The sequence below is a fragment of the Idiotropiscis lumnitzeri genome, unplaced genomic scaffold, assembly GCF_059441095.1.
Source record: "Idiotropiscis lumnitzeri isolate Australia: NSW breed Sydney's pygmy pipehorse unplaced genomic scaffold, RoL_Ilum_1.0 HiC_scaffold_70, whole genome shotgun sequence".
Classification (NCBI taxonomy): domain Eukaryota; kingdom Metazoa; phylum Chordata; class Actinopteri; order Syngnathiformes; family Syngnathidae; genus Idiotropiscis; species Idiotropiscis lumnitzeri.
In genome coordinates, this window is record NW_028283608.1 from 120,247 (window position 1) to 192,335 (window position 72,089).

Consider the following 72,089-nt stretch of genomic DNA (forward strand, 5'->3'; position numbering starts at 1 on the left):
TCAGAACAGCCTCAAGACATTGATCTTAGTCAATGCCGAATTTTGCGACTTTTCAGCAAAGGGCGTGGCCACGACGGTGCCGCATTGTCTGATTTTTCTCTTTGGCAACACAAGTTCCTGTAACATCACTCAGATCATGCTATCATCTCAAATTTTTTCACATTTGAGGAGAGCCCAACCCTGAAGACATCGACAAACTAATTCTTAATCGTAGTGGTAGCGCCACCAACTGTTAAAATCAAATACAGGTTATTTTTGTTGATGTTTTTCTCCGAGCAGGTTAATAAGGTCTAACTCATATTTGCTCGGATGAATGTTTAGCCCTTCCGGATGTCGCAATACGAAATGTATCATTTTTTGTGAAATGCTGTGGGTGTGGCTTTGCATAGTTCGCTAATAAACTTAGGCTTATTTTGAGGTTCTAAATATTCATGAAAACTCATGAAACTTTGCATACACATCAGGCCTGGCAAAACCATCAATATTTTATTAGTTTCTCATGCAGCTTTTAAAAAATGGCTCTCTATCGCCCTCTAGAAATTTTCAAAAAAGCAGTTGGTTGAGTGTGATACCTAGGTTTTTGAAAATTTTGTGGAGTATTTATAAGGCCAAGACCTACAAAATATTCTCTTGGAGCCATGAGCTAAATTGCACAGGAAGTTGGCCATTTTGAATGTACTTAAAACATCGATGACGCTTTGACAACAAAAGCTGCTCTAAATTTAACAACGCAAAAATTTCTCTTGAAGGTTCCTCACGTTATTTCTCGTAAATATTTAACATTTCCAACAAAACTCGCCAAACTTGGCAGTCTCATCGGGCATGGCGAAAAATTTGATATTTTTGCGTCGTCATAAACGACGCAAACAAAATGGCTCTCTAGCTCCAACTAGAGTGGGAAACATCAAAGGAAAAACTGGCCCGTTTGACGTAGGCCTCCGAAAATTGCCAGGCACGTGTAGTACCCCGAGATGTACAAATACTTTCTTTGATGACAATAGTCTATAATGAACAGAAAGTGAGTTATGAATTTTTGAAAGTCCAACTTTCGCCCATTTTTGCACGTTTACAGGGGTCATTCTTTTGCACCCTGATGCTACAGGGTTCATCCGATTGCCTTACAATTCCGGCTGTACCATTTTAAGACCTGGGACAAACACTGGGACAAAAATCTTTAGTTTCCGAAATACTATATGACGGGGGCGGGGCTTCAAAGTTTTCGTTGAATATTTCCTTCGCCGCAATGGACAAAATGCTTGATAACTCCCCTGCACAAGCTGCTAAAAATACAAAACATCACAGGTACATAAAGAGTCGGTAGCCGAAGACATCTACATGTTTGTATTCAGTTATACACCTTGCGCCACCTAGTGGTGACAAAAATTTTTTTTTTTACAATTTAACGTACTGCACGGAGCCCTTTAAACAAATTCGGCTCAAAATTGGTCAGAACAGACTCAAGAAATTGATCTTACCCCATACCAAATTTTGTGACTTTTTGTCAAAGAGCGTGGCTTTAATGGTGTTGCAAAGTCTGATTATTCACCGTGGAAACAAAAGCTCCGGCAACATGACTCAGATGATCCCATCTTCTTGAAATTTTTCACATTTGAGGATATTCCAGCCGTTGAGACCTCTAGCAACTTATTTTTGATCGTAGTGGTAGTGCCACTGTCAGGTTTAAATGTCCTGACGCCTTTTGGGCGAGCTTATTGAAATGGCCAAGGCCAGAGAGGAACCAAGCTACGCTCATGTGTCACTCTTGTTACTCCTTTCAACCAATGAATTAGGCAGCCAGGATTTGCCATCTACCAATTTGCGGAACCTGTCCTCAGCAATGTTTGCACCTTTGTTATCCCAATGTGTGCGTTCAAATAGTGGTGCATTTTTCCTGGTGTGAGATCAAATTGTCAAGTTGATTTGCTGTTCAAACTTTGACTTTCTCACACCCGCCTACGCTCTTCCTGCTTATTCTAACAATTTCTCTCTAACAAGTTATCTGTTTTGTGACCTTGGTTCTCAAACGCTTCTACTTCTTATCAGTCTGGAATGTGCACCTGGTTTTGTGTCTTACAAGCCTGAATCAGTGCAAAACATTCTGCTGCTTGTCCTGAACATACAGATTTTAATATCCCTTGAAACTAAATTTCAATTTGCAATCCTAATAAAAATGTCTCTCCAGTCGGGAGAAAAGTGTCCAAAAGGTCAGGTCGCGGCTTGGTGGCAATTTGGATGCGGCCTCCACAGTCGTGAGGCATGTTCTACTGGTGCGGGAAAAAATGACGCAGAGCGCACCCCACCTTATCAGTGTAATGTGTCCCTGTGACAATTAGGTCGCCGTGCAATGTGAATGTGGTGGACAAGGATGTCATTTTTGGATTCCTTAAAGCAGCGGTCAGGACTGCTTGATCACACTCTGACGTGGCTCTCGCCACGGGATCCAATTGTTGTGACTAATATACAAATGGATTCACTTTGCCCTGGTTCCTTCAGTAACCCAGGCTAATGAAGTCATTTTTTGCAGTCACTGTTTGCTCAAATGGCTCATAGTAATTTGGTAGTGCGTTAAGATGCTTTGTCAATACAATCTTCTTTTTGGTCTCATCTTCCCTTGAACATTATGTTTACTACACACTAGACATGACCTACAATTTTTTTATTTTAATTTTTTTTTTAATTTGTAGAACTTGTGGTACAGCAAATGTCCTGTACTCTGGCTATCAATCATCATACTATGGATATCAATCATATCAATCATCATACTATGGATATCAATCATCATCCCCCCCCTGTTGAGACATGGGAGTTCCCATGACTCAATTTATCAATTAAATATCAAGTTGGTAATGCTAATACATTGTAATCAATGATTTCATGCGTGACAAGTTCAAAAGCTTTGTCAGCCGCAAGTGTTCAAACTATTTTTTGTCATTGGCTTGTCATAAATGATGTCCAGCAATGGTAATTTCAGAAATCAGAAATCCCTTTGTCATTGTACTCAAGTGTGCAACGAGATTAGAGAGTTCCCCTCTCCAGTGCAATACAACAATAATTCAGATAAATATATAAATTTGATAAATAAGAGAATAGTTAGTGCGGGAGGGAGAGCCGTTAGCCGCTGCGTCTATGCGTGCCGCCATCTTGTATTCTTGAGTATTCTGAGTAATTTGCAATCCATGCCCGACAATAATTGCACACTTCTTTCAAAGACATCATTTACTTCTCTTTTATTTCTTTTAAGGCTTTGGCACAGTTTTTTCTTTTTGCTTATCACTGACAATGCGCCCTTTTTTAATCGAAATGAGGCCTCAGTAAGTCACTTACTTTTGATACATTGTATCTGATAGTCCCTTGCAGACTAACCATGTGTTGCACGTCATCGCCCAAACAGACTCTATTGTGAGCTACTTCTAATAATTTATTGACGTCCTATTTTGTTCTTCCAAATGTAGCAACCGATACTAATGTGCCCTTTTAAAGTTTTGACGTTTGTTTGAATTCGCCCTTGCTTATTGACTCTGATATTAAGGTCCAATTGTGTCAGTGTATCACGGCCTAATAAGTAAAACGCACGTTGATGTAGAACTGCTTCTCCACTTGCTTTTTTTGTTTGTTTTTTACGTCACGTGATCCTCCGTTGCTTTCACGACTGGTCCTGACAAATCACAAATTTCTTATCAAACTTGATTCTGTCTGTGTAAATTGTAATCGGTTTTCCTGGATGGTTGACGGCAGTTTCGAGCAAAGTGGCCATGTTTCCTACAGTTGTAGCAGACGTCGTCTTTTGTTGGCAGGTGTCCTCTTCCTCTTCCACGTCCTTGGTAGAAGATCGGTGCTGACGGGGTGGTCGTGAGGCCCGCAGCCCATTTACGCATATTATCTTGGATTGGTGTGATTGTTTGGCAGGCCGCTTTGCATTCATCTCTTGTGGCAGGCTTCCCAGGGCGCTGTTGTCCACTTGTTGAGGCAATCCCGGCTCCTTTTCTCGCTGGCCCTCCTCCTCAGCTCTCTCACCCTGACTTCCTTTTTCACTGTCACTGTCTCTTTGATCCTCGGCTGGTGCATTTCCTCCTTTTTTTCTCGCTCCTGTTTCTTCGTCTTTCTTTATCTCCATATTAAGTACTTTCTGCTTCTTCTCTTAAACGTCTTTCACTCTCTTTCTAAATCAGCACACATCTTTCTTGGAGATGATAACCACCGGACTGCACCACTCCGACTTGGAAGGCTCAATGACTCCAAGCTTCAGCATTTCCTGGAGCTCCTTGGTTAGTCTCTCCACCAAGTGTTGCGGAACTCGGTAGGGGCGCTGACGAATTGGTAATCCTTCTTTGAGACGAATGACGTGTTCTACCACCGTCGTCTTCCCTGGGCTGGCGGAAAAAAGAGAAGGCACCGTCTTGAAAATTAAGCACATCTCTGTGACTTGCTTGGGTTTCCGACGTGCCAGTGCAGGCGCATCTGTCGTCGTCGAGGACTCCAGCTCTGCCTCGTCATCATCATCATCATCATCATCATTGTCGTCGTCCTCGTCCTTGTCGTCGTCGTCGTCCTCCTCCACCTTCCGCGCGAGTATGACCTCCTTTGGAGCCTGGTTTGAACGCTTCTTCCACTCTTTGAGGAGGTTCACATGATAAGTTTGTTTATTTTTTTTCTTCTCCGGATGGAAAATCTCATAGGTCACTGGACCCATCTTCCGGGTGACCTCATATGGCCCCTGCCACTTTACTAAAAGCTTGTTGTTGCATGTGGGGAGAAGCCGCAATACTTTTTGGCCGGGTTTAAACTCCCGGTGGCGAGCTTGCTGGTCATACCAGGTCTTCTGGCTTTTCTGGGCCTCCCGCAGGTTGACCTCTGCCTCCTACTGGTACCTGGCCAGTCTCTCCCTCATTTCCAGCACAAATTTCACCACCCCCCGATCACTTCACGTGGTGGAAGGTGCCTCCTAGGCCTTTCGGAGCAAGTCCAATGGCCCCTGAACCTCCCAAGCATGCAAGAGTTCAAAGGGAGAGAAACCTGTTGACGCCTGAGGAACTTCGCGATAGGCAAACAGCAAAAAGGGCAGCCACCGGTCCCAGTCTTTTCCAGTATCATCCACAAATTTCTGGAGCATCTTCTTTAAGGTCTGATTGAACCTTTCCACTAGTCCATCAGTCTATGGGTGGTATGGAGTGGTTTTGATGGCGGAGATGCCCAGTTGTTTGTTGAACAGTTGCATTAACCTTGAAGTGAAATTGGTTCCCTGGTCTGTTAGAATCTCATCTGGTATGCCAACTCTGGAAAGGAGTTGCACCAAGGCACAAAGTACTGCCGGAGCAGTGATTGTGCGCAATGGAAATGCCTCTGGGAAACGTGTGGCGTTGTCACACACTACACCACTGCTTTTTGTCAAAGGACCCACAATGTCCATAGCAATCCTGCGGAATGGAATGTGCAGCTTTTTTAAAATGGCTTGCCATGGCCCTCTAGAAATATTCAAAAACATCAGCCCTGGTTGAGTGATTCACCTACTTTTTGTAAATTCGATGGAGTATGTATAAGGCCAAGACCTACAAAAAAGTCTCTTGGAGCCATGCGCTAGGTTTTACAGGAAGTCGGCCATTTTGAATTTACTTAAATGGGGGCGGTTCACCACAATGGACTAAATGCTTAAAAACGCCCCTGCTCATGCTCTAAAAAAATCCCAAACTTACCCTGTACATAAAACGTCCCGACCTGAAGACATCTATATATTATTATACTGTTATACACACAGGTCCACCTCATGGTTTCAAAACAATATTTTTTTTTTACATTTTAATATGCTGCACGGATCCCTTTTCAGGAAGCCGAATGAACATTTGTCAGAACAGCCTCAAGACGTTGATCTTAGTCTATGCTGAATTTTGTGACTTTTCAGCAAAGGGCGTAGCCATTACGGTGCTGCAGAAATTTATTAATCTCTGTGGCAACAAAAGCTACCGTAACATGAATCAGATGATCCTAACTTCTATAATATTTTCAAATTTAAGGATAGTCCAACCCTGAAGACATCTACCAACTTATTTTTCATCGTAGTGGTAGTGCCACTTACTGGTTAAAGCAAATACAAGTTATTTTTGTTGATATTTTTCTCAGAGTAGGTTAACAAGTTTGCTTATTTTGAGGTTCGAAATTTAAATGAAAAATCAGGCCTGGCAAATTCATCAATATTTTATTAGTTTGTTGTTTAATTTTTTTTAAATGGCTCGCTATCGCCCCCTTGAACATTTGAAAAAAAAAACAGCCCCGGATCTGTGTTTCTTCAAACTTTTTGAAAATTTGATGATGCATGTATAAAGCCAAGACAGAATAAGAAGTGTCTGGGAGCCACTTTCTAAATTGACAGGAAGTCAGCCATTTTGGACTTACTTCAAACATGGACGAGGCTTTGACAACAAAAACTGCTTGAACTTTAACTCCACAAAAATTCCTTGTGAGGATTCCTCACGTTTTTTCTCGTAAATATTTCACATTTCCAACGTGCCGGTACCCCAACGTTGCCAGGGCTGCGAGGGCCCTTTATCGCAGCTCGCAGCGCTAGTTATTATTTTTTTTCTATTTTCCGATCGTTCGATCGCATTTTTGACCCCCTAAACATACACGAAAACTCACCAAACTTGACAGTCTCATATGGAGATGGTGAACGACCGTGGAAGAACAGTCAGTTAGCGATGACGCAAGAGAGGCTGTGCACCGAGAACGTTTTCTGAATATCACTATTGTGCCCTGACAGGTATGTGTTGGTAATGTATCAACCAAGCTGAGGCACGAACGAACTCTGAGGAGACGCAACCCGTGACGTCACTAGTAGTAGTTTCGTGTGGTTTTCACACCTCCTGTCTCATCCCTGAAAGCCATCCCTTGAATTCATCTCCACACTGGAATACCGTATCATACCCTCCCTCTATCGATGTATAAGGGCAGTCTATAATCAGATGGTCCATATTTTGACACTCATGGTTACACCAGGGGCATGCTTGCGTAGCCACTGCCCCCCATCTTTGCAAATTTTGGGCTGTACGTCCTTGTTTGCAAAGGATCCTGTTGTAGGATGTCCACTCTCTCCTGCTGGTTCCATTGTAGCCTGGGAGCTTCTCAGTGGGGTCTCCAATTCTCTCGCCTCCAACAGGTACATTTCCTCTCCATAGGTCGCGCCACCTATCTGCTGACGTGTGCTCTGATTCCCGTTCTTGGCTGAAGGGTCTTCTGGATCTCAGGCGGTGCCCTCCTGGGTTGTGTGCTAGGGCCCGACACAGGGGAGCCTCCTCCGGGAGTGCCAATATATTTTTTTGCATGATCTGTGTTGCCTGCTCTCTTCTAACTGCTGGAGGTTCAATGTTGCACATTGTTGGAAGCCAGTTTATAGGAGTAGAACGTATGGCGCCCGATATCAGTCTCATTGCTTCATTCAGCTGGACATCAACTTTGGATGTATGTGCACACCGGCCCCATACGGGGCTGCAATATTCAGCCACGCTGTAGCACAGTGCCATGACTGACGTCCGTAGAACGTTTTGGTTGGCACCCCAACCTGTTCCCGTAAGTTTACGGATTAGTGCCACTCTTGATTTCAGCTTCTGGGCTGTATTTTCTAGGTGTTTCCTGTAGGTGAGAGTTCTGTCTAGAGTTACCCCTAGATATTTTGGTTCACAATCCACCGGCAGGTTTCCCCCCTCTATTTCCACCCTTAGCTTGTAATTAGCTTGCTGGTTGGTTAGATGGAATGTTGTTACCACTGTCTTGGTTCTGTTCATTCTTAGGTACCATCTTTTAAAGTAATTTGAGAGCAACGCTATGTCCAGCGATAATGTTCTCTTGATTGTACCAAAATCCCTGTCTTGGGTTACCAATGCCCAGTCATCCGCATAACCGAATTTCCAGGATTCGTATCTGGAGGCAGGCCCTGGCATAAAGCGACCAGTTAATAGTTCGAATGGCGCAAAACCTGTTATTTTGTGAACAGTTTGGCGGACGACCAACAGGGCTAGGGGCAAAGCTTGCAACCACGTCATTTTTGTTTGAGCCATGATCTTAGCCAATTTTTCTTTCAAATTCCTGTTAAACCTTTCAACTTTGCCTTGGCTCTGGGGGTGGTAGACACACCCAAAGCGATGCTTCAGCCCCAACAGCGCCTCCACTTTAGCCAGCGCTTTGTTGTTAAAATGTGTCCCATTATCAGATCTGATTAAAGCAGGGAAACCATGTGTCGGAATATAATGATTTACCAAAGCTTTAAGGACTGACGTGGTATCTTCCTTTGCACACGGATACGCCTCCGGCCAGCGTGAATAAGAATCCACAATGACCAGAAGGAACCGCTTCCCGTTCACCCTGTCAATCATGTCCGTGAAATCAATTACAATTTCTGCTCCAGGCCAGGCCACAGGGGAGAACGCCCCTGGCTTGGGTTTTAATGTCGGTCGTGCATTAAATGTTTGACATAGTTCACAAGCCGCCACAAACTGCCAGACCACCTCCTGTAACCTTGGATGCCACCACTGACGAAGTTTTGGAAGCATTGCCTGAGGCCCCACATGTGCCACTGTATGGGCCTCAGCCAACACTGAGGTCATGAGTTGCCCTTCAGGGAGGACCGGCTGGCCCCTGGGACCCACCCGCCTGACCGCCTTAGATGCGATCCACATTTATTTTTGTTCCGGCGACGACTTACCTTGTGCATCCATAATATCCTCCAGTGCCACTTCGGGTGCCACTGGAAGATCCGGGGGTTCCCCATCCCAGACCACAGCTGGGGTTGTTAACATCATCCCGCCCTGAGGGGTGTATCCAGCCACCTCTTTCGCGAGAGCATCCGCCCTCTCATTACCTTTCGCCACCATGGTGTTGGCCTTTGAGTGTCCCGGGACCTTTACAATCGCCAATTCGTGTGGACCCTTAATTGCTTCATACAATCGCTCCATCAAAGTTCTATGAGCAATTTCTTTGCCTTTCGCTGTTAGCCAGCCATTGTGCAACCACCCCTTTAGGTCAATCAGGGCAGCTGACGCTGCATATGCCGAATCAGTATATACAGTTAATTGCTGTCCTGGACACTGTTCCAAGGCCAACACCAGCGCCAACACCTCTGCCGCCTGGGCGGAGGGTTTTATTGTCAACTTCTGAGCTGTCACTGGGAGGAAGAAAGAACCTTTCCACTCCACCACTGCCGCGGCCGCGTGGAGTGTCCCATCCTTGGCACGCCAACAACACCCATCGGTGAACATAACCCGTCCACCTTCCAATGGTTCCGCATACAAGTCCTCACGGACCTTCTGATCTTTCTGTACTTTCAGAGCGCACTCATGTGCCCCTTCCAGGAGGTGATTAGCCATGTTCACACCATCATGCACATAAGTAACGTTTGGTGCCATCAATGTTTTCATCATCCGTGTTTGTCGCAGGGGTGTCAATGTAAATGCCACCGATGCTACAAAAGCTGACACCCCATGATCTGTCAACACCTGGACGGGATACCCCATGACCACATGAGCTGTTTTCTGTAGGACCTTTGCCAGGCCTGCTGCGTACCTAACACAGTCTGCTTGTTTCTGTTCAATTCCGTCTGATGGCACACTACAATACAATAAAACTGCCCTGTCTGTTCCATGTCTTTGGTACAATGCCGCATTCACTGTTTTCTCACTGCTCGCAACGTCTAAATAAAACACCTTAGTGTAATCTGGAGTGGCCAAAGCTGCTGCTGATGCTAATTCCTGAATTAATTGCACAAACAATGCATCATCCTCAGGGGTCCACTGCAATGTGGCCTTCAAATTTCGGACCCCTTGTTGTTTGACCAGGGCCCGCAAGCCTGCTGTTTTATCCACATAACATGGGATGTATGCTCGGCTGTAGCCACACAATCCCAAGAAAGACAACATGTCCTGCACTGTGTGTGGACGTGGGTGTTGCAGGATGGAGCTGCGGTGATTTGGGGACATAGCCAAGCCGGCTGGGGTGATGACACGCCCCAGAAAAATCACAGACTTACGACAGCACTGTAACTTTTTCCTTGACACTTTGAAGCCCAGGTCAGCAAGCTTCAACAGCACTGCTCGTGTGGCTTCCACACACTGGTCGGATGTTTCGGCCGCAATGAGGAGATCGTCCACATACTGCAGGATCACTGAGCCTTGGGGTAGCGCACATGAAAATAACAAGTCCTTCAAGACCTGATTAAAAATTCCTGGCGAATTCTTAAAGCCCTGAGGGAGTCTTTTGTACTGCAATTTCACCCCTTTGTAAGAAAATGCAAACACGTGTCGTATTGATTCAGCCAGCGGTAAACAGAAATATGCATTCGCCAAATCAATTACCGTATACCACTGTTTCTGCGGGTCCAGGGAGGACAGGATGCGATGGGGGTCAGGAACTGGCAAAACTGGAGTTATAGTGATGTCATTCACTGGCCGCAAATCGTGGGCCATCCTCCATGTCACCCCATCAGCCTTCTGGACCGGCCTCAGAGGTGTGTTCCAAGAGGACGCCGACGTTTCCAACACCCCCGCATCCCACAATCCTGCCGCTGTGTCCTCCATTCCTTTGTCTGCTTCCTTCGGCCATCGATATTGAGGACGGCGAACCGGAATGGAGCAGTCAACTTCCAATTGGATTGGCTGAACCGTCCGACAAAAACCAACATCAAATGGACCCTGTGACCACACGGTCTGTGGCATTTGATCCAACATTGCCTGTGCGGACTCATGGTCCGTCTGTTCCCGCCCATGATGGCGGTCCAAGAATATCAATTCAAGGTCTGACTTATCTACCATTTTTGCCATTATCCTGTAACTTTTGGTTGCAGCTGAGTGCCACACATCTAGAATTTCAGTCATCATCCAGTCATGTTGTTGTGTTAATCGTTTCACCATGGGCCCCAATTGGCGGGGATCATGGCCTGGCGACACAGCTAGTGACACGTGAGGCAAACCTTCCTCACTCATTCGATACCATTGCTCTTGCTCCGGCGACAACTGCACATATGCTGCCACCCCCTCGGGGCCCACAAAGATGCATGGTGCGCGCAATATCCAACCATCCCCCTCAATTTCTTCGAACGCATCTCTATATATGTCATCTGATTCTCTATCATAATATAGAGTGCAGTGCAATGGATCCAGTGGGGGGTGGTACGGTGCCAATGTCTGGATCCACGGTTTCCACAAGAGGTATGTGGAGTAGACACCTCCCCCAAGTGGAGTCTCAGGATTCAATCTAGCCCAGTAGATCCGTGCCGTTTCAGGTACTGTGGGGAGTGGTGCCATCAACCACTGACCCCTAGGTGTCACAGGCTGGAAGCATTCCAGTACCTGTCCGTCAGGAAATGTCACTGTAAGTCCCTTCTCGCCGCACAATATCTGGGCTCTCAATGCTGACAACATGTCTCTGCCCATTAAATTGATGGGTGTGTCCATTGCATGAACATATGAATGATATAGTCTCTGTCCAGTGTTTGTAATTTCCGTTTTCAGTGGCCGAGTAAAGGGCAGAGTCTGAGGACGTCCCGAGAAGCCGACTAACGTTGTAACTCGCCTCGACAACGCTGTACTTGGCAGTGGCATGTTGATTGATGAATGTGTTGCTCCAGTGTCCACCAACATCTGGACTGGAGTGTCCGCCACTGTCAACTGAAGCATTGGCTCTGCCTGGCCAGTGCTTCCCGAGCTTCCCAGGCCCCCCTATTCGTCTGGGCCGTACCACTGGTCAGCTTGGAAATACTGACCCCTTGGATTCGGCTGTGGCCACGGGCGGGGCTGCTGCGGTACCCCTTGGTGTGGTGGCCCTGCTTGCTGGTTCTGCTGCTCCACCCCTGGTGGTGGGTTGCCATGACAATCACGTGCCCAGTGGTCAAGGGACCCGCAGTTGAAGCAAGTCCCTGGAGCGAACCCATTCCGCCCCCGGCCTGGGGGGGCGCCACGACCACGCCCTCTGTATCTACCACGGAACCCTTGACCTTGGCGCCGTTCAGCCCCCACTGGAGTTTGATACATCTGTTTTTGTTTCACCTTTTCTTGTTTTGCCTCACCATGCAACTTTGCCAACTGTAGTTTAACCAAACTAGTCGCCAGAGCGTCAGATTCCTTTTGATCTTTATTTGCTTTTTCCATGTAGATGCGGCAATGGTGTATCAAATGCCTCTTAAATCTCGGTTCCGGACAAACCAAAATGTCCGGATCAATTCTCAAAATCGCCTGCACCTCATTTGGGAGGCCGTTCAGCATCGCCGTCCTGAACATCATTTCAGCTTCAGGATAGTTGCCTGGGTGTTTACCTGTGGTCTCAATCCACAGCTCCAATGCCTGAGCATAATGTTGCTCGGGAGTCACATCTTTTCCGTAATTAAAAATTGTTGGCGCCACATCCACTGGGGAGGGAAAGGCCGCCCTCAGCTCCCGAAACAACGCCTCAGAAGTCTCAGCCAAGGGGGTTTCTCTCCCCAGCTGGCGGGTGCCAGCTGCCCCCTCAATATTCTGTAATTGAATCAGGGAACACAATCCCAAAATGGCTTGTCTAAAATCTCCCAATGCTACTCCCTGTCCTGACATGGCGGCTAAGAATTTAGTAATCCAGGCTCGTGCCCCTTTATGCAGCGGAGGCAATTTTTCCACCAATGCAGCCACATCCCGAAGCACCAGAGGCTCATAGTGACGGCCAGCGTGAGTCACCACTAGGGGTGCCATTGTTTGAGGCTGCTCCTGCTGTGCCATCATCTTATCTTTACTGCGTGTATTATAGCCTCGCTCAGCCCTGGACATGCTCTCCTCTTTATCGCCCAGCCTCTCTCCTTCACTCAACGCTCTGAGCATCTGCCGCTGTTCACGTAACACTACCTCGGCTTCCTCATCACTTTCCACTTCCTCCTCGCGGGGATCTGCGTCACTGGGCATTGCCTGCCCATGTTTCCGTGTCCCCGTCATCACTCCCTCTAACATCTCTCTTTCCTCACTTTGCACCCTGTGTCCTTCCAACAACTTTCGCGACGCCTCCTTCATCAGTGGTTTCGAATTTCTCTCACTCCCGGCACTCGGGGTGCCCCCACCTCCTGCGAGCGCTGCCCCTGACGTCAGCACGGGCGACTCCACATTCCCCTGCTGCTCTCCGCGCACTCTCTTCCTTTCATTATTCACAGCCTGTTCAATCAACTGTATGGTCGCTGGCGTCATCCGTGAATCGTGATCTTCTACATCCAAAACCATCCTGCCGCCCAAAGTGACTACGGGGGCCATTATTTGCGCCATCGGATACGGCGGCGGCTCATACACATACTGTCGCGAGTCAGGCAACTGTGGATAAATGCCTCTCCGACCTTCCGTCTTTTCTTCCACTTTTCCAATCACTTCATCCTTCTTTTTCACTTCATTCACACTCTCTTCCTCTTTTATTGCCCCCAGCGCAGTGGCAATAATTGCCAATTGGTGAATGCCTCGTCTATCTTTGTCCAATTCCTTCACTTCCTTCTCAAGTTTAATACGCTGTCGCCATCCAGCTTGGCTCTGATCCTCCTTCATATCTCGAATATTTGCCAACATTCTGGTTTCCTTTTTCTGTAACTGCCTCGCTAACTTCGACATGTCCCACGTTCCGGGACCACCGCAAAACAAATCATCCTTTTTTAATTTCAGAAACAACTTCTGACTCCGTTCTTTCACCTTCTTAATTTTCTTACTTTCCATTCCACTAATCAACTGTGATTCCAGCTGAGCATAATGACCATTAATCTCCGACCAGACTTCCGCCCGCTCGTCTGAAGCGCCAGACACAAGAAAACCCTCACATTTCCTCCCATTTTCCATCTCCAAATCCACTCGTGCGTGTCCCAAGCACTTCATACGCAGAACAAATTTAGGCTTCACATTCACACCGCTTCCACACAGACACGTAAATCCCAGATTTTAAACCGTGTCCTGATACGTAAATCCCAGATTTTATATCGTATCTTAACCACGAATAGTTCCAAACTATTCTAGTAGGTAAATCCCAGATTTTATATCCCCCTAACGTCCACACTGTTACACTTTTTTTTTTTTTTTTTTTTAATTTATTTTTTCTTTTTATTATGCCGTTCCGCTCCTCCTTCCTCTTATAATTTAGCGTTGCCAATGTGCAGAATTTGAAAAGGATCTGCTTACCTTATGTCACTGTGGGCCCAAAGAGGAAAGACGGTCGGATGTGCGGCTCCTATCAGGTCGTCACCTGGTGTGGACATGCGAGACCCAGTCTCATGTGGTCTTTCTCGAAGTTCCAAACTTCTTTTACCTCTCATGCATCGCGTCGGCGTCACCATAAATTGTTGGAATTTATCTTTAAATCAATGTTAGAATTTAATTTTAAACCAATGTAAACTCAAATTAATAATCTGACTCCAATTTGTGACTTTACCCAACTCTCACTCATCCAACAATATGCGCGCTCGTTCTGCAATAGAAAGGTATCAGGAAGCCGGCATTTTCACACACGAGTGGATTTATTCCTAACACACAAATCTACAACTTGAGTTTGGGTCCCTCTCAATACAGCTCTCTTTGTCTTCGCTGTTCAGCATTAATTTATAGACACAATATGCAAATGACACAGAGACAAAGGCATCCTGGCATGATTCTATTGGCTATGTGTATGCTGCAGTTAACTTTAGCTTGCTTCTCTTGGTCTTTCTTCAAGTGGTGGCCCCTCCTGCTTGTGGCTGGAGGGTCCAGTTTCTTGTGCATCCCTTCCCCCTCGAGGTATCTGTCTGCGCCAGGCACCGACCTAAAACCTCCCAAACCTCACATTCTTTCACTTTCTTTTTCCAGCTTCACCAGCCACCCACACAGCATTCCACAGAATAACAGTGACACAAGATGCAGGACATCGAATAAAACTAGCCAGGTTTAAACTCTTCCACTCCTTTAAAATATAGCACCACTTTTTAGTTTTCTTTGGTATCCTGCCTCTATGAATGTTGTTAGAGCCAGTACCTGTTCTGTGGTGCTTCTGTGCTTTCTAAATCCTGCCTGCTGGCAAGGAATATTCAGCTCCAGGGTTGGTGTTATTCTGGTTAGGATTATCCTCTCCATTATCTTATACATACTGCATAGCAGGGATATTGGTCTGTAGTTATTTGGGTCTTCTGGTGATTTCCCCGGTTTTAAGATGGCTATGACCCTAGCTCTTTTCCAGAGATGGCAGTATCTACCCATGTTTATTGCATCAGTGATAGCAGATGCCATCCATTTAATCGCAGCTGGACCCAGGTGTTTCAACATATCTGGGTAGATCCCATCAACTCCTGCTGCCTTGCCTGACTTCGTTGCTCTGAGTGCTGCTTTCACCTCCTCTTCGCTCACTGGGTGGGAGAACCCGTCTTCTTCTGGCATGTCTCTGATTAGCTGCTGGTACTTTTTCTTTATGGTGGTTTCGAACTTGTAGTCAGGGGTGTGAGCTCCTCTTCCTCTTATATTAATTGCAACACTATCAGGGCTCACTACGTTAGACTGTTTGCTCTTTTTTCCACCCCCGTCCAGTTTTTTAATCAGTTTCCATGCATGTCTACTGGATCTTGTGAAATCCATGCTCTCTACCGTTTCCATCCATCTTCTCTGTCTCTCCTCCTGCAGTCTCTCCAGCAATTTCTCTCCAGTATCTGGATTCTGGGTTTCCTCATAGGATTTTAATATTTCCTCACATTCTGGTGTCCAGCATGGTATATATCTTTTACGGACTCCCCGGGGTATGTGCTTTTTTGCACTGCTCTGAATGAGTTTATTGAACCTAATTATATTCTCCTGTTTTGCTGGGATTCGCTTGCATGTCTTATCAACTTGCTCTGCGAAACCCTGCCAGTTTGCCTTTCTAAAGTTTAAAGGATAATGTAAATGGCAGTCAATTTAAAAACTGAACAAAGAGTAGACTGCTAGGAACCACTTTTGTGATCCCGGCATGGAAGTCCATTGTTTCAGAGGGGTCTCGTTCACACCTCCTGTGGTGCAGCTGTGATCCAATCTTCCTGCATTCCAATCCTGAGGGTTTGGTCATTAGCATGGTCTAAACTTCAGTTACACTTAAAGGATTTCATACATTTGACTATTAAAGGAATATAAGAGTTTGAGCTTAACATAGTTCATTAGATGTTGGTGCATCCAATGTATGAAAATGTGATATTGTAAAATGCTGAGAGTGTGACTGGTGAAGCGAAACTGGTTGCGGGGGTTGTGCAAGAATGGAATGTTTTAGAAGCAGAAGGTGCTGAGCGAGACAAGATGACTCCGGGAAGGAGCGGCCATCGGGGGATCGCACGCAGGAGGAGCCACGGGATTCGGCGGGAGGAGAAAGACCAATGAGAGCGAGCTAAAGTTAACTGCAATAAACATAGCCAATAGAATCATGCCAGGATGCCTTTGTCTGTGCCATTTTTGCATGTTGTATAGTATGAATCAGTACTGGGCAACTCGGGGGTAGAACACATTCGCTGGTGGCAAGAGAGGTGTAGAGTTGTATTGAGAGGGACCCGAGATCCAGGTGCCATGTAGAAAATCTGTATTGGGAATAAATCCACTTTGTGCGTGAAAATGCCGGCTTCCTGATACCTTTCTATTGCAGAACGAGCACGCATATTGTTGGATGAGTGAGAGTTGGGTAAGGTCGCAAATTGGAGTCAGATTACTTATTTGAGTTTACATTGGGTTAAAGTTAAATTCTAACATTGATATCAAGATAAATTCCAACAAGTTCCATCTTGGCAGGGGTAGAGATTGTGTGACTGGTATGTTGATTCCTGTTTTTATCAATATTGGTCGGTGCTGGGACCTTGGGAAGTTACCCAGCACTCTTCGATGTGCTGGCATTGATATGCCATCTGTGTCCCTCGTAACGAAGGTCAGGTCAGGTGTGTATTCCCTCTGCCATCGTGCTGAGTGGAAGGTGCCTGGTTCATTTGGATGGTAAAGGAGGTGGAGATTATTTATTTCTGCCCAGTTGCTGAGCTGGATTCCAGCTGGGTCGGGCTCTGTGTATCCCCACGATGTATGGTGGCTATTGAAGTCTCCTAATATTATAGATTGATGTTGGTATTGTGGGAGGACACTAATTGGCCAGCTTGTATTTGGAGGCTTGTATATGTTGACCACTGTTGTACCCAGCACCTCAATCTCTGACCTGTGTATATTGTGTTCGTCCATAGAGGATCCTCTGTCTATGGCACGGATGTCTTCATGTACATATATCATGGTTCCGTACTGTTGATGATCTATTCTCGTGATGGGTATGAAGCTGGATATACTGTATCTCGATGGGGGCGATTCTTTAGTCAGATGAGTTTCCTGCAGTGCCAACACTTGTACATCTTTCTCCCTCAGCATCTGCGCCATCAACTCACACTTAGCCATCGATATACCCTCCACATTCAATGAGATTATCCTCAGTCCTCCTCCTACTGTCACTACATTGTCATTTAGGTCATCATTAACTGAGTCTAGCGTATTTTTCGAAGTTGCAGGACTCTCTACTGCACCAACGCGGACCTGGTTATCCTGGGCGACGGCCGATCCAGTATGAATATTCCTTCTTTGAGCTTCCATTTCCATTTTTGAGGTGTGTAGTCGAGAGCAAGTTTTTAACGCTTGGTTCGACCACCAGGGTGGGATTCCTCTTAGTCAGGCCCCCAGAATGCTGGCTGCACTCCAGGGAGCCGCTCAAGCCTCCACACGACGACAACGTGGGAATCCCGGTCGTGGAGGGTGTCGTCACTTTCGGCGCGACATCTGTTCGTCTGCTTTCATCCACCAGGCGAGTAAACGCAACTATGGTTTCGTGCACCACCACATGCAACACTTGCACCATTCTCATGGAAAGACTCTCCCTGCTGGAGGGACGTGTCCGCCAGCTAGAGCAGAGTAATGTGGTAAGCGTAAATGTGGCGGACAGCACCGGTTAGCATTGGCCGTAAACGGCTTGCTAATCGCGTTGAGCCTGTTAAGACACAGAGCAGTTCCATTCCACCTCGGTCTCCTGGCTCCCGCACTTTAGTGAAAGGTGACTCCATTACTCGATACATTAAGCTTGAAAATCCAACCACAGAATGTGTATTGCTGGGGCCAGAGCACCCGACATTGAAGCTAATCTTATGGAGCTAGCACGCAAGAGACCTAGACACCAGCGCAGTGCAAACAACGCTAGCTATTCAGATATAGTGATACACGTCGGCTCCAATGACGCTAGTGTTACTGCCGTTTCAATGATACGCTGGCTAAAGAAAGTTTTAACGCGCACTCACTCACCATGGGTTGAAGTTGCGATGACGTTCGCTCGGCTTCACTGGTCTTGATGTTGATGTGTAGTTATGTATGTCACGTCAAACAGTCAAGGGTTAGTCTTAATCGTAGTCATTTCAGTCCAGATGTCATGCCGTGAAGTCAAGTAAATCAAATAAATAAATCAATGGCTACGGTCTTCCAAACTTCAAATCAAAAACATCCGTGCATATGCGGTAATCAATACAATATACTATCTTCTATCTTCCAGTTTGTACATAAATAATGCGTCTTGAGTAAGTGCGGTTGAAAAACGGTATCCGACCAGCGTTCCCCCACCTGTCCTGCATTTGTTATTTATGGATGAACGCAACCAGTGCTGACGTCATCAATTGCCCTAGTGGTGGTGTTGCCATACTGCATTACTCAAAAGAAAACTGCTCCAACAACTAGGATGAAGCAATCAGAGATCACAAAGAAAAAACATAGCAAGGACTTGTGATCTCGCCAGAAAGATGAGTCTGAGTCGAGTAATTGTCTCTGGCCCCTTGCCTGCGAGAGGCAATGATGAGAAAGATGGGGGTGTAGCCCTCATTTCCGAATTTAATCTAAAACTTAGTCCTCGTCCTAGCAATTCCTTCAAAACATTTGAAGTTCTCATTATGCGATCCACGGCCGCACTGCCGTTTTATCTTGCCGTTTTTTACCGTCCCCCTGGCTCTTACTCAGGCTTTTTAGATGAATTTTCTGAATTTGTGGCTGATTTGGTAACTCATGCGGATAATATATCATGGGCGACTTCAACATTCATATGAATCTCCCGTCGGAACCACTTACCGTGGCGTTTCGGACAATAATTGATATGTTTGGTTTCATGCAAATAATAGATGAAGCAACGCATATAAATGGTAACACGTTAGATTTGGTATTAACCCGGGGCTTAGCATCCTCAAAAATAATTGTATTACCATATACTAGTGCTATAGCTGACCATTACTTAATCAAATTTGAAGTCTTGGCGCATTGCCATCGTTCTGACCATGATCAAAGCTCTAGCAGCCGCAACATTAGCTCCTTAACCACCGCTGCGCTCTCTGAGCTACTCCCTTTAGTAACCGATTCGTTTCCTAATTATATTGGTCCGATTGATGATCTTACAAACAACTTTAATGTCGCTCTGTTAAATGCGCCTGACTCCGTCGCACCTTTAAAAACTAAAACTTGTCCAAAGAGGCTGACTCCGTGGTTTAATGAGGAAACACGCATACTGAAACGATTCTTGTAGGAAGCTTGAGCGCAAATGGCGTGCGACCAAACTGGAGGTCTTCCGTCAGGCATGGTGCGCTAGTTTATACAAGGAAGCGCTCAATCTAGCCAAAACTAATTATTACTCTAGATTAATTGTTTTACATAAAAACAACCCTAAATATTTATTTGCTACTGTAGCAATGCTAACGCAACAGCAACCAACCTCGGATAGCTCTTCCTATTCAGCTCACGATTTCATGCAATTCTTTACTCAGAAGATTGAGTGTATTTGTGATGAGATTAAAGACACTGTTCTTACAATTCCGTTGAATTCCGTCATAAATGGTGTTAATAGGGACATTAGGGCTGATAACTGTCCGATAACCTTATCTCAATTTAAAAAAGTATCTCTTGAAAGCCAAACAAAATTGGTTAGTGGGGCAAAACCGACAACTTGTGTGCTCGATCCGCTTCCTGGCAAACTAATTAAAGAACTGTTTATGACCCTAGGACCGTCTGTCTTAAATATTATTAATCTATCACTTACCACGGGTATAGTACCAGCAGCTTTAGGACCGCCATTATGCGACCGCTACTTAAGCAACCAAACCTCGACCCAGAGAGTCTCAACAACTATAGACCGGTTTCAAATCTTCCGTTTATTGCAAAAATCTTGAAAAACTTAATGAATATATGACTAGTAATAATCAATTTGAACCTTTCCAATCAGGTTTTACCGAATGGAAGCTACGGAGGAGGAGGGCATGCTCGCGTGACAGTTAAGCCGAAGAGGAGCACCTTCCCCGGGCACGGGCGGTGTCAAGCGGCCCCTAAGTTTAACCGAATGGAAGCTCCGGAGGAGGAGGGCATGCTCGCGTCACAGTTAAGCCGAAGAGGAGCACCTCTTCCCCCCGGGCACGAGCGGAGCGCGAGGCTGTCAGTTATGAATGAATAAATGAATAAATAAATAAATGAAGAATGCCACCTTTCATTTCACTGGCATGATCCGTGCCTGTCATGCCGCGTGTGTTTTTGTTTTTTCAGCTGTGTGGGCGTTCCTCCAGCGATCATCTCGCGCCATGCGGTCAGCTGCTGCGAGACGCGCCCACCAGCCCCGCACCGGATTCCCATTCACTCACTGATTACACTCACTACCACCTACACTGACTACCTGGCGTCGGATTGTTATCCTACTTGTGTCTGCGTTTGGAGAGTCCTGCTCAATCCTCCAGCTCTGCTGGAGGATCATAACATTCACAGGGCACACCGGACGGCGTACCAGAAGTTAAAAGTCGAAGTAATTAAATAAATACAAAAATAAGTAATTGAATAAATACAAAAATAATGGCTGGGGAATAAAAAAATAAGAAGTTTTAATAATAATTTTTTTTTGTTATAACATGAATTTCACTCTCTCTCTCTCTACCCGTATATATATATATATATATATATATATATATATATATATATAATTTAAGCATTTTTGAAGGTGCGCCGCTACTTCGCGGATTTTCAGTTTTCGCGGGTGGTCTCGGTCCCCATTAACCGCGATAACCGAGGGTTCACTGTATTACTCTGACTCGATCTTGGCGCCGCTTTTGACACTTGATCATAACATATTATTAAAACGCCTTGAAACTTGTGTTGGCATTTCAGGTTCAGCGCTTTCTTGGTTTAATTCGTATCTGTCGGAGAGGACGCACCGTGTAATTCATGGCAATGCGACTTCTGATCTTTGTAAGATCACACGCGGAGTTCCGCAGGGATTGGTACTAGATGCTACCGCTTGGTGATATTATACGGAAATATAACATTAGTTTTCATTGTTATGCTGATGATACGCAATTATACATGCCGTTGGATATAACGAATCCGTGTGATTGCTATAAATTAGAGGCATGCCTTGCCGAAATTAAACTATGAATGTCTTTCAATTTTTTGCGTCTTAACTCAGATAAAACCGAGATGCTGATCATTGGACCAGCGCGTCATCTGTACCTTTTTCAAAGACACCACTATGAGTATCGATAAATTGCCCAAAAGGATTCAACAAAAAATCTCGGTGTTATATTTGACACAACTATGTCGTTTCAAATGCACATTAAAAATATTACTAGAACTGCATTTTTTCATCTGCGTAACATTGCTAAAATTCGCCCAATTCTATCAACTTGTGATGCAGAAATCTTAATCCATGCGTTTGTTACGTCTCGCCTCGACTATTGTAACATTTTGCTCTCGGGTCTCCCCATGTCTAGTATTAAAAGTTAGTTCAAAATGCAGCAGCTAGACTCTTGACTAGAACGAGAAAGTTTGATCATATTACCCCGATACTTGCCAATTTGAATTGGCTTCCGGTCCACTTGAGATGTGATTTTAAAGTTCTGCTACTTGCCTATAAAATATTGCATGGCTTAGCTCCTTCCTATCTCGTTGACCTCGTGGTACCATATGTTCCGTCCCAAAACCTTCGCTCACAAAATGCTGGTCTTTTAGTGATTCCGCGAGCCAAAAAGAAGTCCACAGGTTCTAGAGCGTTCTCTATTCGGGCACCAATGCTTTGGAATGCACTACCCTCAGGTATTAGAGGCGCCACCTCAGTAGAAATGTTCAAAACACTATTAAAGACGCATTTATACTCTTGTGCATTTAGTTGAACTATTTGTTGGCCTGTTTACTGCCGCTTTTTCTCTTTTCTTCTCTATTCTGCCCCCTTTTCCCCGGCTGGGGGATTAGGTGACGGTGACCCACTAGGAAGTTTAAGGCATTGACAAACTGGGCATGCACCTGTTCCAGTGATGTCGTCTTCCTGCAGCGTGACATTTGATCAATTTATTTATATACTTTAGCATCTAATTTAATTATTTGTTGGCCTGTTTACTGCCGCTTCTCCTCTTTTCTGCCCCCTCTTCCCCTGCTTGGGAATTAGGTGATGGTGACCTGCTATGAAGATTACGGCACTGACCAACCGGGGAGGGACCTGCTCTCCCAAAGTCGTCTTCATGCAGCGCCTCTTCTGATTTCCCTATATTTCAGCACTTCGTTGAACTACTTGTTGGCCTGTTTACTATTTCTGTTCTTTTTTTTCTGTTCCCAATTCCACGGCTTGGGAATTAGGTGATGGTGATTCACTTGGAAGTGGCTGTTTTGAATTTACCCCAAACTGACTATTTCAAGATCGAAGGCTCATCCTCGGATATGCTGCCATGGAGATTACGGTCCTGGATGAGGACCCACTCCACTAAAGTCATCTTCCTGCAGCACTTCATTTAATTGACTCTCACATTATCTCATCTAACATTGTATAGCATCATTGTATGTGTCAAATGTTGCCCACTTAGCATCCAAAGCAGCCTGGTCATCCTGGAAGGGGGTTTCCCCCCCATCTGTGGTCCCTTCTCAAGTTTTCTCACTTTTCCCCCAATGGGGTTTTGAGTTTTTCCTTGCCCTCCTGGGGGTTAAGATCAGTGGATGTTGATTGTGGTTATGTAAAGCCCTTTGAGACTGTCTGTGATTAAGGGCTATACACATAAAATTGACTTGACTCGACTTGGACCAGAATAGAAGTGGATGAGGGAAAAAGGGAGGGGCGGTGTTGACTGATATTGTGCAGATGGAAGTAGGCTGACCGGGTTGTGTTATTATGCTTATGGAAAGATAGAGTGCTGTCAAGGATGACACCCAGACTCTTGACCTGAGGGGAGGGGAAAACAATGGAGGGGCCAACAGGAATGGGAAAACTGACAACTTTGGATTGTATTGATTTTGTACTGAAAAGAATAACTTCTGTTTTGTCGCTGTTAAGCCTCATGAAATCATTAGAAAACCAGTCATTGATTTCAGATAGACAGGAGGTGACGGAGGTGGGAGGGAGTGATATGCTGGGTTTGCAGGAGAACTAGAGCTGGGTGTCATCCGCGAAGCAATATAAAGCGATATTGAATTTTCGGAAAATGCTGCCAAGGGCAAGGAGGTATATGATACATAATAGGGGGGCTAGGACCGAGCCTTGGGGCAAACCTGAGGTGACTGGGAGGGACTTTGATGAGAAATATTTAAGCTGGATGAACTGAGTGCGGTCTTTGAAGTATGAATGGAACCAGTTGACGGCGGTGTGGGTGATGCCGATGGAAGAAAGTCTTTTGAGAAGGATGGTGTGTGAGATGGTGTCAAAGGCCGCAGTCAGGTTAAGAAGGATGACAATGGAGAATGAATCGGAGTCAGCTGCAATGAGGAGATCAGAGGTGACCTTGAGTAGAGTTGATTCAGTGCTGTGAAGTGCACGGAAACCGGACTGAAAGGGTTATTGCAGGTGAGATGAGAGTGGAGTTGAGTGGCGACTACATTATCTAGGACTTTTGAAATGAATGGGGCAGAGGTTCAGGAAATAGTACTGAGCGGCTTTTTCTTAATCTCATGAGAAAATGTACTCGGGCAAGCACAGTCGAAAAGAGTCGTGCGTTATCTCAGCCCAGCCTCACATTCTTCCCCCGACACGGGTCTACGTCCAAGGGAAGGTCCTCTCCAGATTAATCATTGTCTGGATGGTTGATTCCCAGCTGGTCCCCAAGACTGGTATTCCACGGCTGGCCTTCTCCGGCGGGCAGTCTCTCCGTCTCTCCTGCTGGTATTCCCCTGTAATCTTGTCAGTGTGCATGTATGTGTGCTCCAAAATCAAATTATGTCTTTCAGAATGTGTTTTTGCAATGGCGTCCCAGTGAACCCTCCAATCAATCAATCAAATTTTATTTATAAGAGCACTTTTCATACATAAAATGCAGCTCAAAGTGCTGTACAATAAAAACATCCAAATTACAACGAAAAACTAAAACCCATTCCACCCACTCAACATAAACACAAGACACATCAACATACACGCCTGAACTCGCATACACACAGAACACTCGCATTCACACAACTTAATAAACCATCTTAGTAGAAAGACAGGGTAAGGCACAGAGAAACCATATGAGAAAATGTACCCAGGGTAGGTAATCCGCGCTGAGAGGGATGACGGCTCACGCCCACAGGGAGCTGCGCCAACACACAGACCCCTAGCCCAGACTGACCGGGGTAGACCCTACACATAGTGCAGAGGGCCCCGGGCCTAAGGAGCCTCCGGGATGAAGCCCCCTGTGAGAAGGCCAGCCACACCTCCCAGCGCGGAGGCCCCCCTTGAGGAAACACTGGAGCTAAAATATATAAAAGAAAATGATAATGCTAAACAAAAAAGAAGCTAAAAATTAAAGGACAATAATATAAAAAGACGAAGCTAAAATATTTAAGAAAAATTATGATACTAAAAGACATAGAAGAAGCTAAAAATTAAAAGACAATAATATAAAACGACGGAGCTAAAATGTATAAGAAAAATGATACTAAAAGACAAAGAAGCTAAAAAAAATTAAAGACAATGATAATAGATAAAATGACAGTCCTGAATTAAAAGACTAAGATAAATTATTTAAAAGCCAAACAAAAAAGGTGAGTCTTGAGCAGGGGTGGGCAATTATTTTTTCCATGGGGCCGCATAAGAAACATAAAATATTGTGGAGGGCCGGGCCAAAAGGCTGAACTCAATTCTGCATAATATTAATTGTATTTCTTTTTTAAAAAGCAGTAAATAGCACTGTTTTGACAAGCTGGCAAGAGTATATATTAAAGTTAAGCAATGAAACTAAATACCAAATAAACTGAAAAAATGAGGTTGCCTTCCAAAAATTTATTCATTCAAATTTCTCAACACAATGGTAGACAAAATATTAACATTTTTTACTATTTGTGACTCATATTAGTAAACATATTCTGTCACATTCACTTCAAAACACATTTTGAGTTCCATATACTGTTGGATAGTTGTGTAAAGGTTCTGAGCATTTTAAAGACATCACAATATTGTCTTTTTGCACCAAACATTAAGCAAGATACAACATATTGACTGTCACTGAACTGTGATTTTGAGAAAAAGTGTCCCAGTTCATTGTTATCTGGTGCCGTTTTTATATTTCTCTCCATGTTTCGTCTGGTAATGCCGACTCAAATTGTAGTCCTTCAACACGGCGATCTGCTCCCCGCAAACTAAACACACAGCTTTACCTCTAACTTCAGTAAATAAATACTTCGCTGTCCAATTTTTGTTGAAAATTCTACATTCGGCATCTACCTTTCTTTTTTTAGCCTGAGCGGACATTTTTGAGGGCGAACGTCGTCTTGTTGTGATTCAATTGCGCGCATGTCTTGATAAACGCATTACGTCATTATGTGCGACGCACATTGTGCGGGAATAAAAAAAAAAAAACAATTTCAGAATAAAAGCAGTGCAGCTTTAGCCCATGAATGAGGTGAAATTAAAAAGTATGTTTATTTTGAAATTTCCAATTAACCTTACACTCGCGGTCAGAGTCAACCAAAGGTATGTGGCCCGGGCCATACAATGCCCAGGTCTGTCATACGGGCCAGTCAGTGCCACCCGGCGGGCCGGATGTGGCCCGCGGGCCGTGCAATGCCCAGGTCTGGTCTTGAGCCTCCTTTTAAAAATATCAACGGTCTCTGCGGACCTGATGTCCTCCGGCAGGCTATTCCATAGACGAGGACCAGAATGGCTGAATGCAGCCTCGCCATGTGTTCCAGTCCTCACCCTAGGAATAATTAACAGGCCGGTGCCAGAGGACCTCAGGGTCCGCGAGGATGGCCCAAGACCGTTAAGGCATTTAAAAACTAATTGAAGCACCTTAAAATCAATCCTGAAACACACGGGGAGCCAATGCAGCGATTTTAAAACTAAATCCAGTGCCCAATTTGGTATGTTTGCATCTCTATGGCCTACGTGGAGAATGTGCTTTGTCATATTTGTCCATGAAGTGCTGTCTGGCTTGTCATCAGTTTGTAATGTGCAGACTGAATATGTATGATGTGAATGTGAGTGTAGGTCATGAAAATACTATGTTCACACATTTATAAACTAAGTAATATAACGTTAGCATGTGAAAATAATATCATAAAACAGTAAAGACCATGACTACAATCAGTCATTCCTATGCGTAGTAGAATTAGAATTAGAATTAGAAATCCCTTTATTGTCATTGTACTCAAGTGTGCAACGAGATTAGAGGGCTCCCCTCTCCAGTGCAATACAACAATAATACAGACAAATATATAAATTAGATAAATAAATAAGAGAGTGCAATGGAATTTAGTACAGAATAGGGTATATAAAAACACATCACGATGCTGTTCTGCAAGGTAGGGGTGTTCTCGTGTGTGTGTGAGAGTTCAGAATGGAGATGGCTCTCGGAAAGAAACTGTTTCTCAGTCTATTGGTCCTCGATTTGATGCATCTGTAGCGCCTGCTAGAGGGCAACAGGTCGAACAGGTGTGAGTTTGGGTGGGTATTGTCTTTGACGATGTTGAGAGCCCTTCTGAGGCACCGGGCGGATTAGATGTCCGACAGTGAGGAGAGAGGGCAGCCAATAATCCTTTGCGCTGTTTTGACTGTCCTCTGGAGCCTCACTCTGTCCGCCTCAGTGCAGCCGCTGTACCAGGTGGAGACACAGTACGTCAACAGGCTCTCAATGGACGAGTGGTAGAAGGCTAGCAGCAGCTTCCTGTCCAGGTTGAATTTCCTGAGGACTCTCAGGAAGTGCAGACGCTGGTGGACCTTCTTTACCACTGCTGTGGTGTTGTGAGTCCAAGAAAGGTCGTCGGAGATCTGTACTCCGAGGAACTTGAACGTGTGGACCCTCTCCACACACACGCCTTCGATGCAGAGGGGGGGCGGCACCGTCTTGTTCCTCCTGAAGTCGACGACAATCTCCTTTGTTTTTGCAGTCTGTTGTCCTTGCACCAAGCTGTCAGTCTCTTTACCTCCTCTCTGTAGGCTGTCTCGTCACCTTTCGAGATCAGACCGACCACTGTCGCGTCGTCAGCAAACTTGACGATGCTGTTGTTGTCGTGGGCCGGGCTGCAGTCGTAGGTGTAGAGGGCGTATAGGAGAGGGCTCAGCACGCATCCTTGAGGGGAACCGGTGCTCAGCATGCAGGTGGAGGACGTGTAGGGGCCGAGCAACACAGTCTGGGGTCTGTTGGTCAGAAAGTCCTTAATCCAGATGCGTGTGAGGGCAGGGAGGCCGAGAATGTCCAGTTTGGCGACGAGGATGTCTGGGATGATTGTGTTGAATGCCAAGCTGTAGTCCACAAAGAACATCCTTGCATAGCTCCGCTGTTGTTTCAGGTGGCCCAGCACAACATGCAGAGCAGTGTTGATGGCGTCCTCAGTGGATCTGGTATGCAAACTGGTAGGGGTCCAGAGTGGGAGGAAGGCAGTCCCTGATGTGCTGGAGAACCAGCCTCTCGAAACACTTCATGATGACTGGTGTGAGAGCAACAGGACGGTAGTCATTCAGGTGGACGGCTGGTGACTTTTTGGGGACAGGAATAATGGTGGAAGTTTTCAAGCAGGAGGGGATGACTGCTTGAGCCAGGGAGCGGTTGAAGATCCTGCAGAAAACATGTGACAGTTGGTGTTTTGAGGACCTTGCCTGGTATTCCGTCGGGACCAGTAGCTTTCCTGGGTTTAACAGCCAGGAGCGCGCGCCTCACATCGTGTTCCTCTACGGTGAGTGGGGGGGAGTTGGAGCATGAAGTGCGGGGGTGTGACGGTTGGGACGAGTCAAAGCGAGCGAAGAAGCAGTTAAGCTCCTCTGCCAGCGATGCACTCGGGTCTGCAGAGGTCGTGCTGCTGCCACGGAAGTTGGTGATGCTCCGTAGACCCTGCCACACCTCCCGTGGTCTGTTACTGGCAAGGTGGGCCTCCAGCCTCCCCTTGTAGGTTGCCTTGGCTAGCTTGATGCCTTTGCTCAGGTCAGCACGAGCCACCCTGTACTGGGCTTTGTCGCCTGACCTGAAGGCAGCGTCACGGGCCTTGAGGAGAGAGCGAACCCTGCTGGACATCCAGGGCTTCGCATTTGGGAAGGTCCGTATAGTCCTGTGTAGGGACACAGTTTCCATGCAGAACTTGATGTAGTCCAGTACACAATGTGTGTAGACATCAAGGTCCTGATGATCAAAGAGGCCCCAGTTTGTGTCTTGAAAGCAGTCCTGTAATTCACTCATGGCGCCGTCACGCCAGGTTTTCACAGTCTTTGTGGTGGGCCTGAATCTGCGCCTGAGAGGGGTGTATGCAGGTGCGAGCTGCAAGGACAGGTGGTCTGACTGGCCGAGGGGGGCGAGTGGGAGGGCCCTGTATGCGTGCTTGATGTTCGAGTACACATGGTCGAGAGTGTTGTCTCCCCTCGTTGGGCACTTGACATGCTGGTGAAACTCTGGGAGTACAGTCTTTAAATTGGCCTTATTAAAGTCTCCCGCTACTACGTGAACGCCATCAGGGTGGGCCCGCTGATGTTTATTGATGACGCACGCGAGTAGCGAGAGCGCCGTGCTAGTGCTAGCGTCGGGAGGGATGTAAACAGCTGTGACAATCACGACCGTTAGCTCCCTCGGGAGAAAATAAGGCCGGCATTTAACGGACATGAACTCGATGTCGGGGGAAGAGTGCTTCTCGACGATCGTGCTATCGCCGCACCAGTTCTCATGCACGTAAACACAGAGCCACCCCGCCCCTTCTCTTACCGGTGTCCCTCGTCCGATCCGCGCGATGTAGCGAGCGCCCGGCCAGCTGGATGCTAGCGTCGGGGACGTCTGCGTGCAGCCAGGATTCCGTGACGACGATCACACTGCTGTCTCGCACATAGCGGTTTCCCAGGATTTGTAATCCCAGGTCGTCGATTTTGTGGACCACGGATCTGGCGTTGGTGAGGTACAGGCTCGGCAGTGGTTGCCTATGGGGCTGCCGTCGCAGCCGTTGCAAGACACCGGACCTGCAGCCCCGCTACTGCTTCCTCTCTCTGCGTCGCCTGCGCCGCCTCCCGGTCCCGATGACAAGCCACGGTGAGCCGGGCAGCCTCGCCAGTTCGTCCGGAATTTTGCGATCATAGCATATTCAGTAAATATAAACCTGCTAAATTAAATAATTGACATTCTGTCCCATAAATGTTTAAAATGCCGGTAATTGCCATACAATCCTTCAAGGGTCGACGAGCGATGTTCGGGAGGAGGAGCAGTGGTGGTGGTGCGTTTCCCTCGGGCATGTGTCGGTAAATCCAGCGGAGTTCAGCGGCAGTGGATTGAAGTTGTCCTGACACAGGTTGATGACATGACAGGAACAGGCAGAAGTGCGAGAAGCAGACTGGCCTGCGGGTCCACATGGCAGACAGGTGCTAACTTTGATAGGTAAGCTAAACTTTAGCCACAGTAGACGCGTCAGCGACTATGCAATCGGTGGGTGGCATTCATGAGAATCGGGATCGCTCAACATACAGATAATAAATAAAATCACTGTAACTGGAGGGATTGTAAACTGCTAAAGCAGGTACAACAAGCGGATCCAAAAAATTTCTGAGAGTTACCGGTGAGCAGTGGCAGCCAAACGTGCCAGCGTCCACCCAACCGGGAGTTGATTCAATATTCACAATATTTTATTATTTTGTCGTACAGTTGTTTAAAAATGGCTCGCTATCGCCCCCTAGAAAAAAAAAACAACAAAAAAAAACAGCCCCATATCTCTGTTTCACCAAACTGAAAATTTGATGAAGTGTGTACAAAGCCAAGACCTAATAAAAAGTCTCATGGAGCCGTATGCTAAATTGAACAGGAAGTCGGCCATTCTAAATTTATCAGAATCCGAAATCCTTTTATTGTCATTGTACAGTGTGCAACAAGATTAGGGAGCTCCCCTCTCCAGTGCAATACAACAATAATTTAATCAAATATATAAATTAGATAAATAAGAGAATAAATATTGTGATGGAAAATAGTATGAAATTGGAGAAATACAACACAATACGTCGCTGTTCAGCAAGGCAAGGGTGGTCGTGTGTGTGTGCATGTGTGTGAGAGTTCAGAATGGTGATGGCTCTCGGAAAGGAAATGTTTTTCAGTCTATTAGTCTTTGATTTGATGCACCTGTAGTGCCTGCCAACAAATTAACTTCAAACATTGACGAGGCTTTGAAAACAAAAGCTGCTCTAACTTTAACTACAAGCAAATTCCTCTTGAAGATTCCTCACGTTATTTCTCGGAAATATTTCACATTTCCAACGTGCCAGTACCCCAACGTTGTCCGGGTGGCGAGGGCCCTTTATAGCTGCTCGCAGCTCTAGTTTTTAATTAATTTTTTTAAATCAATGGTGATGACAGTGAAATATGTCTGGTCTGGTATCATGATAGCTGGAGGATATTTTGTCATGATATTTTAGTCAGGCCTGATAACAGTGATGTATGCTGATTTCAGGCTACTTTTATTTTGAAATGCCGTATCACATTTTGGTGGGACCGCAATTGATGGACAACTGGGGTTGTCGAGTGTCCCCCAAAATGGGTCTGATATCACGATAGCTCGAGGGTATTTTGAAATGATTATTTTAAAATCAGTGTTGATGACAATGAAATGTGCATATTTCAGGTGTTTTTTTTTTTATTGTGAAATTACACCAGATTTTGATGGGACCACTTTTGATGAACAGCTGGGGTCGTCGAGTGTCCAACAAAACTAGTCTGGTATTACGACAGCTCCAGCTCTTTTATTTTAAAATGCCTCCTTACATTTTGATGGGACTACTTTTGGTGGAAAGCTGTGTTGTCTAGTGTCCTCCAAACCTGGTTTGGTATTACCATAGCTAGAGGATATTTTTTAATGAAATTTTAAAGTCAGGCATGATGACAGTGAAATGTGCAGATTTCAGGCAACTTTTAGTTTGAAATTACAAATTAGATTTCAATGGGACCACTTTTTATGGACAGCTGGGGTAGTCTCGTGTCCCACAAAACTGGTCTGGTATCACGAAAGCTCGAGCTATGTTTTTTTTTAACTCAGTGGTGATGACCGTGAAATAAGCGAATTTCAGGCTACTTTTATTTTGAAGTGCCACATCACATTTTGATGTGACCACTTTTGGTGGACAGCTGGTGTGGTCTAGTATCCCCAGTCCTGGTTTGGTATCACGATAGTTTGAGGATATTTTTTAAAGATTTTTCTTTTAAATCAGTGTTGATCACAGTGCATATTTCAGGTGATTTTTTTATTTTGAAATGCCACATCAAATTTTGAAGTGACCACTTTTTGTGGACAACTGGGGTGGTCTGGTGTCCCGCAGAACTCGTCTGGTATCACGATAGCTTGAGGATTTTGTAATGATTTTAATTTTTTTAATCATTGGTGACGACAGACAAATAAGCAAATTTTCACGCTTTTATTTTTAAATATCCAATCAGATTTTGATGGGACCACATTTGTTTTTCCGGTTCCGTCGCCACGCGAGTGGCTACCTGCTAGAGCAGCACGGCTCACTATTTGAGCCTTTTTCGCGTGTTTTTCCCTTTACCCAGTTTTATTTATTTTACCTCATCGCAGCAATGGACATCCAAATTGCGGTGGTTTTATTGCTGCTGAGGGCTGTTTTTTGCGTGATCGTGTCCGGAGATGTCACTGGGAGCTACGGATCAATCGTTTACACAAGAGATCAGCTGTTAGCACTTCGTGCTAACCCCGTGCCGACTCCCGGAGCGAGACCCGATATCCCCCGCGAGTTGAGGAGGAAGAGACGGGGGATGTCGCGCGGGGGCGAAACGCCAGGCAAAGAGGAGGCGTGACCACCCCGTCCTCCCGTCCGTTTTTATGGGAAATGTTAGATACCTTCCCAAGAAAATGGACGAGCTAACAGCGCTAACGCGGCACGAGAGGAACTTCCAATGAGCTAGCTTGCTGATGTTCACGGATTCATGGCTAACAGAGCTAACGCCGGACACCGTTGTGGAATTTGACGGCTTCCAAATACTACTTGCGGACAGGACACTGGAAAGCGGTAAGAGGAAAGAGGAGGGCTGGCTGTGTTTGTTAATGATAGATAGTGTAACCCTAGGCACATCACAGCTAAGGAGCAACTTTCCAGTCGGGACAATGAGCTGCTAGCTGTTAGCATGCGTCCATACTTGACAAGCATCGCGAGTTAACAAGGACGCGCACGTAACAGGTGCGTGAGTAAACTGCTTAAAACTTTGATCGTCATTCGGCTGACCTACAAATTGAGACGCTACAGTCAGTTTGACGTTTTTGTTTGCTTCATTGTGGATTGACATGGAGGAACAAGACAGTGGAAAGCGGACATTAAAAATGACGGAGAAAAGCTGTAGAAGATCACAAGCCTAAACGGATGCAGGCACGCAGCTGCAAATTTGCTCAATTGACCTCCATGCAACGTCAAATTGAACAATTGATGGAGGATGATGCAAATGTTGACGCTGTAAAAAACTGAGGTTCGTGTTTGCTTTAGCGGCATGGAGCAAGAATTTGTGGACCTCAATTCCGGTCTGCAAAATTTAAAGACTGAAGAGGATTTTGCCGATGACCAAAATAACTGGTTTGATCCAAAAAATGTAATTAATGGAAATGTGAGCAATGGAAGAAGGACGTTTTGAAACGTGCAGAGGAAGGATGCAATAAACAAATATCACCTGCTGATAGTAGATCTGCATCAACTAACTACACCCATAGAAGTAGAAGTAAAGAATCTAACAGACAGAAGCTCACTTCTGTCAACGTCTTCAATTAAATTAAAGGCTCAAATGGAACGAGCATGTTTAAAGGCAAAGGCTGCTGATTTACAACAAAGGTTGGCACTTGAGCAAGAAGAAGCTGCAATTAAAGCAAAGAAGGAAATGCATGCAATGCAAACGGCACTCCCTGAGTCTGATGGATGTCTTGAGAAGATATGAAAATACCCAGGAGGATGGTATCCACATTCCTGATGAGTGTGTTACAATTTAAACAAGGAAAAACATTCAATTACCATCACAGCCTATCAGAGCAACAAGCAGTGTTGACCTGAAATGCTCCCACTTCGACTATTCCAATGGTTAGATTTCCACATCAGACAGAAAGTAGAGAACAACAGGGACAGGTGCTTGATGGCCTTTGCCACGCAATCTCACAGCAAGCCAGTGTCGCAGAATACTTAGCAAAGAGTCAAAAAGCATCGCTTCTTCCCGAACTTTCCATTCCTACGTTTAAAGGCGACCCTCTGCATTATAAAACCTGTATAGGTGCCATTGAACATGGGATTGAAGGCCGTACAAGTGATAACCGTGATCATCTTCAATTTTAGCTGCAGTATACTAGTGAACAACCACATGAGTTGGTGAAGAGCTGCATCCATATGGAACCTCTGACAGGATATACCAAAGCAAAACAAATCTTGAAGGAGTTTTATGGTGATGACTTCATGATAGCAGAAGCATATTTAAAGGAAGCCATGGATTGGCCAACAATCAAGTCTGAAGATGGTGTTGCACTTCAGTCTTTCACATTATTCCTTATGGGCTGTTCGAACATAATGGCAGATGTTAATTACATGGAGGACTTGGACAACATGGCTAATATAAAGGCATTGGCAAACAAACTTCCATACAGACTTATAGAATCTTGGAGAAAATTTGCCTGCAATCTCCAAGAAAGAACAAATAGAAGAGTGAAGTTTAAGGATTTTGTTGACTTTGTTGACAAGCACGAAAGATTTCTATAAAACAGAAAACAAAATCACAACACACAGAAACAACAAAATCAAAGAAAGTCTTCACAACAGTCATTGTGCCCGCCAAGATGGAAAACAACAAAACCACCACGCCAAAGGCAGAACCTGTTTCAGTGGATGCTATTGCCAAACCATGTGCTAATTGTAATGGAGAGCAACACAGTCTCACAATTGGTAAGGAATTTAGGAGAAAGCATCACAAGGATAAGATTGACTTCTTGAGGAGCAAGGGTCTGTGTTTTGCATGTTTGATGCACGGTCGCATTAGCAGTTGCTGGAAACAAAAGCTTCAATGTCAAGAATGCTCTAGACTGCATCCTACAGCACTACACATTGTCCATAAACTTCTGCAAAGAAACAGCCTAAGACGATTGTGAATAGCAGTACCTATTAAGCGCCCTCGTACAAACAACAGAAACCTGGGGTGTCACTGGGGCCTGTAAATAGGACTGCATCCTTTCAATAATTCCGGTATGGGTCAAGGCACAAAAAGGAACCAAGACAGTGGCGACTTACTGTCCGGTTTAAAAATGCCCTGACGCCTTTTTTAGACTGAAATAACTTACTAAAGTTTTCGTTTTGTGCCATTCAGAATGGGAGAGGGAGCCAGGAGGCGAAACAGCCGTCTTGCCAGTTCAATCCCGCACACCCTCTGACTCTCACCCTCCGTTCTGCCTTTTTATTGAAACTAACTCATCAATAACTAATCACCAGAAGACAGAAAAGCATCAACAACTAATCACCAAGAGACAGAAAACATCAATAACTCACGGTATAAAGGTCAGTTTAACTAAAGCATCAATAACTAATCACCAGGGACTCCAGCAGGCAGAAAATCATAACCCAAGGTCAGTTTAACTAAACACATCTTCAGGATACGGTGTCTGTGTGTGTGTGTGTTAAAATAACAAGTAAGTGTCTCTGTGTGTGTTCAACATTAATGAGTGTATAAAAACATGATTATGAATACACAAACTGATTACCTATCCTCAGCCCATCTTACATTTCCCTCCTGTTGTGGATTTAAAAATCATGTCCTTACGGCTTTAAGACAGATCATCATAATGAAATCATACAACAGTGTGATCATCAGTGGAGGAGCGAAAACCTCACATTAGGGAAAAATTCCCCTCCTCCCTTCCGGCGTAGAATGAGATCCTCATAATTTGATGACCATCAGGGAATAAAACTTGTCCCTGGGGTGACTTGGTGGAGGCCCTTGCCTCGTTGTAGGAGAGATAAGATAAGATAAGATAAGATAAGATGTCCTTTATTAGTCCCACAATGGGGAAATTTGAGGTGTTACAGCAGCAAAGATATAGATCACACAGAGTCGGCGGCGTAATGTAGCCGTTAATGTATAACATTAGCAGCAGACATTCAGAAAAAGCATGCAAATATACACAGTATAAACGTATCTAAGTGTAAGGAAACACTCCTAATGTTTGTCCATTATACGGAGGGGGAAACGCTGTAATGATAAAAACTACTGAATGATTGAAAATACTGCAATCATAAAAATATTGCAATGATAAAAGTACTGTAATGGTAAGAGTACTGAAATGATAGAAAAGTACTGCATGATAGAAAATACTGCAATGGTAAAAGTACTGTAATAGTAAAAGTACTGCAACGATAGAAAAATACTGCAATGATGAAAGTACTGCAATGGTAAAAGTACTGCAATGGTAAAAGTACTGTAATAGTAAAAGTACCGCAATGATAGAAAAATACTGCAATGATAAAAGTACTGCAATGATAAAAGTACTGTAATAGTGAACATCCTGCAGTGGTAGAAATACTACAGTGATAGAAGTATTGTAATAAGAATACTGTAATGGTAAACAAAATACATCATTGGTCAATATTTAAGTACACCCTTGGCTGAAAGTACAGTAGTAGTTAATATTGCATCCTAGGACTGCACAATTGCACTAATGCCCTCCCGTTTGTAGGCCTGACCCAATGTTCTTGTTAAAAAGTCTGACAGCAGTTGGCAGGAAGGAGCGGCGAAATCTCTCTTTGGTACAGCGAGGGTGTAAAAGTCTGTCACTGAAGGAGCTGTAAAGTGTTCTCAGAGTGTCATTGAATGGGTGGGCTGGTTTGTCCAGCATTGATGACAGTTTTGCCGTCATCCTTCTGCCCCCCACTGAGTCCACAGAGTCCAGGGAGCAGCCCAGGACAGAGCTGGCCCTCCTCACCAGTTTGTCCAGTCTCTTTTTGTCTCGGCCCGAGATGCCTCCTGCCCAGGAGACCACTCCATAGAAGATGACTGATGAAACCACCGAGTCATAGAAGTTCCTGAGGAGTGTTCCCCGAACGCCAAAGGACCTCAGCCGCCTGAGTAGGAAGAGTCTGCTCTGACCCTTCCTATAGAGAGCGTCTGTGTTGTCGCTCCAGTCCAGTTTATTGTTCAGATGAACACCCAGGTACTTGTAAGTTGAGACCCTCTCAACGTCTGTTCCCTGGATATTCACTGGTGCAGGTGGAGAGTGCCGACGCTTGCGGAAATCCACCACCAGCTCTTTGGATTTCCCAGCGTTGATTTGGAGGCGGTTCTGCTGACACCAGTCCACGAACCCCTGCGTAACCCCTCTGTACTCCCGATCGTCATCGTCAGTGATGAGGCCAACAATCGCAGAGTCATCAGAGAACTTCTGCAGGTGACAGGTTGTGGAATTGTATTTGTAGTCCGAGGTGTAGAGGGTGAACAGGAAGGGAGCCAGCACAGTTCCCTGCGGCGCTCCCGTGCTGCAGAGGAGCACGTCAGACACACAGTCCTGTGTTCTCACGTACTGTGGCCGGTTTGTGAGGTAGTTGTGAATCCATGTGATGAGGTGGTGGGCCACTCCCGCCTGCTCCAGCTTGTCTCCCAATAAGGCGGGCTGGATGGTGTTGAAAGCACTTGAGAAATCAAAGAACATGATCCTCACCGTGCCCCCCGCCTTCTCCAGGTGGAAGAGTGAAGTGTGGAGCAGGTAGATGATGGCATCATCCACACTGATGCCAGGCTGGTATGCAAACTGGAGTGGGTCCATTGAGGAGCTGACCAGGGGGCGCAGATGGACGAGGACCAGTCTCTCCAGGGTCTTCATCAGATGAGACGTCAGCGCCACTGGTCTGAAGTTGTTGAGCTCCTTCGGATGGGGTGTCTTTGGAACCGGAACCAGGCAGGATGTTTTCCACAGCTGGGGGACTCTGCCCAGCTTCAAGCTCAGGTTGAACATGTGCTGGACGATTCCACACAGCTGGTCTGCGCAGGATTTGAGGAGCTGGGAGCTGATCCCATCTGGGCCTGCCGCCTTCCTCGCCTTCATCTTCCTCAGCTGGTTCTTCACCTGAGATGTTGTGAGGAACAAGGCTGAGCAGGAGGAAGTGGTGGTTGTCTGATGAGGCTGGGAACTGGAGCCTGTGGAGAGAGAGAGGGGCGAGAGAGGGGGAGAGAGGGTCTTGTTCGCAGTGGCAGGAGGGGTGGGTGGGGGCTGCATCAGGGAAGCCTGAGCGGGGTCAGACATTTGATCAAACCTATTGAAAAATAGGTTCAACTCATTTGCCCACTGAAGCCCCCCCCCCTTCTGGGTCTTACCTGCTTGTCCGTGGCCTGAGATGGTCTTCAGGCCCCTCCAGACATCCCTGGCATTGTTCCGCTGCAGTTGTTCTTCCATCCGCATCCTGTAGGACAGCCGTCCTTACCTCCCGGATCTTCGTGTATGGTGTGTGTGTGTGTGCACGTGTGAGGACAGGGGCAAGAAGTCCATGTGTTTTTACGTTTCAGTGTCCAGTTTGAGTTCGTCATTCTCAACATTAATCAGGTTGTAATGGTACATTTGGGCAACAAACCTACGATTAACCATCGTCTTTGTCATAAAAATAATGCAACATGAACAGACTACACATAACAAAATGAAAACTATAATTATCCCTATATATAGTTTTTTAAATTCTTCATAGTGGTCATAACATCAATAATTGTTTCATTTTTATTAAAAATTTAAATGCAGTAATGTACTCCAATCAAGGCTGATATTCCTTTATGTACGTCATTAATTTCCAAACAATATCTAATCTTTTTGTTCTGTGGCTTCAACATATTTATCATCTCATCAATATTAGCACCACAGAGTACTGAGTTTCGAGATCCTCACAATAGTCGTTCTCAAAATGATATTTTATTTTTATCAATTTAGCTTTGTTAAGGTAAGATATTTTATTGACAATCTAACATTAATATGCAAAGAACATGTACATTAGTACGAAATGTAAAAGAAAATTGTGGTGGGGGGGTGCGAATTGTTTTCTTCTTGGTAGGGGGGGCATGACAGGAAATAATTGAGAACCACTGGTCTAGTCACACACCAGCTCGGGTTCATTCCCTACCAGAGAAATGACATTCCATGTCCCCAGAGCTAGGCGCTTTATGTTGCCGGGGATTGGACTGCCTTTGACTGCCTCCTAGCTCAAAGGAAACCCAAATTCTTTGGTCCCGCCCACTGGTAGTGAGCCGAAGCCCTTGTATTAAATAATAAATAAATACATAAAATAAAAAAATTAATAAATTTAAAAAACGGACCGATCCACTGCTTGGGTTAGTTTGACCCACCTTGAGATCCGTTCCCACTCAGTGACAGTGTCTACAAGCCACTGCCACCAGGCCAGTGAACCCAACGTCCAGGCAGTGACAAAAACGTGATCAAATTACATTGCTCATCATAAGGTGTTTGTGAGACGCTCTTTGTATGTTTCCTCAATTAAGACCTGTTTTCCATTGGTGTATTTGAAAAAAGTGGTGAACCTGTTAAATTCACTACAAAACGTTCAGAAGATGAAAGTAATGTTTGAAGGAATATTATTTTTCTATCGACATGCCGGCGGGCGGGCACAGATAGAGAGTGATAAAGCAGCACCACCCGCGCGGGGCGTGCTGACGAAAAGGCAAGCGCTCCTCCTCTCATCGCGTCCTTATTAAGACAGAAAAAAGACGCTGTTGAATTTTACCTATTCGCAGTTCGAGCAGGTGCTTAACGCTGGAGAATATCACCACTTCGAAGTTCGAACTGCTGTTGAAACGGAGAGGTAAGTGTTTTTCGTTGGGTTTTTTTCAAAACATGCGTCGAGTGCATTTGTTCATAGTTAGAGATAGTTGTGTGGAAAACACTACACAAAGTAGCACCATGGATGTGGGCCTACAACACTGGCCTAGCAAACATGTGCTCCTACATTGACATAATTGACGAGCTCCAGTTAAGCATTGAATAATTATAAAACGTCATGGTGCTTTTACTCATTTAAAGAACTAAACCGACGCGTATTGTCATCCGGTGGTCAGGTTTGCATTGAATGTGAGCACGAGGGACGCTAGCTTGTTGCGTTAGCTTTGCGGAGCTAACAGCTTGCACTTTTGTTATAGAACAACAGAATGCAAGTACCATGATAATTTCTGTCATTAATTTTTGTGTAAGACACGATGTTCACTGGTTAATTACATGATTCTTAAAGCAAAGGTTACTGTGAATGCAATTTTGGTAAGATTTTTGTAGTCACACTGCATAAATCTGTCTGTGTCTGTTGTTTAAACTTCAATATAAACTATTATGGTTGAAATCGTTAATTGGGATGGAGGAATTGATATTTTTTTAATTTATAATTTATTTTTCTTACACTGATATTGTTAAAACTCCATTTAGCCCATAGTATTAATAATTCTCAACACAATACTGTCTTTTTTCTTTATAGAATAAACAATGCCTTCCCTGAGATGCAGGAAGTCCCCAAAGCAGGATACTATTGAACATGCAGTCAAGGGTCTGGACAAGACTGCAGAGTTAGAAGCGAAGTATATAAACTAATTTAAAGGTATGATGTTAACGCTTTTGCTAAGATATATTATTGTTTTCTGATAACCAAGCTGACATCGTTTTTTAAGTGGTTATTTTACATTAAGAGTGTCTTGACCTTTTCTTTTGCCACTTTTGTCAGTTTCAAGTTATTTCAGTGAGTGTGAAACCTGATGGTAGGAGTTCTATCTAAATTAAGGCTGTACTTGATGACGCCCTCCGGCATTTTTATACCACAATAGACCGGTGAACAAGTCCGATATTGATAGTCTAGTGTAAAGCACGTAATACGTCACAGAGATCACGTGACGCGATCCAATATGACTGTGTACAGTGTATGTCATTGTTTTGAAACTAAATAATCTTAAAGTTTTTTTTTTACGTAACCAGGTGCAATTGACATTTGTACTTTCAGTCCTAATACATACTGGCTAATGCAATGCTGGAAAATGAATTTTGGCTGGTCTGTTCCTTTAAAATCATAAAGAAGGGCTCTGCTCTATCCCTCACAAGAAGCAATGTTTCAAACCACCCTACATTAGTATAGTGGCCCAAATGAATATGATGACTCCTTATTTGTGTGCTTAAAAATATGACGAAGCTAACTTGATTTCCCTGTTAACTAGGTCGAGGAGTATTTACCAAGGCCCCTTTCAGGAAAGACGACTTTATTCTTTATTATGGAGTACAGAGGAAAATTGATAGATTCTGATGAATCTCAACGCAGGAAGATGGATGGAAGAGGCACTGTCTTTTTGTTTGACTTCCGCCGGCAAGAAAAAACTTGGAGGTGAGGCAAAGATTGAGATGTTATCTTATTTTTGTTTTTATTTAAAAAAATAAACACATACTCATCCCATAAGTGTTAGGGGAAAAATCATTCTCTAAGCAAAAATGTATAATTACTTTTATTCATGCGTTGAATCTGTACAAATGAAAATATAGATCATGAAGTCTCAAAGACAAGCTGTTAATAGGGTCTGATTCCAATAGAAATTTCTTGTATGATTTGATTTAGATTTAAAAATTGTGGATTTCCTATTTTTATGTTTTGTGTACACAAGATTGTCTCAAAGATTAATTTCTGACATTGATTGAATAATTGTTTTTTTTTTTTTTTTATCTATTTTAAGTGTTGATGCAGCTCAAGAAGATGGCAGTCTGGGAAGACTGGTTAATGATGACCACATGCACCCCAACTGTAAAATGAAGAAGATGACAACAGAGGACAGACCACACCTCTGTCTGTTTGCGCTCCGAGACATTGATGTTGGCGAAGAAATAACTTAAGACTATGGACCAGCTGGCCTTGGAGAACACAGGTTTGTAAGATGCATCTTTAAGTACAATAACAGAGCCCACTTGTGGTGTTCTGGTGATGTAGTTTCCAATTAGTTTGGCAATCTAATAAATGTATGTGAGGTTTCTATGGAAGTTGAACATGCTGACTGACTGGGGGAGTTCTCCATTGTCCACTATCTGTAATTCAAATTTGTGGGTCTGAGTCAAAGTTTGGCTCTGCAGGAACAACGAACTGGTCAGGGAGTGACAGTATTACAAAGTTCTGCGTTACTCCTTTCTGGGCGGTGGCCCTGTTAGGCCATCATATGCCATATTGCAAATATCCCCATTGTGGGACTAATTAAGGACATCTTTATGTTGTGGTTTCCCTACCAGAACCAGCACCAACCCTGTATATTCATGATATAAAACACTGTTTCAATTTGATATTTAGCCTTTCTATACTGTAAAAATAGAAGACCCCAGGCTTTCCTGCGCGCCCTTGCCCAATTGGTGGTGTTCAGGAGACAACCTGGGACTGAAATATCAGTCACAACCAATGTTGTTTTCGTCACTGATGACTATGACGAAAATACTTCGTTAACGCCCCTTTTTTAATGACGATGACAAGCTATACGAGGTTCTTTTATGACGAAAACATGACGTGATGTACATGAATTTTTTTCGTTGACTAGACAAAATTGTTAGCATGTGGTTCATAAATTATTTTATGTTGCTTTTAGTGAAATAAAGCCACAACAGTTGCCCAACAAAATGTTTTGCTTCTCTGCTTATTTTGGAGCAGTGAGTATTGATTCCACTGTTGCCACTTTTTTCTGTTTGTAATGAAGAATCCTTAGTAGTCCATCCAAAAGTCTTTGTTATTGGGTGGAAACCTTGAATGCCTTGTTTTAACTCAAATGGACTTAAACCCATCCATCCATCCATCCATCCGTTATCTGTACCGCTTCTCCTCACTAGGGTCGCGGGGGGTGTTGGAGCCTATCCCAGCTGTCTTCGGCAGTAGGCGAGGTACACCCTGAATTGGTGTCCAGCCAATCGCAGGACATGCATAGACGAACAACCATCCACGCTCACACTCATGCCTCGGGGCAATTAGAGTGTCCAAGCAACTTGCCATGCATGTTTTAAGAATATGGGAGGAAACCGGATTACCCAGAGGAAACCCACGCAGGAAGGCCGGAGCCAGAATCGTACCTACGACCTCAATATTGTGAGGCCATCATGCTAACCAGTTGGGCCACCGTGCCGCTTGGACTAAAACCTTTGTGAATAAATTGACGAAAACTAGGGTAAAACTTTTTTTGCGTTTCCGTCGATTAAAACTGGACTAAAACCCTTTTTTTAGTTTTCGTTGACTAAAACTGGACTAAAACTATAACGAATTGGGATGACTAAATGTGATGTAAACAAATCAGCACTTTGTCCAAATGACTTGGACAAAATCTAAAATGCCTGCCAAAAACAACACTGGTCACAACACGTGTCTACAGAAGATTAATTGGCATGGGCGAAATTAATTAGTTTTATTTCATTCATGAGCTTATGTTTTGTTTTGGGTGGCTAAGGCTTAAAATGTGTAAAAATCTAATCCAACCTCAAATATAATTAATTCAATAAATTTATGATGCTACTAAAACATCGAAGCAGCCTCCTCCAGGCTTTACAGACTCAGAAATGGAGGTATGCGTATCGTGTGCTCATCCTGTCGTGTCTCGAGATGTTAAAATTGCAGTTAGATAGACGTGTGCTGATTAGACAAGACTTCTAATATATCTGGTGTCACAGGATATTTGTCAGTGAATGTGTATGTCTGGTTTGAGGCTCACTCAGCTTTTTCTTGTGTTGTGGGGTCCAGTTGAGTTGAATTGCGAGTCAGGTATGTTGGCCATCTGACACCCAACTGTCAGGTTTGCGTTCGTGGGGACCCCGTAGAGCCATTTTTATTGTTGACATAAATCATAGCTAATCATCTTTTCCTTCATTATCATATGAAATACAGTTAGGAGTTGTATGTGCCTTTACTATGTTATAATCTTAGAACCTACCAGCCACTACAGCTGTCCGACAAGAAGACTTTTGGCTGTCCTGTGCTCCATTGCGGCCCTGGTGGCGTTCAAAAGACAACCTGTGACTGAAATATCAGTCACAACATATCTCTACTGAAGATTAATTGTCATGCGCTAAAGTAATTGGTTTTGTTTCATTCGTGAACTTGTTCGTTAAAATGTGTAAAATTCTGATCCATTTTCTTTTTTTTAATTCATTAAATTAATATTCAACTTGTTCATTAGGATGGAGGACAACCGACAATGACTGAATCGGCTGAGGTTGATGCCACCAGAACATCGAAGCAGCCTTCTCAAGGTTTGACAGACTCTGAAAAGGAGGTATGCGTATCATGTGGTCATCCTGTCGTGTCTTGAGATGTTAAAATTACAGTTAGATAGACCTGTGCTGGTTGGACAAGTTTTCTAATATATCTGGACATAAATCGTAGCTAATAATATTTTCCCTCATCATCATATGATATACAGTTATGCGTAGTGTATGTCTTTACTATGTTACAATCTAAGAACCTACCAGCCACTACAGTTCTCTCATTGGGAGACTTAAGCTTTCGTCAGGCTGTCGACTGCTGCATTGCCCTCTTATTGGCTTTAAGTACACAACCTGTAACTGAATTATCTGTCAGAACAGAACCTATGTGTCCACAGCAGGTGATTTGGCATGTGGATTCTTCAGATTTTTAGAAAATAGGTAAAATTGTGATCAAAAGTTTAAAATGTATAAAATTCTGGTATAGTTTGCAATAGTATATCTATTAAATCATTTCAAAACTTCTTAACAAGGATGGAGAACATTGGCTGTGACCGAATTGGTTGAGGTTTACATTACCAGGACCATTGAGCAGCCTCCTCGGGATCTACAAATTTAGGAATGAAGATATGCATCCCATGTTACAATCCTGTTATGGCCCGAGGTTTTGAAGTTGCAGTTACATATTGGGCTGGGCGATATGGCTGATAAGTACATAGCGATATAAGTATTTCATATGGGTCCATCGATACACATTGAATTCTTTTTTCAAATTATTTTATTCATTATTTTTTTTATTTTCCAATATTTTCACTGCCCTGTTAAAAAAACATTTAATGTAGTTTTCCTCCCGGGAGCTTTTTGTTACGGTCAATTAAGTGTTTTTGTTAAATATAGCTGCGTAGAATAATTATATGCATTATTATCGTACCACAATGTTTTGGTTTTGCAAATAATTTCCTAAAATCATTCTAATTTTGTTATTACATTATTTTGTCATAATATCATTCATCAATATTTTAGTTTTTTTTTTTTTTCAAATAGAATTAAGACCTTTTTCTGTGCAGATTCCTCTGGGGATTAAGTATTTAATGGGTTCTCAATTTTCTCTTGGACTCTGATGCAACCCAGTCTCCTCCCTTGGACAAAAAATATGGGCTGAATCTTCCTTGGAATAACGACACAGATTCTGACGAATCATTGTCAAATCCTGCCCCTGAACTTTGTGCCTCAGACCCAGACCATATTACTATCCCAAGGCTCAGGAGGACCAAAAGTATACAGGTAAACAACCCATATAGATTTCAGGGAATCTTACAAGCAAATTGCATATATTTTATTGGTCTCCTGCCTTCTATCCTTTATATTTCGTTGTTGTTGTTGTTTTTTAGATTAAAAAAACAGGCTGACTTTGGAATGGATAAGCATTATTACTCCAACTCAGATGACAGTGGAGATGAATATATTCCGGATACAAGTGAGGCCTCTGATTCAGACGGAAGTGAATCTTTGAAAATTGTGGACCCTCTCTTGAAGTCTAAGAATGCCTTCAGAGATTTTTCTCCCACACCACGAATCTCAAAAGCCACCTCAACGCAGGTTGTTAATCAAGGGCGTTCACCCGTTCGGAGGAGTAGCAGCACTGGTGTGATTCTTGAATTCTATGGCTCTTCAAATATTTGTGCAGTTTAACACAAATCATCCAAAATAGAATTCAAGCACATCTGTGACAGAAATTCAAATTCAGAAGTCAAAGAGAGAGAACAAAAAAAAAAATCTAATGCTGCGCTTCTTCCGAAGACATATACTGTAAACATTAAATGTATGTTAGGACAATCTTGAAAAAAGTATTAGAACACCCTTTACTTTTATTTCTTGTTAATTTTATTAACCAAAATATGTCCATTTTTATTACAGATTAATGAATACAAAATTAAAACTCTAATCAGCTACTTTTTAATCGTTATATTTGTATAAACAAATGTTATACATCTGTGTGTTAACTTATACAAGAAATGACGGAAAAGCAAGGGTGGTTTAGTATTTTTTTATCGTATATAGTCTGTATAATATCTTTAACCTATGCTGATGCTGTTTAATACTGATTTAAATAATAATAATAATGTCATAATCTGTTGGTTTTACATGAACAAAACCTTTCAAGCACTTTTTAAAATTCTAAATACTACCTCTTGTCAGTAAGTTGGTTCACAGCACTGCCTTGGAGTGAAAGTGTGTAGTGCTGAGACAGTCGGTATGTGCTGAGTCGTCTGACGTTTGTGTGACTGGTACCCAGGAAGGTAGCAAAACCAGGCAGTGTGTATGTCGTACCCAGGAAGGCAGAGAAACCAAGCAATATGTATGTGGTACCCACGAAGGCAGAGAAACTAAGCAGTGTGTATGTGGTACCCGGGAAGGTAGCAAAACCAGGGAGTGTGCATAGATACAGACCCCAAAAGTGATTAAAACCAAATAAAGTCCCCAGAAGATCATCTGTAGTCAGGTGAAGGACCCTGTACTTTGTTCAACTCATTTACTCCCTTAGACATACAAAGACGTCTTTTAATGCAATGGCGCCCTCTACCAAAGACGTATAAGTACGTTTCCTGTCTTTTTTACGTCATAGTGTACATAAGGGTCTGATGCAACCTCTGACTGAGAATCAGCCTTGTCCGCATTGTGAATCATGTAAAAATCACCCAGCAGGGGGCAGAGGTGCAAAAGATCCGCCTTGAATCTGCGCCAGAGGTACAAATGGGGCGGCGGGATCCTGGGGTAGACTTATAAGTGTGGAGAGCAGCGTGGGTAGCAGCAGCATCGGCAGCACTAGCAGCAGTCGCATTAGTAGCGTTAGCAATGAAATCCTCCAAGCAAATGACGATCGAGGAATGCTTTTTTGTAAAAAAAAGCTTCCTAAAAGCATCAAGGCGATGGAGACGCTTTGGTTGAGAGGATGACGCTTCGTCGTCGTCACAACAAAACGGCGTCTAAAGAGGGTGCGCGTGCCTTGCGGCCTGCATCGCCTGCCTTCGGACAATAGCCAAAGCAGCTGAGAGTCCTCACCAGATCCCCCCGAACGAGGAGGTAAGCGCTCGCAAGTTACCATTGAACATGTGGTTTTACCCCTCATGCTTTTATTGTACATATCATGCATCTTGCGGGCAGAAAATGTCGCGTAAATGTGCAGTTAGACGCGAGCTTGCTCGCTGACTTCCTCGTCCGGCCGCCTCTATTGCACAATTACACGCGAGCGTAAGTCCTCGCCGACGAGGAAGTAAACGCTCGCAAGTTACCATTAAACATGTGGTTTTAGCCCTCATGCTTTTATTGTACATATCATGCATCTTGCGGGCAGAAAATGTCGCGTAAATGTGCAGTTAGACGCAAGCTTGCTCGCTGACTTTCTCGTCCGGGCGCCTATTGCACAATTACACGCGAGCGTAAGTCCTCGCCGACGAGGAAGTAAACGCTCGCAAGTTACCATTGAACATGTGGTTTTAGCCCTCATGCTTTTATTGTACATATCATGCATCTTGCGGGCAGAAAATGTCGCGTAAATGTGCAGTTACGCGCGAGCGCATCTCCTCCCCGACGAGGAAACAACAATACTGAATGGTGTGGTAATCATGCATACTTTCTAAAATTCACAGATTGTGCATCCCGCGGCAAGAAAGTTCCTCCTCGTCTTGTTGGTGTAAAGAAAGGTAAATTATAATATGAAACTTCACACGCCAGCAATAAAATGCAGCAATAAATATATATTTCCAATTGTTTATATTTCTGTAATTTACAGGTTGTGCATCAGGAAGCAGTGGTTCCGGATGGCGTCACACTGGATGGCAACCGAGGAAAATCGACTTTACAGCAACCCCTGGACCACTGAATGCCGCTGCCCATTTGGAGTCTGAGGAGCCAGCTGATTTCCTGGAGCTGTTTCTCACGGATGAGCTTCTGCAGCACATCGCGGATGCCAGCAATCACTTCCCAGACAATTATTTTCACACAAACCCCAGTGGACAAACACAAGCTCGCCTATTTTCCACGGACCAGCAAAGCCAGACCACAACGAAAGTGTCGGGTCTGTTTGCGCAAAGGCAAACGGAGTGAAACAAGAATGTGGTGTGAACTATGTTGTGTGCCCTTGCATCAAGGCAACTGTTTTATTTTGTATCACACAAAAAAAAAGTATGTATGACACTGATGTATTTCATTTTTGTACATAGTTCAACAGTTCAGTCGTTTAGTGTTATGTGCAAATAAATTTATTTTATCAAAAACATTTTTTGTGCTTTTTTTTGTTATTTTATAGAAGGCATGCATTATTTAGATGTTAGAGGTGTCATAAAAGCCATAAATAATAGTGTCAAAGTTCAAATTATGGTCAAAATGCATCAGTTTACAAAAAGCTCATTTTCTCAGTTTTTTCCCCAGGGATTGGAGTTTTCATGAAATTTAGCTATTTTCAAATGCCGATTGCTCAAGAATGGAAAAAGATAGGAACAAACATTTTTTTCTGTTGAAAGAAGAGAGTCTCATCTTTCTTCGGGTGTGCTCCATGTCTATATAGCATTAGAATACAATATTCTGTGGGCCTTGCAATATTAGTCAAAACCCAGGAAAACGCTGGGATTGAGCGGGTTGCTCCAGTGAAAATGGCTGGTATTTAATGAGTTAAGACTGGTTAGGACATCCGGCTCGCAGTCCCAAGGTGCAGGGTTCGATCCCGGGACCCAGCTTTCCTGTGTGGAGGTTGCATTTGTGAGTGAGTTTGAGCGCAGATGGTTGTTCGTCTTTGCGTGCCCTGCGATTGGCTGGCAACCACTTCAGGGTGTGCCCCGCCTACTGTCCGTTGACAGCTGGGTAGGCTCCAGCACGCTATCCTTGTGAGAATAAACGGATTGGATATTACATGTATGTGTTTATGCCCTAGGCCAGGCGAGGGCAAACTACGGCCCGGGGGCCACATGCGGCCCGTTAAGTTTTAATCCGGGCCGCCGAACTTGAAAAAAATTTAATGAATAAACCTTGTTAATGTTTTATTTTCTAAACACTGTGGTTTTCAAAGACAAATATTATTGTTGGAATGCTTTTATTCACTTTCATTTCAAATTAAATGTATTTTTTTTCTCAGATGAGGTGAGGTTTCCAAAACACTCCATCCATCTGCTCCTGGTCCGGCCCCTCTGTCATATTTTAGAACCCATTGTGGTCCTCCAATCAAAAAGTTTGCCCGCCCCTGCCCTAGGCTTTGTGTCTTTGCTTGGTTGACTGTGTAATGAGTGTATGAATGCATTTCTTTCTACCAGACACCTTGGACTTCCCATGGCAGATTAATAATCTATTTTATCTATCCATCAGGGTCACGAATGTCATTTGATGAGTAGAGAATTTAGAGTCTCCAATTAACCTAATATACATGGATTTGCGCATGGAAACCTGAGAAAAAGCCCTTAGTCCTACTTTTCCATCTGAACCACTTTATCCTCACGAGGGTCACAGCCGTGACATCCCAGCTGACTTCAGAAAGTAAGTGGGCGACGACTCATGATCTCTTGGTTGAATAATATTGTTAGGGGCTCAAAATGGCCCTCTACAATAAAATGGCAGAAGAATATTACATACTCTCTGGCAGAAGAATATTGCGTTTTTTTTGTTTTGTCCAATTAACTTAAATAAAACTTGGGAAAATTTAATGATTACATGTAAACCAGCTGGTCTTCCCCATACCAAGCCCTGGCTAAAACTGACTGAAAAATGCATGATGTGTGCCTTTTAAACTCCTCGGCCCATCCACTATGCCAGGGATGGGCAAACTTTTTGATTGGGAGGGGGGGGGCACAATGAGTCCTAAAATACATTTAATTTTAAACGAAAGTGAACAAAAGCATTACAACAATATATATGTCTTTGAAAAACCACAGTATTTAGAAAATAAACCATTAACAAGGCTTATTCATTTAATTTTTTTCAAGTTTGGGGGGCTGGATTGAAACGTTTAACGGGCCACAAGTGGCCCCCGGGCCGTAGTTTGCCCAAGTGCCCTAAGCCAATTGATTCTAAAAAATAACAGTTTTCTTCATCAAAACAACATTTTATGATCAACATAAATGTTAGTGAGTACATAAAGGTATACTCATTCGATCTATCATAACCCCATGCACTTAGACTGTACAAAAAAAAGAAAATTTTTATTTTAAAACCTAGTATTTCGCCATGACGTCACACGCTAGCGTCAAGTGCTTGGCGCTAAAAACCCGGAAGTAACAGCGGCGCTCGGTTTGAAAGTGGAGAGTTGTGCATGGTAGGCGAATTCGGGAGAAATGTTTGTTGAACACGAGGACTGTGGCGTAGAAGATGGTTTAACAGCGATCTAGTGCGCACCCAACCGTGATGGCTGACCAACGAAATAAATGCGGACCGACGGAGTGGACTGACAGGACGTGGAAAACAGGTGTGTGGCATGTGTGCGTGTGCACGAATGTGGGAGCGCGTTCTCTATGGTGGCAGCGATCGCAAAGCAGCAGCACCACTCCTTGACAAAAGTATTGTACTTTCTCTGATGTTTTGGGTTTGCTCTGCTTTGGGGTTTGTAGTTCTGGCCACGCAAAAGTAACAAAGCAAGTTCTTGGATGTCTGCTTTTTTCTTGAACTGTTAATTGGTTAACATCGTGGCTCTTATTTTTATCTAATGTATGGAGTTTGGTGGCTATCTATATGCACAACTATATTAGTTGCACTTGAAATTGCATACAGAAAATTAGTATAAATAGGTTACGCTATAAAGTATAACAATATTAACAATCGTTATTGTTGTTACTGTTTATTTATTTTATTTTGCAATAACTGTGCTCCAAGCTTAGCTGTTGTGCCAGCTGCCAAGTAAAAATATGTAATCTCACTCAATAATAGGAATAAATACTTAACTAACATCTCAATTTTTCGGGTTGGGCTGTGGGGGAGGGGAGGGTGGCTGCCTGACATAAAGCAGACTGTCCTGCACATGCGCAGACCAGCCGAGTGTGTGAAGTGTGCGTAAGTGCAGTACCGGGACCGACCACTAGACAGCGATCCTGAGTAATTTTTCCGCACACACATTTCTAGCACACTCGTCTTGTTTTTGTGACCTTCCTGGGAAGCCCTGAAACTTTGACAGGACCTCCCCCTGAGCTTCTTATCACTGAATTCAATGCTCTTTTTTGTGGGGCCCAGATTTTTGGTCCCCACAAAAATTTTGGTCCCCTACAGTGGGTGTGCTGTCCGATGTTGGTCCCCAACATGTAGCTTATACAAACACACACACACACCCCTACTTGTTTTTGTGACATTGTTGGGCCACCTGAGCAAAACTCACATTGTGGGAACCACCCTTTCTAGTGGTTGTACAGCTCTGAAAAAAATCAGGCAGTGTCCAGGAATTTAGTTAAACACAAAAACCACTTCAAATTACCAATTAATGACCTGGAGGTCAAATGAGTGACTCAAGTGCATGTAATTCAGTCACTGTAGCCCAAAGATTCTCTGGGCCAGTGGATGAACCATTATTCGTCTTGGACAGCATTGAAGCAGGCCGTAGCCTGGTTTCTAAAGCTGAAAGACTTACTGACAGAGTAAAGGAAAATAGAAAGGAGTTAATCACATTAGGTGAAGAAGGCAAGATGAATTTATTCAAGAGAACTGTCAAAGGAAAGTATTTGACCTGCGACGACTTGGATAAAGCAGAAAGAGAACTTGTGAAATACTGTCAAAGGCGAAGTTTCAAAAAAGATTTAGCCATATTTGAAAAACAAAAAAGGGTGAAGAAAAGTAGCCCACTTTACAAGTTCAATATAGTACTTCAAGATGGTGTCATGAGGGTTGGTGGACAGTTGAGCCACGCAGCCATGCCTGAAACAGCAAAACAGCAAGCCATCTTGCCAAGGATTCACATAACACAAAGCTAGTCCTGAGATACATTCATGAGATTACAGCTCACGCTGGAAGGAACCACATGATGGCTAATCTGCATCAACAGTTTTGGATACCTCGAGCTGCTAGAGTCATCAGAAGAGTGCTACCTGACGATCCGCCTTTCAAGAGAATTGGCGTTGATTATTTTGGTCCATTCTAAGTAAGTAGGGTTAGAGGACAAGTAAAGAGATACGGCGTGATTTTTACATGTCTCGCTGTACGAGCCGTACATCTGGAAATTGCATCTTCACGTGACACAGATGCTTGTCTCAACGCAATCCGAAGATTTCTTGTCAGAAGAGGACAAGTGAGAGAGATGTATTCTGATAACGGAACCAACTTTAGATCAGCTGACAGTGAAATGAAGAAATCAATCAAAGAATGGAACACTAAGTAAATCGAGAAACACTTGCTGCAAAAAGGTATTCAGTGGCATAGCAATCCCCCAGCAGGTTCCCACCACGGAGGAAGCTGTGAGCGACTTATTTGGTCTGTGAGAAAAATCCTGAATGTCACTGTAAAAGAACAAATTTCGGGTGAAGAAAGTCAATATACCTTGCTTGGTGAGGCTGAAGCAGTTATAAACAGCAGGCCTATCACAAGGACATCTTCCGACCTCAACGACTTGGAAGCACTCACACCCAACACTCTGTTGTGGCTGAAGGTCAAACCTGAGTTACCTCCTGGAGTCTTCTGTAAAGACGACCAATACGCCCCAATACGTACCTCTGGGAATGAGCTGGTCAGCTCTTTAAAGAGTATTATGTAAGTTGAAATACATTAATCCATTTTTCTTTTTTGGACCATCTTTAACTGTGTAGTGTGTAATGTCTAAAATACAAAATGATCAGATTTTAGGGTGCAGTTGACGACTGTGGCACAGGTCCTCGCTCTACAAGTGCTAATAGTCTTCGGCAAAGAGAAAAATCTGCCATAAGGTACAGAAAACATTGGCATCAGAGTAAATGGATGCATGTTTTTGCAATGAGCGAGGAAACTGGCGAACTCAGAGAAAACTACGCAGGCTTGGGAGAACATGCAAACTCTACACAGGAAGGCCGGAGCCGGAATCGATCCCACAACCTCTGCATTGTGAGACCATCGTGCTCACAAGTCGCCCACCGTGGCGGCCGTCCATTATGAATGCCATCCCACCATCCATTATCTGTACGGCTTCTCCTCACAAGGGTTGCGGGGGGTGCTGGAGCCTATCCCAGCTATCTTGGGGCAGTAGGTGGGGTACACCCTAAACTGGTTGCCAGCCAATCGCAGGTCACACAAAGACAAACAACCATCCGCGCTCACACTCACACCAATTTAGGGTGTCCAAACAACCTGCCATGCATGTGTTTGGAATGTGGGAGGAAACCGGAGAACCCACGCAGGCGTGTGGGAAACATGCAAACTCCAAACAGGAAAGCCGGAATCAATCCCGCGACCTCTGCATTGTGAGACCATCGTGCTAACAAGTCGCCCACCATGCATCCCTGCTAAATAAATGATTAATTTTTACATTTTAGTATTTGTAAGCGATCTTGTGTTCATGACAGCATTTTCAACAGTGTGGGTGTTTGTATGAAAGCATTTCACTCGTGTATGGGCATGAGCATGTTTCAGTTGTATTTATGAATAACAATAATTTCACAATTGTGCCTGAGCGCCTTTCACTGGTGTGTATGAGAATGTTTCACCTATGTGTATGAGCGCATTTGACGAGTGTATGAGCAACAACTATTTCACTAGTGTGTATGAGAGCGTTTCACTCGTATGTATGATAGCGTTTCATAAGTATGCATGAGCAACAACAATTTCACTGGTGTGTAAGAGTGCATTTCAGAAGTGTGAAGCGATTCCTGACTTTTGTCCCCAACGGCACCTCATACTCCCCATCTCCCGCTCACTTCTCCTGACCCCATGAGCCATCCCCGTTGCTACTACATGGAGATTTGATGTGTTTTTTTGTTTTTTTTGTTATTAGCTTCTTCAACATCTCTTCTGATTCTCATCTCTTCTCTGGCGCTCGTCTCCGCCTGTCTGATTTGAAGTCGACCTCAGAATTTGCACTATTTTGACATGACTTCTGTGGTAATCACTACTGACATATTGTGTCATTTGCTCAATAATACATTAAAATTATAATAAATAATTAAAATGGGTCCGGTGCCGAGCTCTGGCTTCATATCTTTAAAAGTGGTCTTCTCAAATCTGTTACTAATGGCCTCTAAATCAGTTGTGGTAGAGAAGGGGCAAATTAGACCTTATGGCATCTTAATTTGGTCAAGTCTTGTACCCATTTTCAAGGCCAGCGACTATTGCTTTTGCTATATACAAGAAAAGGATTACTCTGAATATACACAACAACAAATCCCAGATGTCCAACCCAAATGTTGTTTCAAAATAATCCAGTTCAGATGATAAACAAATGTATTGGTATGTTGAGGTCATTATTTCAAATCAAAATATACACTTCTTTTTCAGACAATGGGGAGGATCGAAGAAGTGGAAAAGTTGCAGGAGTAACTTCAAAACAATGCAAAGAGACAGAATCTGGAAGAATGTCAAGTTTGTCCATGTTTATATTTCTGGAATTTAGTGGGCGTGCATCTCGAAATGTTTGGGGATGGTTCGGGCTGCCAGACAAGACTTTCACTGCGAGCGCTGGACCACTGGATGCTGCGGCAAACAGCGGACTTCTTGCAGCTATTTATTACCAACAAGCTACTCCTGCACATCAATGATGCGGATGGCACAGACTGCTTTGCAGACAATTATTTTGAGGCAAAACCAAGAGGTCTGTAAGCACTCTGAAAACAAAGTAAAATATTTGACACCCACGGCAAAAAAAGCCATGCTACAGCATAGGGCTGGGCGATAAACCGAAAATTTACCGTTACCGAAATTTATTACAATGACCGAAATAATTTTGCCCATGTCGGTAAATTCGATGAATAAAAAAAGAAAAGCCTTTTGTCTGCTGCAATGTTCATGCCCCTTTAAGACCGCTACAGCGCCTCTAGTCATGTGACTCCACCCGTCTGTCGCTCTCGTTGCTGGCGATTCAAATCCAGAAGCTTTCTCACCACCCACAACACAACCATGCTGTGCTGAAAGTTCAAAGTGAGAAGCAAGGTTCGACAAGTGACAACAGCCCATGAACGGAGGCGACACCATACGAGAGAACGTCTCAGAGGTGGACGCGATAGCCTAGCACATAGCTAAAGATAAAGCTCCTCTAGTTACGTGGCGCGCACAGGATTTAAACGCTTCATGAAAGCCGTATTTCCCGATATGGACTACATCGGGCCGGGAGCTTAGACATGTCAAGCATTTTGCATCTACATCCGACTTGTGGTCGGGTCGCAACATGGATCCCTGATTGAGCCTAACTGTGCATTACATAGATGACAAGTGGCGACTGCGCAGCAGAGTACTCGAGACGGCACATTTTCCCCGATAATACCCACTTGTTTATTTGGCTTGCATTGACATTTTCTTTCATTTTATTTAGCGTTTTTTTATTTGCCATTATTTACATCATGAGAGCATCTTGGCGCAATCTATTTGCAGAAAAAGATTTCGCAAGAGGTACCCTTTTTCTTTGTGACATTGTTCAAGTCATGCAAAGCAAGCTCAGGGTTCGCGGTTAACCGCTTCCCGATTGCCCGGGGCAAGTGAAATTTGGCCACGGGCAAGGTAAAATTATGGGCAACTTGCCCGACCGGGCAAGCATTTTTTAAAGCAGCCAAATATCTTTAATTTTGACGAAAACGGTGGTGTGATCTGTTTGTGTGCACTGTATGGTGATGGTTTAACCCAGACAACCCCTTATGTTTTGGTATGGTCCATTGGCCTTATCGGGGGCAATGGGCGGGCGCTACGGGGATCAGTTAGTTCAGTGAATGTCGAGTTAAAGTGGACGTCAATAAATCCCGCAGTATTGGAACTCGCTGTCGTAGCATCCTCATTTGAAGTTTGAAAAACACAACAAAAACCTACGATATTTTGGCCGAAAATTTCGGATTCCTCTGACATGACTAAAATAGCTCGAATATTTTTAAGTAGACAATTCAGTTGTGAGTAAGGAAGGGAGTAATATTTGATTATTGGCTGTTAATTCATTAGCTCCATGATGTGACCTGACATAGTGTCAGTGACTGTGTTCTGTTTATGCTATGAAACTTATGGAGGCAGCACCACAGGCACTGGTCTTAAAGGAATACACAAATTTGCCACACTCATAATTTACTCATGTGATTCCTCAATTAATACGCTCTCCTGGACTTAAAATTGATCATCTGGATTGCTGTAATATCATTTTCCCAATTTAACATGCAGATTTGTTAATTATTAAAACTACAATTAACATTTTCAATAACTGCACAGGATGATACATTTGCTCTTGTGAGTAGGGTTTCATGGTTGACGATGAAAACAAGATTAATTTATGCTTATCAGATTATATGTTTATTTACATTTGTGGCGCACATTTTACAACCATAAACATTTTATTCTTAGAGAAAAAAAATTGTCACTTGCCCAAGTCGGGCAAGTAATTTGGCCACTCGGGCAAGGCAAATTTTAGTGGCACTTGCCCTATGGGCAAGCAGTTTTTAAAGTTAACCGCGAACCCTGCAAGCTATTTGGAATGTTCATACAAATGATTTTTGTACTTTTATTTTTCATTGAAAGTAAAGTGTACCAGTTGGTCAATAAAAAAAACAGTCAATATGCAATTCCTGCATTTATTTTGATTTTAGTCCACGTGGGAATTTATCGTGCATTTATCGTTATCGAGGTAAAATTGCTCGATTTCTCGCGATATTGATTTGAGGTCATATCGCCCAGCCCTTCTACAGCATGTATACAGTGTGAGACGTGTTGTGTTCACTTGCTCCAAGGCAATTGTTTTTAAGTGTATACCACATACCCAACGAATTGTGTAATTTGTATGGCGGGGTGTACACATGCGTTGCAAAAACACATGCACACACTGTCACTCACGCACTTCCGTATATAGTTTATTTCAGCACCTTTTGTCATGCTGTTTTTATTTTATAGAAGGAAAGCATTATTTTGATGTCTGAGCTGTCACAAAAGAAAAATAGAACTGTTGAAGTCAAGTCAAGCTTGTGCTTGAAATGTTTGTTCTTAGTTTCTCAGTTTTTCGTGAGCAATGGGAATTCAGTTATATTCAAACGCTGTCAGGTAAAGGCTCCATATTTTTATAGCATTATAGCACACTATTCTGTGGGCGCTAGAATTGAAGGGTTTGCGTTAGTAAAAATAGGTGGGATTAAATGAGCTGAAGTGTATCTCTTGAGTGCTCCTTAAATATTTGCCTGTGTTGGTATATTTTATTTTGGTCGTGTCATGTTTATTCTTACGCTGAAAGAGACATGAGGTGTTCGAAAAAAATAAATGATTTTTTTTTCCCGGTCAAAACTACCAATGGTGTCTGTTTTTTTTCCCTCCGTGAAATGTACGAGTTATCACTTTGACGCGCATGATGTCACGTGGCTGGAGGACTGGAAACTTGCACGAACAACATTTACGTTGAAATGTAACAATGACACATATATCGACATCTAACAAACATGCATGGGCATCTAACATTGACACTTACATTGACGTCTATAACATAAACCATTACAATCACATCTAACAAACACGGACATCTAACAGACACATCGACATCCATCATAAACATTTACATAGACATCGACATCTAACCAACCTTTACATAGACATCTTACACACATCGACATCTAACAAACATTTACATCGACATCTAACATAAACACATCTAATATAGACACATAGATTGACATCTAACATCGACACATTGAGATCTAACATAGACATACATTGACATCTAACATAGACTGTTACATCGACAACTAACATCGACACAAGGCTTTGTCAAATGACACGTCATGACGACATATACAGAGACACAAGGCACAACAGCATATTTTTGGTACAAATTGAACCCGATATGTTAGCTACCTCGTTCGACTTAAAGGGTTAGCGAACTTGTTATGGTGGTTGAGGCGTGGTGGCTACCCAGCTCGTGTAGTGTATATTAAACTTAAGTTAATAATTTATGACCAGTAAACACGGATGTTGTAACGCAAAACAATGTTCAAATGTTAGTTTTTTTTCAACACATTTCATGAGAAAAAGCTCTACTTGTCTGTGAGAAATGTATGTTGTAGACCCATTATATAACACAATATTACACAATTTTACATTGGAATTTCATTTAATAAAACATTGACAATTATCTTTACAAACACTGTGTATGATTCATCTTTTCATTTGTTGTTCAATGAGCAAAACAGTGGCGATCAAAACAGTGCAAATTAAATGACATTTTATAGGTATCTGGCTGCAATACAGTGAACCCTCGCTACTTCGCGGTTCACCTTTCGCGGGTTCAGTGCTTCGCGGGTCTAAAAAATATTCGGGGGCATTGTAGTTTCGCCGAGCGGCACGACGGGGCGCTGGAGTGGTTAGACGGCCGGCGTGCGCCGAAGAAGAACGTGGGCGAAGAGGAGAGTGGACAAAGAAGAGCACGTTCCCCCGGGCACGATTTGGGGCGACGTTTCGCGCGGTTCGGACCGTACCAGAGCTCCGGCCAGCGTGCGTGGCAGTTAAGCCGAAGAGGAACAACTTCCGCCCGGGCACTAGCGGGGCGACATTTCGCTCCGTTCGGGACCGTGCGAGAGCTCCGGAGGAGACCGGCCGGCGTGCGTGGTTGTTAAGCCGAAGAGGAACACCTTCCGCCCGGGCATGAGCGGAGCGCGAGGCTGTCAGTTATGAATGAATAAATGAATAAATAAATGAAGAATGCCAGGGCACACCGGACGGCGTACCAGCAGGTAAAAGTCGAAGTAATTAAATAAATACAAAAAGAAGTAATTGAATAAATACAAAAATAATGGCTGGGGAATAAAAAAATGTTTTAATAATTTTTTTTTTTTGTTATAACATGAATTTCACCCTCTCTCTCTCTACCCGTATATATATATATATATATATATATATATATATATATATATATTATTTTATTTATTTATTTTTTTAAGCATTTTTGAAGGTGCGCCGCTACTTCGCACTTTTTTTTTTTAAGCATTTTTGAAGGTGCGCCGCTACTTCGCACTTTTTTATTTTTAAGCATTTTTGAAGGTGCGCCGCTACTTCGCGGATTTTCAGTTTTCACGGGTGGTCTCGGTCCCCATTAACCGCGATAACCGAGGGTTCACTGTAGTAAGTTACATTCTAATTTACATTTACAGGTAATGGAAATGACTACTGGTAACCTCAATTTAACTGTATTTCAGTCAGAATGCCTCAAACATCATAAAAAAATAAAACGTTGAGTATTATTTCTCCTTCAAAATGTCAGAAGAAATACTCTATAATGGCCTGACGACATTAACATAGTTTATAGTATATAGCAGGGGTGGGAAAACTTTTTTATTGGCGGGCCACAATGGGTTCTAAAATTTGACAGAGGGGCTGGACCAGGAGCAGATGGATGGAGTGTTTTGGTAACCTCATCTCATCTGAGAAAAAAAATACATTTAATTTTAAATGAAAGTGAACAAAAGCTTGTCTTTGAAAAACCACACTATTTTGAAAATAAAACATTAACAAGGTTTATTTTTTTTTTTTTCAAATTCGGCGGGCCGGATTAAAACGTTTAACGGGCCGCATGTGGCCCCCAGGCCGTAGTTTTCTCACGTCGGTATATAGCATAGCGGCATAGGTTCCCTCGTCAACATCAAGTGAGTTACCCTCTTACCAAGACCAAAATACGGGGCTCCCCATCTCCCGGTCACTTCTCCAGACCCCAACAGTCACCCTCGTTGCGAGAACTTTAAGATTCGATGTTTATTTTTTTTCGCTTCTTCAACTTCGTGTCTGATTCTTTTCTCTTCTCTGGCTCCAGGATTCCGCTGTCAATCAGATGACGATTGAGGCGGGACTTCCGGTTCAAAGTCACCCTCAGAGTTTGCAACCATTTGAGATGGCTTCTGTGGTAATAACAACTGTCATAGGTGCAATTTGCTCTATAAAGCATTAAAAAAAAATAATAATAATAAATTACAAAAAATAGTCAAGTACAGCACTCGTCTCATAAACTAGGTAAGAATTTAGCGTTACTAACGTTGCTACACTATAAAGAGTGTTTGACTGACTAGCTAAACCCAGTTTTGGTTTAGCTGTTATAAAAGTTTGGTTTTTTAGTGCTGTAAATGCATTTTCAGCTCGCGCTGTACACATTTGCTATGAGAGGCATTATCTCATAAGGGAAATATTGGACAATCAAATTAATGACTGCCCAGGCATCAGGATGTCTTTTTACACTATATAAAGGTGGAAATTTACATTGGAAACGTTTAGTTTAGCTGTTAATGAAGTTTCGTTTTTTTTAGTGCTGAAAATTCATTGTCTGCTGGCGCTGTACACTTTTTCTAAGTGTTGCAATATCTCATGAAGGAAATACTGGACAATCAAATTAATGACTTTCCAGGCTTCAGGATGCCTTTCTACACTATATAAAGGTGGAAATTTACATTGGAAACGTTTGGTTTAGCTGTTATAAAAGTTTGTTTTTTTAGTGCTGTAAATGCATTTTCAGCTCCCGCTGTACACATTTGCTATGAGAGGCATTATCTCATAAGGGAAATATTGGACAATCAAATTAATGACTGCCCAGGCTTCAGGATGTCTTTTTACACTATATAAAGGTGGAAATTTACATTGGAAACGTTTGGTTTAGCTGTTATAAATGTTTGGTTTTTTTAGTGCTGTAAATGCATTTTCAGCTCGCGCTGTACACATTTGCTATGAGAGGCATTATCTCATAAGGGAAATATTGGACAATCAAATTAATGACTGCCCAGGCTTCAGGATGTTTTTTTACACTATATAAGGGTGGAAATTTACATTGGAAACGTTTAGTTTAGCTGTTAATGAAGTTTCGTTTTTTTAGTGCTGAAAATTCATTGTCTGCTGGCGCTGTACACTTTTTCCAAGTGTTGCAATATCTCATGAAGGAAATACTGGACAATCAAATTAATGACTTTCCAGGCTTCAGGATGCCTTTCTACACTATATAAAGGTGGAAATTTACATTGGAAACGTTTGGTTTAGCTGTTAGAAAAGTTTGTTTTTTTAGTGCTGTAAATGCATTTTCAGCTCGCGCTGTACACATTTGCTATGAGAGGCATTATCTCATAAGGGAAATATTGGACAATCAAATTAATGACTGCCCAGGCTTCAGGATGTCTTTTTACACCATATAAGGGTGGAAATTTACATTGAAAACGTTTAGTTTAGCTGTTAATGAAGTTTCGTTTTTTTAGTGCTGAAAATTCATTGTCTGCTGGCGCTGTACACTTTTTCTAAGTGTTGCAATATCTCATGAAGGAAATACTGGACAATCAAATTAATGACTTTCCAGGCTTCAGGATGCCTTTCTACACTATATAAAGGTGGAAATGTACATTGGAAACGTTTGGTTTAGCTGTTATAAAAGTTTGGTTTTTTAGTGCTGTAAATGCATTTTCAGCTCGCGCTGTACACATTTGCTATGAGAGGCATTATCTCAAAAGGGAAATATTGGACAATCAAATTAATGACTGCCCAGGCTTCAGGATGTCTTTTTACACTATATAAAGGTGGAAATTTACATTGGAAACGTTTGGTTTAGCTGTTATAAAAGTTTGGTTTTTTAGTGCTGAAAATGCATTTTCAGCTCGCACTGTACACATTTGCTATGTGAGGCATTATCTCATAAGGGAAATACTGGACAATCAAATGAATGACTTCCCAGGCTTCAGGATGCCTTTTTACACTCTATAAATGTGGACATTTACATTGGAAACGTTTGGTTTAGCTGTTAATGAAGTTTCGTTTTTTTAGTGCTGAAAATTCATTGTCTGCTGGCGCTGTACACTTTTTCTAAGTGTTGCAATATCTCATGAAGGAAATACTGGACAATCAAATTAATGACTTTCCAGGCTTCAGGATGCCTTTCTACACTATATAAAGGTGGAAATTTACATTGGAAACGTTTGGTTTAGCTGTTAATGAAGTTTCGTTTTTTTTAGTGCTGAAAATTCATTGTCTGCTGGCGCTGTACACTTTTTCTAAGTGTTGCAATATCTCATGAAGGAAATACTGGACAATCAAATTAATGACTTTCCAGGCTTCAGGATGCCTTTCTACACTATATAAAGGTGGAAATTTACATTGGAAACGTTTGGTTTAGCTGTTATAAAAGTTTGGTTTTTTAGTGCTGTAAATGCATTTTCAGCTCGCGCTGTACACATTTGCTATGAGAGGCATTATCTCATAAGGGAAATATTGGACAATCAAATTAATGACTGCCCAGGCTTCAGGATGTCTTTTTACACTATATAAAGGTGGAAATTTACATTGGAAACGTTTGGTTTAGCTGTTATAAAAGTTTGTTTTTTTAGTGCTGTAAATGCATTTTCAGCTCGCGCTGTACACATTTGCTATGAGAGGAATTATCTCATAAGGGAAATATTGGACAATCAAATTAATGGCTGCCCAGGCTTCAGGATGTCTTTTTACACTATATAAAGGTGGAAATTTACATTGGAAACGTTTAGTTTAGCTGTTAATGAAGTTTCGTTTTTTTAGTGCTGAAAATTCATTGTCTGCTGGCGCTGTACACTTTTTCTAAGTGTTACAATATCTCATGAAGGAAATACTGGACAATCAAATTAATGACTTTCCAGGCTTCAGGATGCCTTTCTACACTATATAAAGGTGGAAATTTACATTGGAAACGTTTGGTTTAGCTGTTATAAAAGTTTGTTTTTTTAGTGCTGTAAATGCATTTTCAGCTCGCACTGTACACATTTGCTATGTGAGGCATTATCTCATAAGGGAAATACTGGACAATCAAATTAATGACTTCCCAGGCTTCAGGATGCCTTTTTACACTCTATAAATGTGGAAATTTACATTGGAAACGTTTGGTTTAGCTGTTAATGAAGTTTCGTTTTTTTAGTGCTGAAAATTCATTGTCTGCTGGCGCTGTACACTTTTTCTAAGTGTTGCAATATCTCATGAAGGAAATACTGGACAATCAAATTAATGACTTTCCAGGCTTCAGGATGCCTTTCTACACTATATAAAGGTGGAAATTTACTTTGGAAACGTTTGGTTTAGCTGTTATAAAAGTTTGGTTTTTTAGTGCTGTAAATGCATTTTCAGCTCGCGCTGTACACATTTGCTATGAGAGGCATTATCTCATAAGGGAAATATTGGACAATCAAATTAATGACTGCCCAGGCTTCAGGATGTCTTTTTACACTATATAAGGGTGGAAATTTACATTGGAAACGTTTAGTTTAGCTGTTAATGAAGTTTCGTTTTTTTAGTGCTGAAAATTCATTGTCTGCTGGCGCTGTACACTTTTTCTAAGTGTTGCAATATCTCATGAAGGAAATACTGGACAATCACATTAATGACTTTCCAGGCTTCAGGATGCCTTTCTACACTATATAAAGGTGGAAATGTACATTGGAAACGTTTGGTTTAGCTGTTATAAAAGTTTGGTTTTTTAGTGCTGTAAATGCAATTTCAGCTCGCGCTGTACACATAGAGGCATTATCTCATAAGGGAAATATTGGACAATCAAATTAATGACTGCCCAGGCTTCAGGATGTCTTTTTACACTATATAAAGGTGGAAATTTACATTGGAAACGTTTGGTTTAGCTGTTATAAAAGTTTGTTTTTTTTAGTGCTGAAAATGCATTTTCAGCTCGCACTGTCCACATTTGCTATGTGAGGCATTATCTCATAAGGGAAATACTGGACAATCAAATTAATGACTGCCCAGGCTTCAGGATGTCTTTTTACACTATATAAAGGTGGAAATTTACATTGGAAACGTTTGGTTTAGCTGTTATAAAAGTTTGGTTTTTTAGTGCTGAAAATGCATTTTCAGCTCGCACTGTACACATTTGCTATGTGAGGCATTATCTCATAAGGGAAATACTGGACAATCAAATTAATGACTTCCCAGGCTTCAGGATGCCTTTTTACACTCTATAAATGTGGAAATTTACATTGGAAACGTTTGGTTTAGCTGTTAATGAAGTTTCGTTTTTTTAGTGCTGAAAATTCATTGTCTGCTGGCGCTGTACACTTTTTCTAAGTGTTGCAATATCTCATGAAGGAAATACTGGACAATCAAATTAATGACTTTCCAGGCTTCAGGATGCCTTTCTACACTATATAAAGGTGGAAATTTACATTTGAAACGTTTGGTTTAGCTGTTATAAAAGTTTGTTTTTTTAGTGCTGTAAATGCATTTTCAGCTCGCGCTGTACACTTTTTCTAAGTGTTGCAATATCTCATGAAGGAAATACTGGACAATCAAATTAATGACTTTCCAGGCTTCAGGATTCCTTTCTACACTATATAAAGGTGGAAATTTACATTGGAAACGTTTGGTTTAGCTGTTATAAAAGTTTGGTTTTTTAGTGCTGTAAATGCATTTTCAGCTCGCGCTGTACACATTTGCTATGAGAGGCATTATCTCATAAGGGAAATATTGGACAATCAAATTAATGGCTGCCCAGGCTTCAGGATGTCTTTTTACACTATATAAAGGTGGAAATTTACATTGGAAACTTTTAGTTTAGCTGTTAATGAAGTTTCGTTTTTTTAGTGCTGTAAATGCATTTTCAGCTCGCGCTGTACACATTTGCTATGAGAGGCATTATCTCATAAGGGAAATATTGGACAATCAAATTAATGACTGCCCAGGCTTCAGGATGTCTTTTTACACTATATAAAGGTGGAAATTTACATTGGAAACGTTTGGTTTAGCTGTTATAAAAGTTTGGTTTTTTAGTGCTGTAAATGCATTTTCAGCTCGCGCTGTACACATTTGCTATGTGAGGCATTATCTCATAAGGGAAATACTGGACAATCAAATTAATGACTGCCCAGGCTTCAGGATGTCTTTTTACACTATATAAAGGTGGAAATTTACATTGGAAACGTTTGGTTTAGCTGTTATAAAAGTTTGGTTTTTTAGTGCTGAAAATGCATTTTCAGCTCGCACTGTACACATTTGCTATGTGAGGCATTATCTCATATGGGAAATACTGGACAATCAAATTAATGACTTCCCAGGCTTCAGGATGCCTTTTTACACTCTATAAATGTGGAAATTTACATTGGAAACGTTTGGTTTAGCTGTTAATGAAGTTTCGTTTTTTTAGTGCTGAAAATTCATTGTCTGCTGGCGCTGTACACTTTTTCTAAGTGTTGCAATATCTCATGAAGGAAATACTGGACAATCAAATTAATGACTTTCCAGGCTTCAGGATGCCTTTCTACACTATATAAAGGTGGAAATTTACATTGGAAACGTTTGGTTTAGCTGTTATAAAAGTTTGGTTTTTTAGTGCTGTAAATGCATTTTCAGCTCGCGCTGTACACATTTGCTATGAGAGGCATTATCTCATAAGGGAAATATTGGACAATCAAATTAATGACTGCCCAGGCTTCAGGATGTCTTTTTACACCATATAAGGGTGGAAATTTACATTGGAAACGTTTAGTTTAGCTGTTAATGAAGTTTCGTTTTTTTAGTGCTGAAAATTCATTGTCTGCTGGCGCTGTACACTTTTTCTAAGTGTTGCAATATCTCATGAAGGAAATACTGGACAATCAAATTAATGACTTTCCAGGCTTCAGGATGCCTTTCTACACTATATAAAGGTGGAAATGTACATTGGAAACGTTTGGTTTAGCTGTTATAAAAGTTTGGTTTTTTAGTGCTGTAAATGCATTTTCAGCTCGCGCTGTACACATTTGCTATGAGAGGCATTATCTCAAAAGGGAAATATTGGACAATCAAATTAATGACTGCCCAGGCTTCAGGATGTCTTTTTACACTATATAAAGGTGGAAATTTACATTGGAAACGTTTGGTTTAGCTGTTATAAAAGTTTGGTTTTTTAGTGCTGAAAATGCATTTTCAGCTCGCACTGTACACATTTGCTATGTGAGGCATTATCTCATAAGGGAAATACTGGACAATCAAATTAATGACTTCCCAGGCTTCAGGATGCCTTTTTACACTCTATAAATGTGGAAATTTACATTGGAAACGTTTGGTTTAGCTGTTAATGAAGTTTCGTTTTTTTAGTGCTGAAAATTCATTGTCTGCTGGCGCTGTACACTTTTTCTAAGTGTTGCAATATCTCATGAAGGAAATACTGGACAATCAAATTAATGACTTTCCAGGCTTCAGGATGCCTTTCTACACTATATAAAGGTGGAAATTTACATTTGAAACGTTTGGTTTAGCTGTTATAAAAGTTTGGTTTTTTAGTGCTGTAAATGCATTTTCAGCTCGCGCTGTACACATTTGCTATGAGAGGCATTATCTCATAAGGGAAATATTGGACAATCAAATTAATGACTGCCCAGGCTTCAGGATGTCTTTTTACACTATATAAAGGTGGAAATATACATTGGAAACGTTTAGTTTAGCTGTTAATGAAGTTTCGTTTTTTTAGTGCTGAAAATTCATTGTCTGCTGGCGCTGTACACTTTTTCTAAGTGTTGCAATATCTCATGAAGGAAATACTGGACAATCACATTAATGACTTTCCAGGCTTCAGGATGCCTTTCTACACTATATAAAGGTGGAAATGTACATTGGAAACGTTTGGTTTAGCTGTTATAAAAGTTTGGTTTTTTAGTGCTGTAAATGCATTTTCAGCTCGCGCTGTACACATTTGCTATGAGAGGCATTATCTCATAAGGGAAATATTGGACAATCAAATTAATGACTGCCCAGGCTTCAGGATGTCTTTTTACACTATATAAAGGTGGAAATTTACATTGGAAACGTTTGGTTTAGCTGTTATAAAAGTTTGGTTTTTTAGTGCTGAAAATGCATTTTCAGCTCGCACTGTACACATTTGCTATGTGAGGCATTATCTCATAAGGGAAATACTGGACAATCAAATTAATGACTTCCCAGGCTTCAGGATGCCTTTTTACACTCTATAAATGTGGAAATTTACATTGGAAACGTTTGGTTTAGCTGTTAATGAAGTTTCGTATTTTTAGTGCTGAAAATTCATTGTCTGCTGGCGCTGTACACTTTTTCTAAGTGTTGCAATATCTCATGAAGGAAATACTGGACAATCAAATTAATGACTTTCCAGGCTTCAGGATGCCTTTCTACACTATATAAAGGTGGAAATTTACATTTGAAACGTTTGGTTTAGCTGTTATAAAAGTTTGGTTTTTTAGTGCTGTAAATGCATTTTCAGCTCGCGCTGTACACTTTTTCTAAGTGTTGCAATATCTCATGAAGGAAATACTGGACAATCAAATTAATGACTTTCCAGGCTTCAGGATGCCTTTCTACACTATATAAAGGTGGAAATTTACATTGGAAACGTTTGGTTTAGCTGTTATAAAAGTTTGTTTTTTTAGTGCTGTAAATGCATTTTCAGCTCGCGCTGTACACATTTGCTATGAGAGGCATTATCTCATAAGGGAAATATTGGACAATCAAATTAATGGCTGCCCAGGCTTCAGGATGTCTTTTTACACTATATAAAGGTGGAAATTTACATTGGAAACTTTTAGTTTAGCTGTTAATGAAGTTTCGTTTTTTTAGTGCTGTAAATGCATTTTCAGCTCGCGCTGTACACATTTGCTATGAGAGGCATTATCTCATAAGGGAAATATTGGACAATCAAATTAATGACTGCCCAGGCTTCAGGATGTCTTTTTACACTATATAAAGGTGGAAATTTACATTGGAAACGTTTGGTTTAGCTGTTATAAAAGTTTGGTTTTTTAGTGCTGTAAATGCATTTTCAGCTCGCGCTGTACACATTTGCTATGTGAGGCATTATCTCATAAGGGAAATACTGGACAATCAAATTAATGACTGCCCAGGCTTCAGGATGTCTTTTTACACTATATAAAGGTGGAAATTTACATTGGAAACGTTTGGTTTAGCTGTTATAAAAGTTTGGTTTTTTAGTGCTGAAAATGCATTTTCAGCTCGCACTGTACACATTTGCTATGTGAGGCATTATCTCATAAGGGAAATACTGGACAATCAAATTAATGACTTCCCAGGCTTCAGGATGCCTTTTTACACTCTATAAATGTGGAAATTTACATTGGAAACGTTTGGTTTAGCTGTTAATGAAGTTTCGTTTTTTTAGTGCTGAAAATTCATTGTCTGCTGGCGCTGTACACTTTTTCTAAGTGTTGCAATATCTCATGAAGGAAATACTGGACAATCAAATTAATGACTTTCCAGGCTTCAGGATGCCTTTCTACACTATATAAAGGTGGAAATGTACATTGGAAACGTTTGGTTTAGCTGTTATAAAAGTTTGTTTTTTTAGTGCTGTAAATGCATTTTCAGCTCGCGCTGTACACATTTGCTATGAGAGGCATTATCTCAAAAGGGAAATATTGGACAATCAAATTAATGACTGCCCAGGCTTCAGGATGTCCTTTTACACTATATAAAGGTGGAAATTTACATTGGAAACGTTTGGTTTAGCTGTTATAAAAGTTTGGTTTTTTAGTGCTGAAAATGCATTTTCAGCTCGCACTGTACACATTTGCTATGAGAGGCATTATCTCATAAGGGAAATATTGGACAATCAAATTAATGACTGCCCAGGCTTCAGGATGTCTTTTTACACTATATAAAGGTGGAAATTTACATTGGAAACGTTTGGTTTAGCTGTTATAAAAGTTTGTTTTTTTAGTGCTGTAAATGCATTTTCAGCTCGCGCTGTACACATTTGCTATGTGAGGCATTATCTCATAAGGGAAATACTGGACAATCAAATTAATGACTGCCCAGGCTTCAGGATGTCTTTTTACACTATATAAAGGTGGAAATTTACATTGGAAACGTTTGGTTTAGCTGTTATAAAAGTTTGGTTTTTTAGTGCTGAAAATGCATTTTCAGCTCGCACTGTACACATTTGCTATGTGAGGCATTATCTCATAAGGGAAATACTGGACAATCAAATTAATGACTTCCCAGGCTTCAGTATGCCTTTTTACACTCTATAAATGTGGAAATTTACATTGGAAACGTTTGGTTTAGCTGTTAATTAAGTTTCGTTTTTTTAGTGCTGAAAATTCATTGTCTGCTGGCGCTGTACACTTTTTCTAAGTGTTGCAATATCTCATGAAGGAAATACTGGACAATCAAATTAATGACTTTCCAGGCTTCAGGATGCCTTTCTACACTATATAAAGGTGGAAATGTACATTGGAAACGTTTGGTTTAGCTGTTATAAAAGTTTGGTTTTTTAGTGCTGTAAATGCATTTTCAGCTCGCGCTGTACACATTTGCTATGAGAGGCATTATCTCAAAAGGGAAATATTGGACAATCAAATTAATGACTGCCCAGGCTTCAGGATGTCCTTTTACACTATATAAAGGTGGAAATTTACATTGGAAACGTTTGGTTTAGCTGTTATAAAAGTTTGGTTTTTTAGTGCTGAAAATGCATTTTCAGCTCGCACTGTACACATTTGCTATGTGAGGCATTATCTCATAAGGGAAATACTGGACAATCAAATTAATGACTTCCCAGGCTTCAGGATGCCTTTTTACACTCTATAAATGTGGAAATTTACATTGGAAACGTTTGGTTTAGCTGTTAATGAAGTTTCGTTTTTTTAGTGCTGAAAATTCATTGTCTGCTGGCGCTGTACACTTTTTCTAAGTGTTGCAATATCTCATGAAGGAAATACTGGACAATCAAATTAACGACTTTCCAGGCTTCAGGATGCCTTTCTACACTATATAAAGGTGGAAATTTACATTTGAAACGTTTGGTTTAGCTGTTATAAAAGTTTGGTTTTTTAGTGCTTAAAATGCATTTTCAGCTCGCACTGTACACATTTGCTATGTGAGGCATTATCTCATAAGGGAAATACTGGACAATCAAATTAATGACTTCCCAGGCTTCAGGATGCCTTTTTACACTCTATAAAGGTGGAAATTTACATTGGAAACGTTTGGTTTAGCTGTTATAAAAGTTTGTTTTTTTCGTGCTGTGAAGGCATTTTCAGCTCGCGCTGTACACATTTGCAATGAGAGGCATTATCTCATAAGGGAAATATTGGACAATCAAATTAATGACTGCCCAGGCTTCAGGATGTCTTTTTACACTATATAAAGGTGGAAATTTACATTGGAAACGTTTAGTTTAGCTGTTAATGAAGTTTCGTTTTTTTAGTGCTGAAAATTCATTGTCTGCTGGCGCTGTACACTTTTTCTAAGTGTTGCAATATCTCATGAAGGAAATACTGGACAATCAAATTAATGACTTTCCAGGCTTCAGGATGCCTTTCTACACTATATAAAGGTGGAAATTTACATTGGAAACGTTTGGTTTAGCTGTTATAAAAGTTTGGTTTTTTAGTGCTGTAAATGCATTTTCAGCTCGCGCTGTACACATTTGCTATGAGAGGCATTATCTCATTAGGGAAATATTGGACAATCAAATTAATGACTGCCCAGGCTTCAGGATGTCTTTTTACACTATATAAAGGTGGAAATTTACATTGGAAACGTTTGGTTTAGCTGTTATAAAAGTTTGGTTTTTTAGTGCTGTAAATGCATTTTCAGCTCGCGCTGTACACATTTGCTATGAGAGGCATTATCTCATAAGGGAAATATTGGACAATCAAATTAATGGCTGCCCAGGCTTCAGGATGTCTTTTTACACTATATAAAGGTGGAAATTTACATTGGAAACTTTTAGTTTAGCTGTTAATGAAGTTTCGTTTTTTTAGTGCTGAAAATTCATTGTCTGCTGGCGCTGTACACTTTTTCTAAGTGTTGCAATATCTCATGAAGGAAATACTGGACAATCAAATTAATGACTTTCCAGGCTTCAGGATGCCTTTCTACACTATATAAAGGTGGAAATGTACATTGGAAACGTTTGGTTTAGCTGTTATAAAAGTTTGGTTTTTTAGTGATGTAAATGCATTTTCAGCTCGCGCTGTACACATTTGCTATGAGAGGCATTATCTCATAAGGGAAATATTGGACAATCAAATTAATGACTGCCCAGGCTTCAGGATGTCTTTTTACTCTATATAAGGGTGGAAATTTACATTGGAAACGTTTAGTTTAGCTGTTAATGAAGTTTCGTTTTTTTAGTGCTGAAAATTCATTGTCTGCTGGCGCTGTACACTTTTTCTAAGTGTTGCAATATCTCATGAAGGAAATACTGGACAATCAAATTAATGACTTTCCAGGCTTCAGGATGCCTTTCTACACTATATAAAGGTGGAAATTTACATTGGAAACGTTTGGTTTAGCTGTTATAAAAGTTTGGTTTTTTAGTGCTTAAAATGCATTTTCAGCTCGCACTGTACACATTTGCTATGTGAGGCATTATCTCATAAGGGAAATACTGGACAATCAAATTAATGACTTCCCAGGCTTCAGGATGCCTTTTTACACTCTATAAAGGTGGAAATTTACATTGGAAACGTTTGGTTTAGCTGTTATAAAAGTTTGTTTTTTTCGTGCTGTGAAGGCATTTTCAGCTCGCGCTGTACACATTTGCAATGAGAGGCATTATCTCATAAGGGAAATATTGGACAATCAAATTAATGACTGCCCAGGCTTCAGGATGTCTTTTTACACTATATAAAGGTGGAAATTTACATTGGAAACGTTTAGTTTAGCTGTTAATGAAGTTTCGTTTTTTTAGTGCTGAAAATTCATTGTCTGCTGGCGCTGTACACTTTTTCTAAGTGTTGCAATATCTCATGAAGGAAATACTGGACAATCAAATTAATGACTTTCCAGGCTTCAGGATGCCTTTCTACACTATATAAAGGTGGAAATTTACATTGGAAACGTTTGGTTTAGCTGTTATAAAAGTTTGGTTTTTTAGTGCTGTAAATGCATTTTCAGCTCGCGCTGTACACATTTGCTATGAGAGGCATTATCTCATTAGGGAAATATTGGACAATCAAATTAATGACTGCCCAGGCTTCAGGATGTCTTTTTACACTATATAAAGGTGGAAATTTACATTGGAAACGTTTGGTTTAGCTGTTATAAAAGTTTGGTTTTTTAGTGCTGTAAATGCATTTTCAGCTCGCGCTGTACACATTTGCTATGAGAGGCATTATCTCATAAGGGAAATATTGGACAATCAAATTAATGGCTGCCCAGGCTTCAGGATGTCTTTTTACACTATATAAAGGTGGAAATTTACATTGGAAACTTTTAGTTTAGCTGTTAATGAAGTTTCGTTTTTTTAGTGCTGAAAATTCATTGTCTGCTGGCGCTGTACACTTTTTCTAAGTGTTGCAATATCTCATGAAGGAAATACTGGACAATCAAATTAATGACTTTCCAGGCTTCAGGATGCCTTTCTACACTATATAAAGGTGGAAATGTACATTGGAAACGTTTGGTTTAGCTGTTATAAAAGTTTGGTTTTTTAGTGATGTA

At 42.3% G+C, this 72,089-nt stretch overlaps 2 long non-coding RNA genes across 2 annotated transcripts; both read left to right on the top strand.

The window, feature by feature from the left end:
- Positions 1-17,480: 17,480 nt before the first annotated feature.
- LOC148315639 (uncharacterized) lies at positions 17,481-20,398 on the top strand. The gene is made up of 3 exons (XR_015840733.1): positions 17,481-17,541; positions 17,629-17,778; positions 20,221-20,398. It is a non-coding gene; the product is annotated as an uncharacterized LOC148315639 (long non-coding RNA).
- Positions 20,399-39,030: 18,632 nt separating this feature from the next.
- On the top strand, positions 39,031-41,246 carry LOC148315640 (uncharacterized). Its single transcript, XR_015840732.1, has 4 exons — positions 39,031-39,204; positions 39,865-39,984; positions 40,592-40,755; positions 41,099-41,246. It is a non-coding gene; the product is annotated as an uncharacterized LOC148315640 (long non-coding RNA).
- Positions 41,247-72,089: the final 30,843 nt, after the last annotated feature.